This window comes from Galeopterus variegatus, unplaced genomic scaffold (genome assembly GCF_000696425.1).
Source record: "Galeopterus variegatus unplaced genomic scaffold, G_variegatus-3.0.2 Scaffold2898, whole genome shotgun sequence".
Classification (NCBI taxonomy): Eukaryota; Metazoa; Chordata; class Mammalia; order Dermoptera; family Cynocephalidae; genus Galeopterus; species Galeopterus variegatus.
The window spans coordinates 1-53,868 of NW_007729009.1; the positions used below are offsets into that span (position 1 = coordinate 1).

The 53,868-nt window shown below is 46.4% G+C and overlaps 3 protein-coding genes across 4 annotated transcripts; 1 reads left to right on the forward strand and 2 right to left on the reverse strand.

The window, feature by feature from the left end:
• Positions 1–457: 457 nt before the first annotated feature.
• Positions 458–7,294, reverse strand: LOC103599261 (serine--tRNA ligase, mitochondrial-like; the record flags this gene model as incomplete). Its single annotated transcript, XM_008583378.1, has 6 exons — positions 7,010–7,294; positions 2,468–2,497; positions 1,763–1,903; positions 1,627–1,681; positions 810–873; positions 458–563 (listed from the first exon to the last, which is right to left on the reverse strand). Coding segments are annotated over exons 1-6 (663 nt in total), but the record flags the coding sequence as incomplete, so codon positions are not given.
• Positions 7,295–7,543: 249 nt separating this feature from the next.
• On the forward strand, positions 7,544–10,638 carry MRPS12 (mitochondrial ribosomal protein S12). Its single transcript, XM_008583375.1, has 2 exons — positions 7,544–7,911; positions 9,942–10,638. Exons 1-2 carry the CDS (start codon positions 7,863–7,865, stop codon positions 10,310–10,312), a joined length of 420 nt encoding a protein of 139 aa, XP_008581597.1. The 5' UTR covers positions 7,544–7,862; the 3' UTR covers positions 10,313–10,638.
• A 1,463-nt stretch (positions 10,639–12,101) lies between these two features.
• FBXO17 (F-box protein 17) lies at positions 12,102–42,375 on the reverse strand. 2 transcript variants are annotated; one of them, XM_008583374.1, is made up of 6 exons: positions 42,147–42,375; positions 19,347–19,718; positions 18,335–18,446; positions 15,184–15,279; positions 14,349–14,484; positions 12,102–13,072 (listed from the first exon to the last, which is right to left on the reverse strand). In XM_008583374.1, exons 2-6 carry the CDS (start codon positions 19,699–19,701, stop codon positions 12,929–12,931), a joined length of 843 nt encoding a protein of 280 aa, XP_008581596.1. In that variant the 5' UTR covers positions 19,702–19,718; positions 42,147–42,375; the 3' UTR covers positions 12,102–12,928. The 2 variants fall into 2 exon arrangements, with proteins under 2 accessions (XP_008581596.1, XP_008581595.1); XM_008583373.1 differs by lacking the exon at positions 42,147–42,375 and adding an exon at positions 20,341–20,674.
• Between the last annotated feature and the right edge of the window lie 11,493 nt (positions 42,376–53,868).

Genomic DNA, 53,868 nt, shown 5'->3' on the forward strand with positions numbered 1-53,868 from the left:
CTGCTTAAAGCCCCTCCCTCCCTGCTTAAAGCCTCCCATGGCTCCTCAGTGCCTTCAGGAAATGTCTGAGTCCCTCACCATGGCCAGCGCCCCATGCAGTCAGCCCCTGCCCACCCTTCAGTTTCTATGGATACCATATTCCCCAAAAGCTCCCTTTATACTGCGGGCAGGCAGCGAGGTCAGGACAAGCACAGGCTCTAGGGCCAGCTCCACAGACTAGCTGTGAGACCTCAGGCTAGTTACCTCCTCTCTCCAGGCCTCAATTTCCCCATCTCTTCAGTGAGGATAATAACAGCACCCACGTTATAAAATCATAAGGATTAAATGTGCCAGTAATACATGTAAAGCTTTGAGAACAGTGACTAGACCAGAGGTCACCCCCTTTCCCCGCTGCCCTGAACCCTCTGAGCTCAGTTTCACTGCCACCCCCTCAGGAGCCCTCCATCCTGGCCCATACCCGGTGGATGAGCTTGTTGAGTGTGAAGTTCACCAGGCCATGCTGCAGGAGGGCCCCAGCCCCACGCAGGTAATAGGAGCGGTGGCCACACACATGGGACAAGCGCCTGAGAGACAGATGGGCAGACAGGTGGGTGCATATGGGCCAAGGCTAATGGGGAAGAGGGGGACTCAAGCACCCAGGGGCAGAGGCCCAGCTGCCAGGTGGGGCTGGGGCATCAAACATTCATGCTGGGTGTGGCCCTGGCATTTCCACATCCTGTGATGAGGCCGATGAGGCAGGAGCGGCCACCAGCTGTTGGGATGTGGGGATGGCTCGGTGGAGGAGGTGCAGAGAGGGGAGAGGAGCTCACTTCTGCCGGATGATGTCGAGTTCCTCGCCGATTTCCAGGTGCCCCCGGGGTTGAAAGGAGAAAGCTGGATGTGGGAGAAAAGCAATGGGGTAAGAGGCGAGAGAGAGACAGGAACAGGGATCGAGAGAAAGGATTAGAAGAGGGCAGGAAGGAGAGACAGTAAAAAGAGGAAGGGAAAGAGGAGGCAGGAAAAGAGAAAGGGAGAGAAAAGGAAAGAGAGGAATGAGGGAAAGAGAGAAAGAGAAAGAGAGATGGGAGAGGGAGGGAGGGAATAAGACAGAGGCAGACACAGTGCTGACAACACCAAGGTCCGGGGCTCGATGCCTGTGCTGGCCGGCCGCCAAAAAAAAAAAGATGGAGGCAGAGATGGGAATGGGAAGGAAAGAGAGAGAAATGGGGAGAGAAATGGGGAGACAAGAGTTAGAAAAGGAGAGGAAGAGAGACAGGGAGAGAGGAGGAAACACTACAAGGGAGAATGAGAATCAGAGAGAGGAAGATGCAGAGAGTCAGGGAGGAAAAGGCCATGAGACAGGGACGAAAGCAAGGGGGTCAAACGGAGATGAAGGAGACAGAGGCAGATGTGCGCGTGCGCACACAGAGGACACAGGGGGAGAAAGCCTAATAAGGTGAGGGGAAAGAGAATCAAAGTCGAAGAACTGCCCCTCAGAAACAGTTCAGGCCCAGCCGAGGCAGGAAGGTGAGCCACCTCCTGCAGCGCCAGGGGTTCTACAGGCTCCAGCTGCAGTCCCAGACCCCTGGAGTCACCACTCCCAGACCCCGGGAGCCCTTGCACCCCAGCCCCAGCCTGGTGGCCCACCTGGCTTGTCTCCGACAATGTGGAGCACTCGCGCCTGGCTCTCATCCCCGACGGGCTGTAGGGAGACAGCGGGTGTCACGGGGAAGGTGGCACTAGTGGGCCCCTGGCCTTCCCCATTGCCCAGCATGGCACTCACCACATCTGGGTGGGTCTGGTTGGGCAGCTTCAGTGCCTGCAGATAGAACTGCTCTTCTAGCTCTGCCTCTCTGGGGTACAGGAGCACAAGCTGCTTCCGGATCTCCCGGCCACGTGCCCGCAGACCCTGATATTGGGGGTCCTTGGGGTAGGACAAGCGGGATCAGCCTGTGAGAGGGTTGGGGGGGGGTCCCTCAACCAGTCTGACCTTGATTCTCACTGGCAGAACCTCTGTGGTGGACATTTGTTGACTCTTCTATTGGCCCAGCACAAAAGAAGAAACCTCCCTCACCACACGTGGTTTATGGGGACAAGATTCAGTATTGGCCAACTGAAACATTCTATTGCCTTGGCCACAGTGATCCATTCAGAGACAGGCACGTGACCCAAGATGAACTCATGAGAATGAGCCCCAGGATTTTGGTGGGAGCTATCAGGAAAGTGTGCTTGACCCTGCCTTCCCCTTCCACAAGGGGAGAATGCTGGTCTGGGAGTGAGAGGAAAGCAGAACCCAAAATGGAGCCAGGACCTGGATTCAGCTGTACCTGAAGCCAGAATTTTAGTTTCATGAATCAATAGAGCTTGCTTTTTCCGCCCTTAAACCTGTTTGAGTTGTTTCTGTCACTTACAACAGAGGACTCGTGACTAATATGGTATCCTCCCTGCCCACCCCAACTGGGGTCAGGACATCAGTTCCCTGAGGTACCTGCTGCTCCTGACTGTTGTCCTGGTTCACCTGGTAGAAAAGAGACAGAGGGAGTGATTAGGTTGATGAAGTTGGGGGAGGAGAAGAAAAATAAGGGGTGAAAGGTCAAACAAGGCCCAGGGATCTGAATCTCCTGCTCTGTCAGTGCCTGGCTGGGTCCCTCTGCCACTCTGTGCCTCCTCAGTTTCTCCGTCTGTAAAGCTAGGAGGAGGCAAAATAACATAAAAGTAATCACGCCTGCAGCTCCATTTATTAAGTGCTGCCTCCATGCCAGGCTGTGTGGAAGGCTCTCGCATGATCTTATTTCTTCATAACCCACTCTGTGAGGTTGGCATTAACAGGACCCCTGTTTGCAGATGAGAAAACGGAGACTCAGAGAGGTAAAGTCTGTGCGTGTGTATTTGGAGGCCTGCAACCAAGGGCCTTTGACTCTCTGAACCACCTACGATCCTGAACCGCTGAGAAAACTGGGCAGACCTGGGTCTGAATGTTGGGTGCTTACTAGCTATATGCCCTTGGGCACATCTCTGCCCCTCTCTGAGCCTCAGTATCCCAGTCTGTGAAATGAGATGATAAGACCTCCCTGGTGGGGATGCTGTGCAGCTTCCCTGAGAAGATGAGTTAGTGCTCACTGAACATTAACTGACCACTTTTGTTGTTTTAATTAGCTGGCTGCCTGCCTGTGATGCATGGAGCCTGAAGCCTGGTACACAGTAGGTCACTGGGAGACGTAATCAGTGGTGGGAGAGGCCTTTGAGGGGAGTGGTGAAGAGCAACCTAGAATGCCCAGGTGCAAATCCTGGCTGTCAGACTTGGGCGCCTTTTAACCTCTCGGGGCCTCAGCTTCCCCAGCTGTAAACCTGGCTTTCTACTGTTCCTGTCTCACGAAGTTGTTGCGAGGATTAAGAGTATGAAAAGCCCTCCCTTGCAGCCAGTTGTGCTCATGTGATCAAGACCAACCAATAGACGTGAGTGGAAGTGGTTAAGTGTAACTCCTGGGTCACCTCCTTAAAGATAAGCCCCTGTCCTGGACTTCCCCTTTCTCACTCCCCTTGGACTGAATGATGGGCCCTGAGGAGAGATGAACCGACAGAAGTGTTTCCCAAGGTTGTGATCCATTGGTGGGTGTTATAAACTGAATATTTGTGTCCCTCAAAATTCATGTTGAAATCCTCACTCCCAATGTGATGGTATCAGAAAGTGGGGCCTTTGGGAGGTGATCAGGTCATAAGAGCAGAGCCCTTATAAACAGGACATGTGCTCTTTTACAGGAGACCACAGAGAGCGCCCTTCCCCTTCCGCCATGTGAGGACACAGCAAGAAGATGGCTTCTATCAACGGGGAAGCCAGGCCCTCAGCAGACACCAAATCTGCCAGCACCTTGATCTGGGACTTCACGGCCTCCGGAAATATGAGGAATAAAGTTTTGTTGATAAGCCACCCATTCTAAGGCCTTCTGTTACAGCAGCCTGAACGGACTAAGACAGAGGGTTACGAAATGAATTCAGGATCTCTAAACTAGCACTTTAAAAAACTGCGGTAAAATAAACAAAACATAAAATTGCCATGTGAGGACACAGCAAGAAGATGGCTTCTATCAACGAGGAAGCCAGGCCCTCAGCAGACACCAAATCTGCCAGCACCTTGATCTTGGACTTCACGGCCTCCGGAAATATGAGGAATAAAGTTTTGTTGATAAGCCACCCATTCTAAGGCCTTCTGTTACAGCAGCCTGAATGGACTAAGACAGAGGGTTACGAAATGAATTCAGGATCTCTAAACTAGCACTTTAAAAAACTGCGGTAAAATAAACAAAACATAAAATTTACCATTTTCATCACCTGTAAGTGTATGGTTCGGTGGCGTTCACACTGTTGTGCTGCCATCACCACAATCCATCCCCAGAACTCTTTCATTTTCCCCAACTGAGACTCTGTACCAATTACACCCCGATTCTCCCTCCCCCTTCACCCAGCCCCAGCAACCGTCATTCTTCTTTCTGTTTCCATGATTTTGACTACTATGTATAGCTCATATAAGGGGAATCACACATTAATTGTCTTTTTGTGTCTGGCTTATTTCACTTAGCATAATGTCTTCAAGGTTCAGGAACATGTCAGACTCTGTCGTAGCATATGTCAGAATTTCGTTCCTTCTTGAACCTGAATGACATTTTATTGTATGCATATGGCATATTTTATTTATCCATTCATCCATCCATGGACATGGGTTGTTTCTACCTTTTAGCTATTGTCAATAATGCTGCTATGAACGTGGGTGTACAAATATCTGTTCGAGTCCCTGCTTTCAATTCTTTTGGATATATACCCGGAAGCAGAGTTGCTGGATCACATGGTAATTCTGTCTTCAGTTTTTTGAGGAACCGCCATACTGTTCTCCCCGGTGCCTGCACCATTTTTCATTCTCACCAGCAATGCACACAGATTCCAATTTCTCCACAACACAATTCTTGCCAACACTTACTATTTTCTTTTCTTTTTTTTATAATAGCCATCCTAATGGGTGTTTAAAACAGCACTTTAAAAATGGAAAAGAATAACACCAAGGTCTGCCAAAAAATAAACAAATAAAAATGAAAAAGAATATGATAAGAAAATAAGAATGCATCACACATGATAAGAGCAAGAATTGTTAACGAAACTTTGGTTTCAACTGTGGGTGTGTGTACTGAGTCAGGACGTAAAATGTATTTCTTGCTCTTAGCCACAAAGTTTGAAAAACCCTATTAAAGGGTATGACACTCTAATTTACCTACATGTCCACTAGATGGAATATTCCATCCTACCTCTAGGCTTTTGTAAATGCTGGTTCCTCCACTTGGGTCACTCTTTTCCCCTCTTCACCTAGCTAACTCTCACTCAATCCACTGATCTTTGTCTAATGCCACTATAGAGGGTTAGAAATCTTGATTCTCCTTTGATCTTAGAATAGGATTTTTTAGGTAAATGCATGCATAGGGCCAAAGCCCTCAAGTAGAGGACCAAAGTCCACAGATAGCTTGGCAAAAGCCCATCTAATCTGTTTAGGGATGGGATTGTGTACTTTGACTATTTTAGGTCACTGGTTGGATTCCAGCTCAAAGGACTACTGACTATTTAACCTACTCATTGTTGTTAAGATATGTTGAGGATGCTGCTTGATTGCCGTTTAAATATGCTGAGGAAATTGCTGTAGGAAATATGCAAAAAATAAAGTTTGCTAAGGACAAGCTGTTTGTTGGTGGATCGATTTAGCATTCTGGAATGTCACATTGTTAATTTTATTGATGTTACTAGTTTCCGTTATTTAAGCTATACTTAGCCATAATTAACTTCTGTAACACTGCCTTTGTTTTTATGTCCCTCTTTGATGACTGAATCAACTGGTTTTTCTTGTGAAACTTCCTTGTCTTGACAATAAAAAAAAAAAAAAAAAAAAAAAAGCTAATCTTGAAGCAGGGCTACTGCCCCTGATGGGCTGCAGTCCCTCTAGGCTTCATTCATGGTGCTTTGAGTAATTCTTTCCTTTTTTTCATGTCCATTACACAGAGGGAAGTGTAACATGCCACTTCCTCTGAGAAGCCCTCCCAGGCCTGTCCTCTACTTTGTCTTCACAAATTACAAGACATTATAATTATATATGTATAATTGTATGTTTTACTAAGCCATGAACTCGGATCATCTTGCTCAGGAGAGAGCATAGAGGAGTAGTTAAGATTGTGGATTCTGGAGCCAGACAGCACAGACTCAAGTTCCCACTTTGCCACTTACTAGCTGCGGGATCTGGGGCAAGTTAATTAACTTCTCTAAGCCTTAGCTTCCCCTCCGATAAAATAGAAGAAATAATGGCACCTACTTCACAGGGTTGTTGTAAAACTTAAATGAGGCTAATGTATATAAAAAACTTAAAATAGGGTGGTAGGGGAGTCCAAGAGAGGGTTGGGAAGAGGGGGACCTCACCAACCTGTGCATCTCACCATAGAGATATGGTGACCCGGTTCTAGTTCTCTAGCTTGTACTATTGTATAAGTGCTAGTGATTTCATTATTATTAGTCACTGCCTATTCTCAACATTTGAAACACTGGAATATAGTAGATGTTCCTGAAATATCTGTTCAACAGAACCATTCATTCATTCAATAACCCTCTTTAACTGCCTGCTGTGTGTGGCGTAAGAGCTCCATCAGCACCACCCTCCGCCCCTGTCTGACACACCCCGCTCCCCATTTTCCTCTGTGGTCTGAGGGTAAGCGTGGCATGAAGTTGGAGCACAGAAGGCACTGGCACACAATAAGTCCCTGTATCACAGTAGGTACCCAGCGCCATTACAAAACAAGCGCATAATGGGTGTCCAGTAAACAGCAGGCATCCTTGGCATATAGTAGGGCCTTAGCACTCAGTGGGACAACTGGGACTGGCAAAACTTGGGAAGGAACTAAAATTCCTTCAATAAGTTCGCCGCCTGCTGGAGCGAACTTTGCAAACCCAGTTCTTGGGTAAAAGCGAACAACCCGCGCCCTCCGGCCGGCGCAAGCGCACTCACGATCGCGGGCAAGTCGACCGGCCGCAGCACCCCCTTGCGGAGTTCCAGGGCGCGCGCGGCCTCTTCTGGGCATGCGCACAGCGGCTCCATATCCAGCTGAGGGAGCGCGCTGTAGCCCTCGCGCGCGTGCTCGTACAGGAGGTTCCGATCCCGTCTCTCTGTAACGAAACTTCTCCGTAGGCTCTGGTTGCAGACGCAGCCTCCCTGGGGCCGGAGTCCCCGACGAGTCAGCAACTGCCGTAGGCGCCGCGCCACGGACGCAGCCATCTTGGGCCGGAGACAAGAAGGCACGCACCCTTTGTCCCGCCCACCCCGCGTTTAGACCAATTGCAAAGCAGCCGTCCTGCTCGGGACGAGCCAATCAGACCCTGGAAGAACTATGCCCTTCCCAGCCCCAAAAGCTGTTCAATGAGGAAAATTGACCTAGGTAGTCCTTGTCGTTGCCCAATCGCAGTCTGGGACACGCCCCTTCAATGACGCAAGAAGCAGAACCAGCCAATCCCTGCATAGATAACCCCCGGAAGGAATTAGAGGCAGGATTTGGTGGGGTTAGTGAGGTCAGTGGAACCCTTTGGTCCCCGATGCTCCCCGGCCCTCTCCCCTGTTCCCCCTTCCTGCTGTACGCACGCCAGGGCGGTTGGGCCACCGGGAGCCTATTCAGAGCGAGGATAAATTTACGGCGGGACTTTCCGTTAACAGCGTGAGCGGTTGTGGTTAGACCTGGAAAGGAACTTGCTTAGGTTTAACCCAGAAGGCTCGGAGAGCGAGACGAGGAGGATTTGGACCCTCGTCCGACTACGGCTACTCTTCCCTCCTCCTTTCTGAGTCTCTTATCTCCTCCTCCAGGAACAGCATGTCCTGGTCTGGCTTTCTCCGTGGCCTCAACACGTCTCTAAGTTGTGGTAAGTGGGGGACTTGGGCTGCAGGGACGAGGCTGGATGAGGGTTGTCCCCTCTGGGACTAGTGTGCCTCTGCCGGAGGCCCGAGGGAATCAGGGATTTTAAATCATGGTTCATACTCGGGTTTTTGGCGGAGGTCGGGTAGCAAGAGCAAGAGGTGGGAAGTAGCAGTATTGGGAGCTACTATGCGTCAAGTGGAGTTTGGGTCAATTGTTTATTTCTTCAGGAAGTACTTATTAAATACGTCCCATGGGTGAGACATCCAAGCAAGGCATTTTAGTCATTCATTCAACTGATATGTTTTAAGAATCGAGTACGAAGTTACTTCAAAAAGTTCCTGGAAAAATACAATTAAAAGATAATAGGAATCTTTCCGTGAGTTTTTTGAAGACCCTATATGTGCCAGGCACTAATGGGAAGCTTTATTTGTGCTAATTCCTTCCTTAGACAGCCTTCTCATGAGCCATGCCCTGTGTGAGGCATTTCAATCACTTATTCACTCTGCAGACCTTTACTAAGCACCTTCTGTTTGCCACTCACCAAGGATCACAGGCTGGGCAAGTCAGGCCTGCTCCCTGCCTTGGGAATCAGGGCTAACTTGACATGTGGGCTTTCAGAAACACCGTGTATATTTCATATGCTCAGGAGGGAGTCATGGTCATGGTACCTGGGATACAGGTGAGAAAACAGAGACTGAGATGCCACTAGGCAGAGACACACTTCTAGGAATGTCTCATTCCCCTTTGAGGATTCTGCTGTAATCTAGACAAAAGGAGACATGGGAATGGGCAACAGGATCAGGGCCTACCCTGAATTGAGAGGAAAGTGTGAAGTTGGGTTGCCGGAAGGGCATTTGTGCTAATGACAGAGAGAGAGGGGTAGGAGATACACAGATGGATGACGCTGTAACCTCAAAGCCCAGGAGCTTGGGTAGGGCCCAGGGTTGTCTCAGTCACTGCCATGTCTGTTATTGGGGCCAAGACACAATAGTTGCTTAATGAATGTTTGTTACAGAGAATTCAGTTATCTTTGAATCTTAAACCTTCTCTCCAATCCATGAACAAATCCTTTTGTTCTGCCTTGTAAATATATCTCCCTTCCCCATTCCCAGCCTGCCTTCCCTCTTACTATACTGTAGTCACACTGGTCTCCTTGCTGTTGGTGTTTTGGGGACACAAGCTGGAACAAGATGAGCAAGGGGGTGAGTGGGGAGCTGAGGTCAGGGAAGTAACAGGGACAGATCGGGTGGGGCCATATAGGCCATGGGGAGAACTTAATCCTTCCCCCTGAGTGAGAGAGAGCCATGGGAGGGCTTTGAGCAGAGGAGGCACTTGATCAGACCGGAATGTTCATAGGCTACCTCTGGCTGCGTGTGGAGAGGAGACTGTAGGAGCAGGGAGACTGGGGAGGAGGAGGGTGCAACAGGGTAGGAGACAAGGGTGGGCAAGACAAAGTGGGCATAGCAGAGAAGCGAGAAAGTGGGTAGATTCTGATCAGTATTGAAGGTTGAGCTGACAGGATCTGCTAACAAGTTGGATGTAGGTTTGAGAGGAGGGGGAGGGACACCTCCCAGGAACACCCCACAGGGCTGCTGTGGGGATGACATGAGTTATGCGTACAATGCATAGAATAGTACTTGACACAGTGTAAGCACTCACGCATGCTTTTTCTATCATTTTCATTTTTTTTGGTGGCTGGCTGGTATGGGGATCTGTTACTCTGCACTCTAACCAACTGTGCTAACCAACCAGCCCTATTATTATTTTTAAAACAGCATTAAAATTAATGCCTTCCTTGAATCAAATGAATTATTCATGTAAAATGCTTAAAACAGAATTTGTCACATGGCGGTTGCTCAATAAATATTAGCTGTAGTTATTATTATCTGTAAATACTCTTACCCCTAGATGTAAACAAATGCATCCTTGCAAAGTGCTTGGAACAATGCCAAGAACACCAAAATTGAGTTGCTAATACTATTATCTTGTTCGCTGGGATAACCCCCTTCCACCCTCCTGGTTGTGTCTCTCCAGGTCTAGCCTTGGTTCCCCGGCTCTGGGCCACCCGCTCCATGGCAACCCTGAACCAGATGCATCGCCTGGGGCCTCCAAAGCAGCCACCTCGGAAGCTGGGCCCCACGGAAGGCCGGCCGCAGCTGAAGGGCGTGGTTCTGCGCACGTTCACCCGCAAACCCAAGAAGCCCAACTCGGCCAATCGCAAGTGCTGCCGCGTGCGGCTCAGCACAGGCCGCGAGGCTGTCTGCTTCATCCCCGGGGAGGGCCACAGCCTGCAGGAGCACCATGTTGTCTTGGTGCAGGGTGGCCGCACCCAGGACCTGCCAGGTGTCAAGCTCACCGTTGTGCGTGGCAAGTATGACTGTGGCCATGTGCAGAAGAAGAAGTGACCGCTGGGGGCACAGTAGGTTGTGTGCCCCTGCAGAACAAGAACCTTCCTCTCCGGGCTCTAGCAGCCTCTTTGGAAGCTAGCTATTCTGGCTGTAGAGGCAGCTGATACTGGATTCAGATCCTAGCTTTGCCTCTTCCATCAGGACCACTACTGGCCCCAGAGTTCCTGGGGGTGAATTAGAAAAAGTGCTCCTCTGTCAATACCCTTGGCTTCCCTGTCTAGATTTTTGGCTTGAGAGATTTCTTCTGCTGGAATGAGACACTATGCTGTCATCTGTTGGGAACGGGCTGTAATAAACACACAGAGCCCCTGGCTGTAATGTGAGTCCCTTGGTGCAGTGTTTGGTCTCTCATAGTGGACAGACAACTGATGTCTGTTCTGGGCTTCAGTTTCCTCCTCCAGCAAAATGCTTCATTGTAAAGATTAAATTAGATGCTCTATGCGCATGACATGTGCAGAAGGCTACTCTATTGTAAGCTTTGGAGTCAGGTAGGTGGCACCGAAGCCCACTTCCCCTTCCTGCAGGCCATAGGGTCTGGGCACATAAAGCCCAGGCCTTAAGCTTGGTCATCTGGAAAATGGCAGTCATTGTAATGTTGATGTTGAAGGGGTGCTGGGAGGATTAAATGGGGTGCACTGCTTCATACATAGGAGATGTTCTTTTATCTTATTGTCAGACTCACACACCTAGGTTCAAGTCCTGACTCCAACTCTTAATTGCTCTGGACTTGGCTTATTGGTTCCCCTCTTTGGGCCTCAGTTTCCTCCCCTGAAAAATGGCACTGGTAGTAATGTTGACCTCACATGATCATATTAGTATCTCCTTTGTTCGGTTTTGTAAAGATTAAATTAGATGCTCTATGCGCATGACATGTGCAGAAGGCTACTCTATTGTAAGCTTTGGAGTCAGGTAGGTGGCACCGAAGCCCACTTCCCCTTCCTGCAGGCCATAGGGTCTGGGCACATAAAGCCCAGGCCTTAAGCTTGGTCATCTGGAAAATGGCAGTCATTGTAATGTTGATGTTGAAGGGGTGCTGGGAGGATTAAATGGGGTGCACTGCTTCATACATAGGAGATGTTCTTTTATCTTATTGTCAGACTCACACACCTAGGTTCAAGTCCTGACTCCAACTCTTAATTGCTCTGGACTTGGCTTATTGGTTCCCCTCTTTGGGCCTCAGTTTCCTCCCCTGAAAAATGGCACTGGTAGTAATGTTGACCTCACATGATCATATGCTTTTGCCACATTAGATGTTAAGATACGGGAACTGTGCTTGTATCACTGGAGCCCAACTCTGGTCCAAACCCCACCTTCCACACTTACTGACTGGGTGACCATGGGCAGATCATTTAATTCTGGACTATTCAGTATTGGTAACTGTGTCTGCCTGAGAGCTGTTGGGAGGACCACTGAGAACTGGCCTGGGAGCTGTTCCGTGAGTCACAGCTGTCTCTGGTTCTGGAAGCTTGCCTCCATTCTCACACAGCGCTTAGCACATAGCCTCTTGAAGTTTTCATGACTGTAAATACCCCACGGGGTCTTTTAGGATCAGAGCTGGAGGCAGACAAGTGCACTGATTACAGACAAAAATTGCCCATCAAGGGGCCGGCCTGTGGCTCACTCGGGAGAGTGTGGTGCTGATAACACCAAGGCCCCGGGTTCGGATCCCATATAGGGATGGCCGGTTCGCTCACTGGCTGAGCGTGGTGCTGACAACACCAAGTCAAGGGTTAAGATCCCCTTACTGGTCATTTAAAAAAAAAAAAAAAAAAAATTGCCCATCACCTCATATTTAGCACCAACTTTATTGAGCTAGTTTGTTGGCCATTCCCAGCTGGGGAAATCGTGGGAGCCATGGCGAGGAGAGAACAGGAGAGCTTTCCCTCATGGCACGCCTTGCTCCAGGGGTCTGTATACAAGAGGGCTCAAGTGCAGAAAAGAGGGTGTTTCTTGGCAGGAGGTAAGCTGCCCCTGAAGCAGGGGCCGGAGGTGGGGGTGGGGGAATTCTGGGGAGAGAAGCGGTGTCAGCCTGGCCTGAAGAGGAGGTGCTGATGGGCAGTGCAGGCACATGTTGCACAGAGATGGCTGGTTACATGGCCCCACAGCCAAATCCCAGACCCTCCCAAAAACAACAGAAAGATTTCCCTCAGTGCCCCTGTAGGTCTCAAGGACAGACTGCCCAGACTGACTTCTGTTCCCTGCCAGCAATCAGCTTACCCCAGAAACATGTCAACATGAGTCACTGTTCCCCCTGTTGGTAGCTTTCCCTTGCTGTTATAAATCCCAGTTTGGCCTTTGTTTCTTGACTCATCTATCAACTAATGTCCACATATGAGAAAATGTTCAGGCAAATGAACTAGCTAAATGTCTCTGAGTTATTTTTTGACACTCCCCACCTGGGGAGCCAAGGAAGCTGTGGATAGCCTGATTGGATCCCTGGCTTGTCACACAGCACGAGGGCCACCATCCTGGGTCAGCAGCAAGTGGGGTTCATGGGAAGTGTGCTGGTAACAAGCCACATGGGACCCCTCTGTCCCCTGGCTGCAAAGCGCCCCTTGATTGGCGATGACTGGCAGATGATGTGCATCCTGGAAAGCCAGATCAGGCTGGCTGCTAGGACAGACGGATCCTGACCCTCACACTGGAGTGGGTCACAAGAGCACCGTAGTGCCCCACCCAGGAACGTGTGTCTCTCCCATACTGCTCAAAGGACACGTAGCGGATGCCCTTGCCAAAGTTGGTGAAGACATGAGAGACCTGCGGGGGGAAGGAGCAAGAGCGTGAGGACCTATGGGCTTCTATTCGTCCATCTCAACAGATACTCCCCAAGACCAAGTAGGTGCCAGGCCCTGCCCCAGGCGATGGGGATACAGGTGTGAAGAAAGCAGCAAGAAGACCCTGCGCTAGAGAAGCTGACTTTCTAGTAGAGGCCCAGACTCTGACATAGGCGGGGGTATGGGGCAGAGAGCATTCTGCCAGGAGGGTAAAGAAAGGTGTGAGTAAGCAAATGCCTGTGGTAACACTGGGGCAGAGACCTGAAGGAGGGGAGCAGCCACATGGGGCTCTGGAGGGAGAGTGTTCAGACAAGGGAGAAGCCAGTGCAAAGGCCCTGAGGTGGGAGTGTGCCTGGAGCAGAGAGGGGAGAAGTAGGAGATGGGCTCAGGGAGGTAATGGGCAGACCATGTCGGGCCTTGTGGGCCACGTGAAGACTTTGGCTTTGGTTTTTTTGCAATTTTTTTATTGAGATAAAATTCACATAACATTCAACTTTTAAATTCTGTGATTTTTAGTATATTCACAATGTTATGCAACCATCACCACTATCTAATTCTGGAACATCTCCATTACTCCAGAAAAAATCCTGTAGCCATCAGCCATTGCTTCCAATCCCCTTCCCTAGCCCCTGGCAACCATGAATCTACTGTGTCTCTATGGCTTTGCCTATTCTGGAAGTGGAGTCACACAGTATGTGTCTTTTTGTGTCTGGCCTCTTTCACTTGCTTATTTTCAAAGTTCATCCTCGTCCTAGCATGGATCAGTGCTTCATTTCCTTATGGCTGCATAACAGGACTTTGGCTTTTACTCTGAGATGTGGCCATGGGAGGGTTACAAGCAGGGGAGAGTTGTGATCTGACTCATTTTTAATGGTATCTTTCTAGATGCTGTGTCTGTGTGTTTGGGGGAGGGGGCAGGGCAAGAGCAGAAGCAAGAAGACTACCTAAATGGTTATTTTGGTAACTGAAGTGTGATTAATAGAAAGCATAGGCTTGGGAGCCAGTCTGTGCTTAAATTGGGCCCTTCATGCCTTAGTGTGACTTTGGGACATTCACTTAACCTCAGTTTCCTCAATTCTAGAAGAGAGATAGGGCAAGAACTTTGGTTCACCACTGCATTCCCAGCACATAGAGCAGTGCCCAACACAAAGTAAGTGCTAAATAAATGTTTGTTGAACTAGGCTGCTGTGCTAATTAAATGAATTACTATGTACATCTCTTGGAGCAGGGCCTGGGATGTAGTAAGGGTCTGGACCCACCTGTCGGCAGCCCCTCTCAGTCCACTGAAGGACCGGGTTGGGTGACGCCGAGAACTTGACCACTTCGTTTTCGTACACGTCCAGTAGGCGGACCCGGAGCCGGTAGACACAGCCGCAGTTCTCTCGGGCGCCCCACCTGCCGGGTGGCAGCGAGCCTTAATGACTCCACCACCCAGCCAGTTCTCTAGGTTGGGAGGAGGGAGGCCGAGAGGTTTGGCCTCCTTGCACCTCAGTGAGCGTCCTACACACTTGCACCACATTTGGAGAGGTCCTGGTCTGGGAACCACAGGGGGAGGAGCCTGGGTGCTCCTGGGGTGGATGGGAGGGAGGGGGGTGGTAAATGGTGCTCTGGGATGGAAGCACAATCACGGAGAGGAGCCAGAGCCCCAGGGAAGAAACTGGGGTTTCTACGTGGTAAGCCCGCAGGCTCTGAAACCAGCCAGTGCCCCCATCCAAACTGTGCCCTCTCCCAACCTCAGTTCTCAAGGCATCATGCCCCCAACCCTTCAGAGGCCCTGGGCATCTACAAGCCCTTAGGGTCAGCACTGAATTGGGTGTTGTAGAAAGTTCCTCTTTTCAGAGAGGTATCAAGCCAATCAGTGGCCCCACGTGGACAACTCCAGTGCTTACTGGGAAGAGATTGGGGAGGAGTGCAGACTGGGGACTCTGGGCTCAACAAGGCTCCGCCCCTCCCTGGCTCTGCAACTATTAGTATATCACTTCCTCTCTCTCGGCCTCACTGCAAAAGGGTGCACAGTAACTGCGGTGACCCCATGGAGTTGACCCCTGCCACCACTGCTGGTGCTCCGGGGGCAGGTTACCACTCTTCACTCACCAGTCGGTCACACAGATCTCAATCTGGGCGCTGTCGAGCAGCTCCTGCCATACTCCCTCCATCACCAGGTCCACAAGCTGCCTCTTGAAGCACCATCTGGGAAGGGGAGATGGCAGGGGGTGGAGCAGACCGTCCTGGCATTTAAATCACAGCCAGAAATCACCTCCTCCAAGAAGCCTTCCCTGATAAACCTTTCTAAAGTAGCTCTCAGGGTAAATCTCTACCAGACGTGAAGATGTATGACAGGCTCTACGTCTCTCCTTGGCTTCTCAGATCCCCTTCACAATTCTCCGCCCTGCCTTGGGCTCCAGGAGGCTGACCTGAATGCAAACCTGCCCCTATCCTTTTTTTTTTTTCTTTCTTCTTTTTGGCAGCTGGCTGGTACAGGGATCTGAACCATTGACCTTGGATTTATAACACCTTGCTCTAACCAACTGAGCTAACCAGCTGGCCCTCTTCCCCTAACATTTGTGGGGACCAGGACAAAAGTACAAATGGAGACCACATACTAGACAGCTGGGCAGGGAGTTCTGGGGCCTCCTACAGTGTGGGGGCCCAAGGTCTAAGGTTGTAATGGCTTGTGTGTACTGTCTACCTTACCCTCTGCTTCCTATTGGTTTGGCCAGTGGGAAGCTCCAGCAAGAAATGGAAGTGAGGGAAGAGAGTAAAATCAGGGTATTTATCCTTCTGGGTCCCTCCCAAGGGATTGCCATGTCGCTCAAAGAAAGGGCATAGTTCCTCAGCACCCTCTTCTCACAGCCTTCTCTGTCTTCATGTTTCAGTAACTGCTTTCCTTCACCCCTGGTAGGCCTAGGGGTGGTAATGCCCCTTTCCCCACTGTTACTAGCCCCAGGGTCCTGCAGTAGCCCTTGTAGTTTGCCTACACCTTTGTAAATGGTCCCTGGCTCTTAATTTGAGTGTGCTGTAATAATAGAAATAGTGTAGTATCAGTACAAGTTGACCAATGGAGCAAAACAGAGTGCTCAAGGACAGACCTAGGTGAGACAGGAGGTGCTCAGTTTCCCTCGGCTGGGGTTTCAGGACACGCCTCTGGGTTTTTGGACACTCCCAGAGGTCTCAGGCCCTCTCCGCCTGGGTCTCCTCTGGAGGAGAGTTACTGTTGCCAATTAAACGTATTTTCAGTACCACCAAGGGGAAATGAGACAAGGGGCTTGGCTTATGGAAACCCAGTAGCTGGGCATGCTCAATACAGAGCACAGAATATTCTTGCATATGCCTGGTTCATGTGATAGGGTCTTACCAATGAACATGCTCCAGGAAGAGACCACTGAGCATGTGCAAGACTAAATGTTACATAACTGAGAGCCACCCCCTTAATTGAATATTCATTGGACAAAGAAATTATAAAAGACGAATTCCAGGCAAAGGCAGGGTTGTTGCTCGCTTCGGGAGGTGAGCTGCACTTTGCTGGCTGAGGTGTGTATACTTTGCTTTGTATGGAACTTACTTTCAGCAGCAGCTGCTCACTTCTTGAGCCAGCCTGTGTTCTGTACTGAACTTTAAATATATAATTCTTGCTTTTGTGTTAGACTTGATGTCTGTGCTGAACTTTTTTGTTAAACTTGGTGTGGGCCCTGCTCAGTCTCTGGAGCATGCTGCACTCTCTCTGTGGAACCTGTATTTCTTATCTATTAGATTAAACTTGTTCTCACTTTCTACTGTAATTCTGCCCTTGAATTCTTTCCTGTGGTGGAGTCAAGAAGCAGGTAAGAGGACTGAGTGGTTGAGGCTGACTATCGCCCCCACAGCCCCCTTATCTCCGACATCATAGGTATGTATGAGAACTTCATAAAAGATAGAGGCGGTGCCGGGCCGGCCTGGTGGCTCACTCGGGAGAGTGCGGTGCTCTTTAGTAGATGGAGTTGGGAAAACTGGCTCAATATGTGGAGGTGGGAGGGGGAACTATATCTTTACCTAACACCACATTCAAAGGGAGATTAAAGGCCTAAATGTTAAAGATAAAATTATGAGGTTAGGAGAAGACAGTATATAAGAGAATATTGTTAGGATCTAGAGTGGGAAGGATTTTTTTTTTAAACACAATTTAAGGAACACAATTCTGAAGAAAAAAAAAAAAGAGATAAACTTGATCACATGAAAATAAAAGATTTCTGCCCAACAAAGAACAGTATGGGCACAGTTAATACAGATGGCAGAGGGGGAGAAAATTTCTGCAATTTCCAGGATGGAAAAGGGACATCTAGAATATATAAGGAATTCTTGCATGTCAATCAGAAAAAGACATCAGGTTAGAGCACAGGCTTATAACATCAAGGTCACAGTTCGGAACCCTGTACTGGCCAGCCTCCAAGGGGGGAAAAAAAAAGACATCAATGCTAATAGAAAATGTGATCCAGGCAATTTATAAAAGAGGGAATTCAGAAAGCTGACAAGCACATGAAAAGATGCTTAAGTATCAGTAAACAAAAATTCAAAGTAAGACAGCAGTAAGATATCACTTCACCCCTAACATACTGGCAACTACTAGAAAGCTGGATAATGCTGCATTAGAATAGTTGCCAATGGCAGGAGGGGACAAGGAGAATGAGTATGGGGTATGAGGATAAAAGGGAACCAAGCAACCAATCAAACTGTTTTGGTGTCTTCATAGCATTTATCACAACCAGAAGCTCTGGAGCCAGATTAACTGGGTTCAAATCGCAGCTCCACCATTTACTAGATGTTGGTTACTCTCTGTGCCTCAGTTTTCTGTTATAAAGTGGGGACAATAATACCACCTATGTTGCAGGGTTGTTGCCAGCATGAAAAGAGTTATATGTAAAACGTCAAGCATAGTGTATGCAAACGCTACATGTTCTCACTTTCTACTGTAATTCTGCCCTTGTAATTAACCCCTTGTTGGGTTGTTGTTGCTGTACTGATAGTGCTGTCCCCCCTCGCTCTACTCTACATCTAAAATGCCAATGAAAAAAGAAACTGGTTGCTAATCTAATTTTTCTTTGTATATCTGGCATATAAAACTGCCTGATACCTGGGTACTTGGCAGGCCCGCTACAAATATTTGATTGAATAAATGACTGAATGGAGATTGATGAAGGTGAAGATGAGGACAGTGGGGTAGGGTCTCTCTCCTTCCGGGCCTTTGCCCCAGGGATCAGGGGCCACTCACTCGAAAGAAGTTATAAAGCAGGTCTGGGAAGGAGCCCCGGGCACCAGTGTTAGGTTCTTTTCCACGGCCCAACCATTCCCGCCGTGCTCCACCTCCCAGCCTCTGAAGCCCTCTGTGGGAATACAATAGAGTCGAACAAAAGATTGGCCGATTGGCCCGACAGCTCGCCGAGCTGGGACCCCGCCACCACTCGCTCCCTCCCCCGCTCCAATCCACCCCCTGGTCCCACCCCATAAGCCACTCAGCCCCGCCTGCCCACGCAGCTCCTCCTCGGCCCCACTTGCTACTCTTCCTGCGGTCCCGCCCCTCTATTTCGCCTTCTGCCTCAAGTCTCAGTATTCGACTTCTCCCCTGACCCCGCCTTTCCCTGCCCACTCGCTGTTTCCCGAGCCCCGCCTTCCATGAGTCCTTACCCTTTTCCAAGCTCCACTCCTGCCCAGTGCCCAATCGGCTTCACCCCAGCCCGCCCCGGCTCCTCCCACTGCCCTGCCCACTGGTGACCTCTCTCCTGGGATCTGCCCGCGGCCCCTGCCTTGGCCCCGCCCCTCCTGGCCACGCCCACCGCCCAGCCTCGTCGGGGCCCGCCTCCCACACGTCCCTTCGTCCTCCTTGGCCCCGCCCCCAGCACCCACGCTCTCCGCAGGAGTTGAAGATGAGGTTGCGGCCGAAGGGCGCGCGCAGACAGTAGCGCGCCAGGGCGCAGAGCGGGAGCTCCTCCTCGTCCTCGCCGTTGGGCAGGCAGCGCTGGGCCACGGCGTACAGTGCGCGGCCCTCGGCGCTGCGGTCGCGGGCCAGCTGCAGCAGCCACACGGTGGGCCCGTCCACCACGTCGCGCCAGGCGTAATAACTTCGTATAGCATACATTATACGAAGTTATTGACCTCTCTCCTGGGATCTGCCCGCGGCCCCTGCCTTGGCCCCGCCCCTCCTGGCCACGCCCACCGCCCAGCCTCGTCGGGGCCCGCCTCCCACACGTCCCTTCGTCCTCCTTGGCCCCGCCCCCAGCACCCACGCTCTCCGCAGGAGTTGAAGATGAGGTTGCGGCCGAAGGGCGCGCGCAGACAGTAGCGCGCCAGGGCGCAGAGCGGGAGCTCCTCCTCGTCCTCGCCGTTGGGCAGGCAGCGCTGGGCCACGGCGTACAGTGCGCGGCCCTCGGCGCTGCGGTCGCGGGCCAGCTGCAGCAGCCACACGGTGGGCCCGTCCACCACGTCGCGCCAGGCACGGCACACTGGGCGGCAGCGCGTCACTAACGCGCGAGGCGGCACGTGGCTCAGCACCTGCACGAGCAGCTCAGGGGGCAGCGCATCCACAGCCAAGGGCGGGTCCTCGGGCAGCCGCTGCCGCCGCCGCGAGGGCCGGGCGCCCATCTCCGGCAGCCGGCGTCCTGCAGGTGGAGAGGAGTCAGCGGGTCAGCGCTGCCAGGCGACCCTTCATCTTTCCTGCCAGGCCGCAAAGCCCCTGTGGCTTGAGTGTGACTCCGTTAGGTCCATGGCGAACGGGGGCGGGGGAGGGGGTGGCTGCCATGGCTGCGAAAACCGGGGACCCAGTTCCCTCTCTGATCCTCAGCCTTTCTTACTTGGGCGAAAGATCCCTGGTCTGACTATGACCCCATCGGGACCACTAACCATGGCTTCCATCTGGCGTGTCTTGTGATTTGTGTCAGGCTACGCACTTTAGAGTATATATATATACATACACGACCAAAGCACATTGAAGACCCACAAGAAAAACCCACCGAAGAGGAAACCATCTCCACTCTATCCTCCAACCTGTTCCAGCTCCTCAGGCCCTTGGAATTATGACCTATCTTCAGCAAAGTCTCATTTCCTCAACTTCTCTGAACATTCTTGTCACCTTGCTCTAACCAGAACCGGATTCTCCTGTGCCCTTTCCAAGTGGGTACGTGTTGCCCCTCAGAGCTGCCTCCAGACCGTTCTCCCTCCACCCTCCCTAACCCCCCCAGCTATGAATCTCACGTCATCAGAGTAGACAATTCACTAGCCCACCTTGTGCGTCATCCGCTGACCCAGATCGCTACTCCTCACTTCTCCATAATTTTACTCTGGGCTCCCTGCCTCCCACGCTTTTTTTGGTGATTTCCATAACCAGGTAGATGATTCTTCAGCTACCACATTCTCTCTGTTCCTTGACCTCTTCTCCTCCAGGGATCTTGTACTCTCCCCAATTCCTCCATCTTATTTATGGTCGCTCCTTGACTTTGTCCCAATAACAGCAGTCTCTTCAGAACCTCAATTTCACACATCCCCTCTCCTCCTTTCCATCTCACTCCCTCCAGTGCTCCAGACTCCCACGATCCTACCTTCTCCCATCCTTTGTCCCTACCTCTTTTTCACTGCCCCTCACCTCCTCCCTAACCTCCTGTGTCCTCATTTCTTCCTTATCCAGCTTCAATTCCATGGTTAATCATTTTTTTTTCCTTTTTGTCTTTTTTCGAGTCCGGCAACGGATCGCAACCCTCAGTGTTGCCCCCGTACCGGACCGGGACCCGCAACGGGATCGCAACCCTCGGTGTTGCGCCCGCACCTCGCTCAGCCAGTGAGCGGGAACCGGTCTGTATGTGGGATCCGAACCCTCGGTGGGAGCTCCGCTGCACTCCTAAGCGGCGCACTGTAGCAGTGCGCCACCAGGCCGGCCCCCATGGTTAATCATTAACAACATTCTTTGCATCGGCCTTACCCTCTTTGGCTTCCTCCTACAAGTGAAGCTGGTTAAGTCCAAACCTCCCCCTCCCCTGTGCCTGTACCCACAGTTTGAGGTGGCTGAAGAACATAACCCCACTGGCTGGTCTCACTTCAAGTTTGTGAACTTGACCCTCAAGCGGGCCCCTAATGCTGGCTTGCAATCAGAATTCACTTCTCTTATCCACCAGCTCTTCCTGTCTTCCAGACAACTATTTCACACCCTCTCCCCTAACCCCTCACACCTCCTTACACCTCTTCACTCTCCCCTGCTGCTTATTTTGCAGAGAAAATACAAGTGATGAGAAGCGAACTTCCACAGGCCCTCATCTACCACCTGTGCCCACACCTGCTTTCCACAGTGACTGCCCCGTCACCTGCTCCCAGCCTTCCCGCCCACTCCAGGCCATGGCCCCACAATTCTCCCGTCGCTCTGCTGCACCTTCAGTTTCCCCCACTGCACTGGCTCATTCCTGTCAGCCCACAGTGTCACCTCTTCCATCTTAAAACCAATCCTCTCTTGGTCCCACTTCCCCTTCCAGCTAAAGCCCCCTTTCTTTGCTCCCCTTTATAGTAAAACTTCTCAAAAAAGTTGTCTATCCTTGCTGTCTCCATATTTTCTGCTCCCATTCTCTTAAATCTTTTATTTTTTATTTTATTTTATTTTATTATTTTTTTAAAGATGACCGGTAAGGGGATCTTAACCCTTGACTTGGTGTTGTCAGCACCACGCTCAGCCAGTGAGGATCTGAACCTGTGGCCTTGGTGTTACCAGCACCACACTCTCCCGAGTGAGCCACAGGCCGGCCCCTCTCTTAAACCTTTTCTAATCAGCCTTTGCCCCCTTCATCATCCTGAAATGTCAAGGTCCCCAGTGACCTCCATGGTGCTGAGCAAGTAGTTACTGTCCAGTCCTCACCTTGATTGGACTGTCAGCAGCATCTGATGGTCACTCCCTTTCCTCTTGGCTTCTGGGTCACCACACCCCTCTGAACTCTTCCCTTCTCCCTGGTGGCTCCCTGTCAGTCCCCAGGGCTGATTCTTTCCATTCTCTCTGATCTCACAATGTCTTTCAACCCCCGCTATTCCCTATCAGCACTCCTTCTCTAGGGGATCTCATCCAGTCTCATCACCTCTTACCTGGACCTTGCTCCTGCTACTTTATTGTCTGTTCTTCACAAGCCGCCAGGCCAGGTGTGAACACCTGAGTTAGATCCCCACCCTGCCGTACTCAGAAGCCTCCTGTGGCTCCATCTCACTAAGGTAAGGGCAGAGTCCTCCCTGTGGCCCACAAGGCCCCACACGACCTGTCCCCATCATCTCTCTACTCTCGCCTCCCTCTCTCTGGCCCAGCCACGCTGGCTCCGCACCTCAGGCCCTTTGCACTGGCTATTCCCTCCACCTCGACCCAGGAGATTTCTCTGTTCACTTCCATACTTCGTTCAAGTCTTTGTTCAAATGTTAACCTTTCCATGAGGGCTTCCCCAGCCACCTTACTTACAGTTTCAGGGCCTCTCCACCACCACCTACTCCCTCTTCTTTCTTCTTGGAAGTTTAAGGTATGCCAGCTTTTTCTTTCTTTATACTTCTCTAACGCTTTTATCACCATCTGACACCCCTCAAATAATTATATATAATTTACTTAATCTTTTTTATTGTCTGTCTCTCCAACTACACTGTAATCATAACAAGGGCAGAAACTTTCTTTCGCATACTGCATACTGTGATGCCTGACACATAATATCTGTAGTCAATAGAGATATTAAATGAATAAATGAATGAAACATCGCATGAAAAACCCACTTCATAGATGAGAGACTGCTGTTACGCAGATATGTAATGAGGTGAGACACCCTATTTAGCAGGAACTCAGTGACGAGCTCGAGACCTAGTGAGAAACTCATTTCACTTCACTCACAGGCAGAACAGCCTAGTGAGGAAAGCGTAGTACTTGATCCACCCGCCCGCCTGGCTTCAAGTCCTGGCTCTGCTTCTTGCTGGTTATATGACCAAGGGCAAGCCACTTAATCTCTCTGTGCCTCAGTTTCCTCTTCTGAAAATGGGGATGTTAACAGTGTCTATTTGATACGGTTGTTGTGAGGATGAAATGAGTTAATATTTACAAAGCACTTGAGAAAAGCGCCTGGAGACTCATAAATAAGAATGACATTAATTTAACATGACAAGGGTTTGAATTCTCATACAGGCCAGCAGCCAAAAAAAAAAGAACATGAAACACTAAATTATGTTAGTTGCTATTATTATTACTATTACATATCATAAAAAAAATGATGAGCAACTATTTTAGCTATATTTTCATCTGGTGACATTTATAGGCCCTTATTAAGCCATTGTGCTGAGCATTTAAGCTGGATCATGTCCTTGAATTCCATCATCTTGTTTAATGGGCAAAACAACCTTTTGAGATTGCCCTTGGTTAAGAGGCTTACGTGATCTAATGCTTGTCATATGCATGCACCCATAAGTGCTCAATTCATGTCAGCTGTTATTATTTTTAAACAAATTAAGGTTTTATTAGAAAAAGAACTAAGCCTGTATCAGGCAAGTGGTCCATGGATATAGTAAGAATCCTAACACCATCTTTACTGCCTGTACAGAAAAGACTGAAGTTGCGGAGACAAGCTTTAGAGAGACCAGGTTGTGCTTTTCTCCAGGTGGTTATTAAGTTGCATTAATAATTAGCTGTGAGGGCCAAACCCTTGGCGCACTTGGGAGAGTGCGGCACTTGGGAGAGTGCGGCGCTGGGAGCGCAGCAGTGCTCCCGCCGCGGGTTCGGATCCTATATAGGGATGACCGGTGCGCTCACAGCGCTCACTGGCTGAGCGCGGTGCGGCCGGTCTCAAAAAGGACAAATAAATAAATAAATAAATAAAATAATAATAATAATTAGCTGTGATGTATAAGCAAATACACCAGTTTGCCTGGAATTGATGTGAGACTCACTGGAGTTTAGTTCTTTGGGTCTGCTTTTCTTATGAATGTGTCAGTCACCAGCAAATGAGGGATCTCTGGGGCTGGGGTCGGCCCCCTCACCCATGAGGGCAGCCAGACTTCACCAAGGAGCAAAGACCTTCAGGAAATACGAGCCCTCAGCTACGCTATACAAACTGTATAAAATGCTTGTTTGAGATGCTCTGTTGAGGGCCATGAAGTGCCTTGTCCCCACCATGTCCGCACAGCTGAATGCCAACTACTGGCTGGGCCAGTACGGGACAAGTACAGCCCAGTACTGCCTGCTGCCAGGGTGTTCGGGGGTGGGGGGTTGTGTTTATTTGGGGGAGGTTATTATTGGTTGTCACTGTAACTGGGGGATGCTACTGGCAGTCAGCTCTCAGGGACCCATGATGCCATGGTAGAGAGTATTTTCCAAAAACGGCTACAATAACATTTCCTATCTGACTTAATTCTTCCAGGACTTTATTACTCCTTATTAAGCTACGGTGTCCACATCCCTCCCTTTGGCAACAGGCAGGCTCAGGACCACCTCAACTTTCAGAGCACTACAGGTGACATTGCTAAGGGATTTCCAAGGCTGGGTCACAAAAGAGGATAAAGCCCCTTCCTGACTCTCTCAGGACCTGTGCCTTTGGAGTCCCGAGTCTGGTGATGTGCTGCTAAATGCTCAGCAACTGGCTGTCTAGGGGGAAAAAAGAGCTTGGGTTTATAACATTTGTTGCTTTCTGTGATGAAAACACACCCACCATGCTGACTGCAAGCTACTACAGGAAACCCCTGAACTGGGGATGTGGAATGAGTTGGAAAGAGATGTGCACAATTGCCCTGGGCCAGTGCGAGCCGGCCCCAGCACACCACTGCCTGAACCACCACAGGTCTGGCTGCCCTGAAGTCGTCACGAGAGACCACGTGAAGACAGCTGGTTGCGGAGCCCCAGCTCCCTGAGTGTCCCCAGCCTAGGTGCTAGCCATAGGAGCGAATAACCTTCTCACGGCAACGGCGTGAGAGCCCCAGTGATGGCCACTTAGCTGAGCCCAGTCACCAGAGCCATAAAATAATGAAATAACGGGTCTTGTTTTAAATCACTGTTTTGGGTGGCCTGTTATGCAGCACTAACTAAATGGAACAAAGCTCCGTGACCTGCCTTGTGTGGGACGGGCACCACCAACAGAGCTCCCAGTAAGAAACTATGTGTGTCCCAAGAACAGATGCAGACAGATCTGGGTTCAAATCCTGACTCTATCCATTTCCCACTTGTGTGACTTGGGGCAGAAAGTATTTATCTCCTTTGAGTCTAGTAAATTCAAGCCAGGAATTACGTTAAAGTACTGACTACTGGTATTTTTGTTGTTGTAACATCTTTATTTCATCTATGAATCTTGAATCTGAATCTTTTGTATATTGAGACTGTGATCAATGACTCAACATTTTGTGATGAGTACATGTGCTGAACAATAACAAAGATTCTCTGCCAAGAGAATTTCAGGTGGCATTAAATTTCAAACTGAGCAAAGGTATACTTATTTAGAAAGCATTTTTTTTCTTTTCTTCTCTTTCTTGATCTGGGGGCTGGCTACATGTGTCTGCATGTGTGTTTAATTATTTATTTTCCTTTTTCTTGCGGGGGGACCTAGTGGCTATCATCTCAGACATGTGTGTTCATTTGTAAAAGTTCATCAGGCTGTGCAGTTTGTGCACTTTCTATAAAAAGTTTGCTAAAAACAATAACAATAGAAACAGAGATGGTAGTCTACCTAAAGGAACATAAAGATGTCCATAAGCTTTCCTCAAAGTTATCAAACAAGAGATGGGGCTATGTTAAAAAGAAGGAATCTGTGGAAACCACAGCAGTCCCCAGTATCTGCAGGGGATTGTTTGCACGACCCCGTGGGTACCAAAACCCACAGATGCTCAGTTCCCTGATATAAAATGGCATAGTATTCACATATAACTTACACGGGTCCTCCCATATACTTTAAATCACGTCTAGATTACTTATAATACCTAGTACAATGTAAATACATAAGTAATATGCTATACCGAATTGTTTTTTAAATTAGTATTTTTTATTTTTATTTTCCCGAAGTTTTTTGATCCCTGGTTTGTTGGATCCACAAATGCAGAACCTGCAGATAGGAGGGCTAATTCTATTTAGAGTTAGTTTATAAGTGTCTTCTTAGCAGTTCCTCAAAGTGTGTAGTTTATTGAGGCCAGACCTTTTTATAGTGACTGGAAAATTTTGCACAAAAATGCCTCTGTGACTCAATGATACCACTTTGTTTTTGGTTTGTTCACAATATATTTTTGCTGAAGTATACTTATAATAACCATTATTTTACTTTATTTTTATGGCTCTGGGGGTTGACTGGGTTCAGCTTAATGGTCCACACTCAGGGGCTCTTATACCATCATGTTAGACAGTGGCTGGGGCTGGGTCACCTGAGGGCTATTCACTCCTGTGTCCTAGCACCTGGGGTGGGGAGACTTGCACAGCCGGGGGCTGGAACAGCTGGTGCTCCTCAGGCATTTCACTGTCTTCACGTGGTCTCTCCAGCTGGAGTATACACTTTTGAAAAAGATCAAAGAATATAATTTCATTTTCAAGGTTCATTGCATTGAACAGGTTCTGCCAACAAAGAACTGTTCTGCTCAAAATGCCAAGTGCCCCCAATAAACTGTCTTCATTTTATACAGTATTGTTTTTACTTTATCAGTTTTATTTCTTAATTTTCATTAATTTTATCTGTATTAATTTTAGCAATTTTATTTCAATTTATTTTAAAATTATTTTTGTCAGCTAACAACATTAAAATAACTTATGTGTAACTTTTATGTTTTTAATGTTTTTACTTGATGCGATATTATACATTTTTGCACTTAAAATGCCATTCCATTTTTTATTTGTTTTATGAATTTGGAAGACTGAACAAACTTAATATGAATAGTAATTTTGTTTTATATCTTATTATCAGACCAAAAAATACATAGGCATTGTCATTCTTAGGAGTGTTTGTTCACTGTATAATTATTTCAACTTTTCTTTATGCTTGATATTTTTCATAATAAAATCATGGAGGAAGAAAGATCCAATTGGCAATGATTCAGTATGCATAAAGCCTATTAGGATGGATCTTTTTGCCCAGGGAAGGGAGTATCTGAGGGTTTTCAGGATCCCAGCCTGCACCCTGCATCGGGTTAAGTGGCTGGTGATCAGAAGCTCCCACTATGGAGTCAGACGGGTCTTCCAATCCTGACTCTGCCTCTTCCTGGGCAGGTCGTTTCTTAGATATGTTGCTGACCTCTGATCCTCAGTTTTCTTGTCTGTAACATGGAGATAAATATTGTTTCTACTTCAAATGGTTGATGTAAGCATTGAAGGACAAGTGTCCCTAAGTCATGCCTAGGACTCAAGGAATAAGACCAAATGGTGGAAAACAACAATAACAACAACAAAAACACCCCCAACCAACTAACAGGTTATGGCTCTTAGGATGAAGATTCGATCATCTGAAAGAATTAAGTGAGATGCCCTCTGTGGATTCACCTTGGGGAGGGAGAGAGGGTACATGAGTACATTATTGCCCCATCTACTCTGCCAGTGACCTACGCACCCATGGCAAATTTGAACCCCTCAGGGAGAACAAGTTTGCAAGCCACCAAGCCAATGTCAGAAACTACCTCCCCTCTCTCTGCTTCCACCATCTTGCAATGTGAGACCCCCGGGTCACTGTTGCCACCACCAGATGGACTTTCGACTTCTCAGCCTCAGAAACTGTAAGCAATAAATGTCATTTTCTTTATAAGTCACACAGTTCCATGTATTCTGTTATAAGCAACATAAACAGACTAATATAGAAAATTGGTACCAGAGAAGTGGGGTGTTGCTTGTAACAGATACTTGAAAATATATATAGAAGCGGCTTTGGAACTGGGTGTTCGGCAAATGTTGGAGGAGTTTGGAAGACCCAGAACACAAAGAGACGACGGAAAGTTTGGAATGTCTTAGAGACTGGCTATGTGGTGGCGAGCAGAATGCTGATAGAAATATGGACTGCAAAGACCATTCAAAGGAGGCCTCAGGTAGAAATAAGAAGGAGTTTTTCGGAAACTTGGGCAAAGCTCACCCTTGCTGTGAAATAGAAAGGAACTCGGCTGTGTTGTGTCCATGCCCTAGGACTTTGTGGAAGGTGGGACTTAAGAGTTGTGAACCAGAATGTTTGGTGGAAAAAGTTTCTAAGCAGCAAAACATTAAGGAAGCTGCATGGCTACTTGTAACAGCCTATGCTGAGTTACGGTGGCAAAGGCACAACATAAAGCCAGAATTTAAAAGGGAAGCAGAGTGTAAAGATTTGGAAGATTTGTAGCCTGGCCATGTGGTAGAGAAGCAGAGAGCATATAGTGGTGCAGCCCAGCAACCATTAGCTAAGAAGATTAGTACAAAGGAAAGGGATTATTAAGAGAAGGAGAAAAAAGGCCCTGAGGGCATTGCAGAAGCCTCTGGGGCCAATCCTTCCATTTCAGGCCCAAAGACCTAGGGAGACAGAATGGTCTTGGGGAACAGGCTTGAGGAGCCCTCCACTGGCTCGCTGCCCAGGGCCACCTTGGGAAGCTGCTTCCAGTACCAGCACCCCAGCTGCTTTGGCTGCTCCGGCTGTGGGTAAGTTGGCCCCAGTTGTGGCTGGTCATGGAGCTTTGGAAGATACAAGCTGGAAGACTTGGCAGCATCCACATGGTGTTAGGCCTGTAGGCTCACAGAATGCCAGAGCTGGAAAGGCTTGGGAGCTTCCACCTCGATTTCAAAGGATGTATGGAAAAGTCTGCAGGCCCAGGAAGAGATCGGTCACAGAGGCAGAGTCACCGCAGACAGCCTTCACTAGTACAATGCCGAGCAGAAATGTGGGGTCAGAGTTGCAGCAGAGAAACCCCAACAGCGCCATGCCTAGTGGAGCCGTGACAGTGGGACTGCCATGGAGACCCCAGACCTGTGAAGCTACCAGAGTGGAACACCAGCCTGGGAGAGGTGAAGTGTGACCTGAGACCAGGAAAGCCATAGGAGCAGAGCTGCCCAAGTCCTTGGGGACCCAACCCCCACACCAGCGTGCAGAGAAGGTAGAACATGGAGTCAAGGTACATGATTCACCAGCTTTGAGATTTAATGCCTGCCCTGCTGGGTTTCGGACTGGTTTGGGACCTGTTATACCTTTCTTTTGGCCTATTTCTCCCTTTTGGAATGGGAATATGTACCCTATGTTTGTCCCACCATTGTATCTTGGAAGTGGATAACTCGTACTGATTTCACAGATGAGACTTTGAACTTTGGACTCTTGAGTTGAAACAAGTTAAGACTTTGGGTATGAAATTAATGTATTTGTATGTGAAAAAACATGAGTTTTGGGAGGCCAGGGGTGGAATGTAGTGGATTGAATTATGTCCCCCCAGAACTCACTGGAGCTTGAACTGTGTTCCCCAAGTTTTATGTATTAGAAACTTAGACCCCAGTGTGATTGTTAAGAGGGTGGGAAATCCTAATATGGTAATAGTAAGGTGGAGCCTTGAAGAGGTGATTGGATTGTAGGACCATGCCATAATGAATGGATTAAAAATGGTGGTCATGGGTGTGGTTCTGAGGGCTTTAAAAGGAGAGTCTGTCTCTCTGCTCTCTCTGCTTCCACCATCTTGCAATTTGAGACCCCTGGGTCACTGTAGCCACCACCAGATGGACTTTGGACTTCTCAGCCTCAGAAACTGTAAGCAATAAATGTAATTTTCTTTATAAATTAAAAAAAAAAAAAAAAAAAAAACCTCCAACAGCCCCTCATGGAGAGATATACACCACAGTGCAAGCTGGAGTGTCTCCGTGGTGGGATCTGGGGTGCATTTCTGCTCTGTGCGTGTGTGTCTGTGTGTGTACACATGCACATGCCTGACTTTCCATTTATATTTGCACATAAGCTTCCTGGAATGGGTTCCATGAGAAAAGAAATCGCCTTTACTAATGTATAATTCACACCCACTAAAATGCACTCATTCCATATGTACAGCTGAAGTTTTACCAGCTGTATACAATCATGTAACCATCACCACAGTCAAGATATGGAACACTTCTATCACTCCAAAGGTTTACCTTTTGCCAGTCAACCCCCAGCCTCACCCCAAGGCAACCACTAATCTGCTGTCACTGTAAATTCGATTTCTAGAAATTCATGTAAATGAAGTCACATAGTGTGCCAGTTATCAATGTATGTCCTCATTGCTATTCCAAGCCGTGAAATTGGAGTTTAGCCCTTTAACTCTTTTTCCTTTGACCGGCCGACATGATGCTCAGTTTTCTCAGTAGAGGGCGCTGGAGAGACGTTGCAGGAGAAAAAAGGTTTGGCTTCCAGCTCCAGACTTGGCTCCTGCAGGGTCGGCAGCTACTCCTGCAGCGTCCATGCTCCTGCAGGCATGTTGTTTCTCTGGCATCAGGAAATTTCTCCAGCACCTAGCTCCTGCAGTGTATGGCAGTCTGCAGCATCCACCTCAGCTGAGACACTTCCCTGTGGACTGCTTTCCCCAGCATCCTAGAGAACAACTTCTGGCAAATTCAACCAGTGCAGCATCTCAGTGACTCCTTTGCCCTTTGGTGAGCCGTGGCCAAGTCTACTCCAGCAAGGTCAGGATCTCTATCTTACACCTAGGAGCAGTGGCTGCTCCTTGTATCTACTTTTCTGTATTCGTAAGCATTTTCTTTATTTCTTAGTCTCCTGATTGGACCCTGACTGATACTTACAGTGTGTGCTTCCTTGTGTCTAGCATCTTTCCTTCAGCATGTTTGTGCAATTCATCCACATTGTTGTGTGTATAATCAGTAGTTCATTCCTTTTTATCGCTGAGTAGTGTTCCACTGAGCAGATAGACCTACTCGCCATGATGGACATTTGGGTTGTTTCCAGTTTGGGGTTATTATGAATAACGCTGCTATGAACATTCTTGTACCAGTGTTTGTGCGGACACGTTTTCATTTCTCTTCAGTAAATGCCTAGGAGTGGAATTCTTGGGTCATATACTAAATGTATATTTAACTTTACAAGAACATGCCCTACAGTTTTGCAGTGTTATTGTGCCATTTGGACTCCCAACATCAACTATGAGAACTGCAGTTGCCAGCACCTGATATTGTCAATCTTTTAAAACTTTTACACAGAATGGTTTCCTTTTCATGCTTTCAGGAGATTTTCCTCTACCTGACATTATCCCTTATTAACTTTTTTGTTCTTGAATTGTAGGGCCAGTGTTGTTTCTAACCTCAACAAACAGTTACATAAAAGTCATCAGTAAGAGAAGATTAAAATTCTTTGCTCTCTGGAATTATTTGTGTATTCAAAGTTTCAGTGTGGGCTGGCTGGTTAGCTCAGTTGGTTAGAGCATGGTGTTATAACACCAAGGTCATGGCTTCAGGTCCCCACACCTGCGAGCCACCAAAAAAAAAAGAAGAAGAAAAAGGCAAAGAGTCAGTGTGGCTTCCCCTTCAAGAAGGCAAACTGAGCTACTGATAACCAGGGTCTGTACTAGCCTATAAGGGCCTTTGGGTAGATTTCATTTTAAAGGCATCCCCTCTAGGTAAACCCATCCATCTGGGTTGCAGTCTGATGATCACAGCAAGCCTCTGATTACACCACTGCCCCTAGCTGGCCTCCTAATAATAGCTCATATGTGCTTGGTTCTGTGCTAGATTCTCTCAAAACATTATCTCAGGGATCCCAACTTCAAATTCCTACAAGACAAGGCAGTATGCTAAATGAGGCAGACTAGGTGGAAGGGAACAGGGAGTGGTGGAGACTCTGACAAAGTCTGAAGGTTGTGGCCAAAGTGTACTCTGGCTGTTTTAGTAGGAAGGGGGGTCCAGTTTGCTACGTTTTCCTGTTTTTCAAAAGAGGCCAGAAATCCCAGTTCTTATGTGAAATCACCCAATTTTTAAATGTAAAAATGAATTTTAGAAAATTAGGCCAGCCCGTGGCTCACTTGGTAGAGTGCGGTGCTGATAACACCAAGGCCACGGGTTCGGATCCTATATAGGGATGGCTGGTTTGCTCACTGGCTGAGCGTGGTGCTGACAACACCAAGCCAAGGGTTGAGATCCCCTTACCAGTCATCTTTTTTAAAAAAAAAAAAAGAAAGAAAATTAAATACAGTGTGGGCCAGATAAAACATATCTGTAGGCTGGCCATTTAGCTCAGTTGGTTAGAGCACAACCTTGTAACACCAAGGTCCAGGGTTCAGATCCTCTTACCTGCCAGCTCCCCCCTCCCAAAAAAGTCCCCCCAAAAGAAAACAAAAACATGTATTTGCAGACTGAGGAATTGACTGGGGGTTCCAAGCAGTGAAGCGGAGCGGGGATTGGAATCTGGGCAGTCTGACCTCCCTTTGAAAAGGTGCCCTCTCTATATATAGCAAAGAAATTAAAAAGCAAAGTTGACAGGAGAGAAACCATCAACAAAAAGATGTCGAAGTTTGGTCAGTTAGCTCAGTTGGTTACAGTGCAATGTAGATAACACTAACATCAAGGGTTCGGATCCCTGTACTGGCCAGCCGCCCCCCAAAAAAGAAAAAAAGAAATGTTGATATATTTCTGAAAGACAGAAAGCAGACAGTAGTGTAGCAGCTAGGACAGAACTCAAGGTGGGGACAATGGAGCCTCAAGGACCTCCAGAGGCTCTGGACCAGAATAAGGGGTCCACAGGGGCCCAGGTTGGGATGGGAGTTCACGGCAAAGCCAGGGGTTAGTCCATTTTTGAAAAAACTGTGCCAGTTGGCTCCCTGCTCTCTCTCCTTGCTCCCCCATGATCTGAGATCACACACACAGATCTCAGGCTGCCCAATGTTCACATACGGGGAAAGCAAAGCAACCTTGGACGTTTGTTCTCTAAAAAAATTGCAGGCAGTGTCTGGGCAGTGCCCGTGCTGTGGTGGTCCTGAGGAAAGCCCTCTCCATTCTGGCATCTGGGAGCGAGCTCCCAGCAGAAAGACAGGCTTCTTCCATGTTAATGAGTGTTGCCCATGAAACAGAGTTCTCAGTCATCCCTGCAACTTGTCTATGTTATATCCATTTGATGAAGTACAAGAAAAAGGAAACTTTTGACCTGGAGGCTAGGTGCATTCTCTTTATTGTAGCTTTGTTCATTGGTTTTCAAAAGAAAAGGATTGTCTTTTCAACAAATGGTGCTGGGACAACTGGAAATCTACATGGAAAAAGATGAATGTAGACCATTACCTCATATCATAATTAACTTAAAAATTAAACATAGGGGCCGGCCTGTGGCTCACTCGGTAGAGTGTGGTGCTGATAACACCAAGGCCATGGGTTCGGATCCCATATAGGGATGGCCGGTTCGCTCATTGTCTGAGCGTGTTGCTGACAACACCAAGTCAAGGGTTAAGATCCCCTTACCGGTCATCTTTTAAAAAAAAAAAAAAGACACCATTAAGGGCCAGCCCGGTGGTGCACTGCTACAGGGCGGCGCTCCCACCGAGGGTTCGGATCCCCCATACAGACCAGCCGCTCACTGGCTGAGCGAGGTGCGGGCGCAACACTGAGGGTTGCGATCCCGTTGCCGGTCCCGGTCCGGTACGGGCGCGACACTGAGGGTTGCAATCCGTTGCCGGTCATGAAAAAAGACAAAAAGGAAAAAAAAAAAAAAAGACACCATTAAGAACATGAAAAGACAAGCTATAGATTGGCAGAAAATATTTGCAAATTATGTATCTGATAAAGGACTTGTATCCAGAATATATATATAGACTTACAATGGATTGACTTACAATTTTTTGACTTTATGATGGTGTGAAAGTGATAAGAATTTACTTCAAATTTTGAATTTTGATCTTTTCCTGGGCTAGCAATATGTGTGTAGGATGCTCTCTCATGATGCTGGCTAGTGGCAGCAAGCCACAACTCCCAGTCAGCCATAGGATCACAAGGGCTGTAACCAACCAATACTGTACAGTGTACTGTATTCAATAAATTACATGAGATATCCAACATTTTATTATAAAATAGGTTTTGTGCTAGATGACTTTGCCCAACTGTAGGCTAATGTAAGTGTTCTGAGCACATTTGAGATAGTCTAGGCTGAGCTATTATGTTTGATAGGTTAAGTGTATTAAATGCATTTTTGACTTATATTTTCAACTTACAATGGGTTTATTATGAAAAACCCTATTGAGAAGCACCTATATGAAGAACACTTAAAATTCAGTAAGACAAACAAACCAATTAAAAATAGACAAAAAATTTGAATAGACATTTCACCAAAGGAGATATACAAATAGGTATAAGCATATGAAACGATGCTCAACATCACTAGCCATTAGGGAAATGCAAATTAAACTCACAATGAGACACCACTTCACACCCACTAGAATGGCTGTTATTCAAACTGACAATGCTGAGGATTACTGGCAAGGACATGAAGAAACTGGAACCCTCGTACATTGCTGGTGCAGATGTAAAATGGTACAGCCACTTTGGAAAACAGGCAGTTTCTTTAAAAATTGAACATTAAAAAAAAAATTAAATTAAACAAACTTACCATGAGACCCAGTACTTCTACAACTAGATTATCCACCCAAGAAAAATGAAAACATACATCCTCATAAGCAAATGATCACAGTAGCATTATCATCGGAAACAATCCAAATATCCATCAACTGATGAATGGATAAACAAAATGTGGTGTATCCATACAATGGAATACTGTTCAGCAATAAACAGTATGCTAAATGAAAGAAGCCAGACACAAAAGACCTTATATTATATAATGTAAAATTTCCAGAAAACAAATCTATAGGTATAGATTAGTAGTTGCCTGGGGTTGGGTGTGGGAACAGAGAGTGACTACAAATAATATACAAGAGATATTTTGGGCGTGATGGGAATGCTTTAAAACTGTGGTGATGGTTGCACAATTCTGTAAATTCACTAAAAACCACTGAATTGTCCACTTAAAAGTGAGGCAGGACAGAATAGGGACACGCCCCAGGGAGGCTGCTCATAGATAGTCAGACTGGATTGGCACTAGATGCCTCCTTGTTTTGCAGTTAATGAACCCATAATGAGCTGACGACAGCTTAACCACCCTACCAATCAAAATGCTACACCTGGAACTTTGTGGTTTCCTAAAACTGCAGCACTTGCTCACTAAGAGGAACAAAAGTACAGAGGACTGCTAGATGGCTTTCCACCCATGATGCTAGACCAGAAAGGACAAAGTTAAGAGAAAAGTGACCCACTGTGCATGACCAAAAACTTCAGAAACTTAGGGATGCATGACAGGAAGCTGATACAACCTTGTATCAGCCTGTTAGGGCTTAATTACCCTAGATCCTCCCCCACAACCAAATATTCCTCCTCTTAGGATAGAGGAACACCTCTGTCCCTGAACAACATATAAACCTTCACCCTAAGAATCCAAGGGTCCTCCTCACTTGTGGAGATGCCTGGGCATCCTTCTTTGTAATAAAGCCCTGTGTGTGGACTGTCTGTCCCTCTTCCTTTCCTTTTGTTGTATGGGTGCTCGCTGTGATGTGGGCTCCTTTCAGTCCCATGAAAGACCAAGAACCTGGAATGGCTGTCCAGTAACAAAAGGGCTGAATTTTATGGTATGTAAATTACACCTCAATAAAGCTGTTAAAAAAAAAAAAAAAAAAAACCTGCAAATTTTGCAGTTAAGCATGTGTGAAAGTTGCTGGTACCAAAATGGAGTCATTCATGAAAGAAGGAGCTCCCATGTGCACGCCTATAATCTGCCTTATCACAAGACATTCCTGCAAATCCCACACACCCACACGTACCTGTAATAGGACTTATTGCAAGAACTTCCTCAAGACTGCAGTGTTCCACATAAGGTGCCTGCACAAGGACACTTACCTAGCAATGCCTGTCTCCACCATGAATAAACGCCAACCCCTGCGAAGAGCTTCTGTGACCTATGGACTTTGTTTCAAAGCAGCTTAGATGGACTTCTTCCCTCTGTGTTTAAAAATCTCCCTTTTGTCCCAACCCCCTTGGATATGCCTATGATCAGTCACAGTACCCACGCCTCAGGTTGCAACCCTCTGCTACTCCCAAATAAGCTAATTTGTTCTGGAGAGCCTGTCTCTGAGTTTCTTTTTAGGTTGACACATGTAAGACTTAAATATGGTAAGAAAATAGACTGTAGATGTTATCCACCTTGACAATGTAAAAGTAAATATATAACTGACGAAAGATGGGAAATGAAAGGGGGGGGGCCCACTAAGATGCTTAGCTCACCTACTTCACAATCAAAAGTTACCAGAATAAAAATACAAGTGGAGAATAAAATTTTGGCTGGCAAGTTAGCTCAGGTGGTTAGAGCACAGCCTTATAACACCAAGGTCATGGGTTCTGATCCTGTCCAGGCCAGAAGAAGTGGAGCACAAAATTTAAAGCTACAAAGACAAATAAGTGATAATCTTTAAAAAAAGTATAAATGTTAAAAATTGGTGGAGTGGTGAAGCAGGGAATATGCAGTGAGCTTAATACCATTTTTCATAACAGACTGACGGATGATTCTGAACTTCTCTCTTTCTCTCTCATCTAATTGCATCATCTTCTCAGTTGCCCAGCTGCCCTCTGGGCCACAGGTGGGTGAAGTGTAAGGTGAAGTTACATGGGCTTTTTGGTATACAGTTGGCCCTCCTATCCACGGATTCAAGCAAGCATGGATCGAAAATATTAAAAAAACAAAAAACACAAAAATGAATAAAAAATAATACAATATAAAAACTATTTACATAGCATTTACCTTGTATTAGGTATTATGAGTAATTTAGAGATGACTTAAAGTACAGGGGAGGATGCATGTAGGTTATATGCAAATACTATTTCGTTTTATTTTTTTATTTTCTATTTTATTTTATTATTATTATTTTTTCTGACTGGTAAGGGGATCACAACCCTCCGCATGGTGTTGTCTACACCACACTCAGCCAGTGAGCGCACTGGCCACCCCGTATAGGATCCGAACCCACGGCCTCAGCGCTACCAGCACCGCACTCTCCCGAGTGAGCCACGGGGCTGGCCCCTATTTCATTTTATATAAGGGACTTGAGCATCTGTGGGTTTTGATATCCTCAGGGTCCTGAAACCAATCTCCCCTGTGGATACTGAGGGACAACTATATTCTCATTTAAATGTAATGAATATCATGTGTATGCTTTTTAAAAAAATGAATAAACAAGACAGCACAATGTCACTATAGTTCACAAAAATGCCATCTATGAGAACTCAAATACACTCCCGCTGGTACAACCACTTTGGAAAATACGTACTTGGGCATTTTTTGTTGAAGTTGAAAATGTGCCTGCTCCATGACCCAGCTATTCCACCCAAGAGCCAGGAAACACACACAAGAATATTCATGGCAGGACTGTTCCTAACAGCTCCAGATTGGAAATGTCCTAGATGCCCATCCACCGTACCACGTATAAATAAATTAAGGTAGAGTCATAGAGTGGAATACTACATCACAGTCAGAAGGGACAAATGACAAGTACCCGCAAGAACATGGATGAATCTCAAAAGCATAATTTTGGCCAAACACAACAAAGCACTTAAGAGTCTGAGCCCCAGGATGGCCATACAGCCTTGGGTTGCCTGGGCTACACCTATTGTCCCAGGGTAATTAGGGTAATTATTAATAGTGACCCCTATTACTTCCAAAATTTCGTGGTTTTGGATTATAAATGTTATGCTTACCCTAATAGTTCTATTCTTAGAAAGCTCACAGACAGGTTAAACTAGTTGATATGGCTTACAAATGCATATATAAGTGCTAAAGCCACATTTAACAAAGCAAGATAGGGAGATGGGTATCAGAAAAGTCAGGATGGTGGGGTCTCTGGGGAGGGTCCGGGAGGGGAGAGCTATTAACTGGAAGGAGCACACAGGGAGGCATCTGGGGCTGGCAATGTTCTCATTGCTGACTGGATACTAGTGATATGGACATTTGCTTTATGATTCTTCATTAAATTGTACATATATGTTTTATGTACTTTTCTGTATGGATGTTGTATTTTGCAATTAAAAAAAAAATGTTATCGATGAATAGCATGATTGTGTAAGCCAGAGAAGCAAATAGTCTAATTGTATCTTAGTGCAAACACAATTTAAAAAAAAATGTTACCGATGAATAGCATGATTGTGTAAGCCAGAGAAGCAAATAGTCTAATTGTATCTTAGTGCAAATAATAATAATTCACATTTGTTGAATGCTTTCTTTGTTCCAGGCATGCTGGAAAATTCTTTAGGTACGTCATCTTACTCCCAGGAGGCAGCATGGACATTTCCAGACAAGAGGGCATCACAGAGCTAGAAAAAGACATCAGTTTTGTGGATTTGCTGGTGACAGCATAAAAAGGAGGCAGCACTGGGGAGAGGTTAAATGGTGCTGGTCCTACAATCAGCCCTGGGTTCTGCCCCAGCCTTAAACTCTAATTTTTTTGTGACCTTGGGCAAATGGCTTTCCCTCTCAGAGTGTGAGATTTCCACTGTATAAAATGGAAAATGTGCAAGTCTACATTTTCTATTCATAATCCCAAATTTATTTATTTATTTATTTTATTTTTATTATGATCATTTTGTCACATTTATTGCAGATATTTCCCCCAGCATATCAATTGCCTTTTGATAAATTCCTCCATCATTTTAATGTAGAAAGCCCTTCTCCACCCAGAAATTTGATAAATACTCCATTTCATTTTCTTCACGTGTTTTTGGTTTGTCTTCTTTCTTTCTTGTTTAAAAAAAAAATTTTTTACCTCTTTATTCCATCTGGAATTCATTTTAGGACCCAGTGTGAAGTGTGGCTCTAAATTATTTTCCTCCCAATACTTAGACAGCTGTCCCTGCACTGTTGCTTGAGTGACTAATGCTTCCTTTGCACTCATAATCCCAAATTTAAAAGTGCTGAAAACTGGAAAGTTTCCCCAGCCCCTTTGGTGGCAGAAATTGACAGGAAAAGACAAGAGGTTTTGCGTAGTCTTCAGGTATTCCACTGAGTGTGAACATGCATTTCACCAAAGAAACATTAGTGTGTTTAATCACATTATGCTCCCCAGGCCCACTAGGGGTTTTATGTAATGTATGGTATAGGCTTGTACTATATTTTAAAAGTCTGGATTCCCAAATGCATCTGGCCCCAAGAGTTTTAGGTAAGAGACTATTGATCTGTAATAACTCCTACCCCTCACAGTTATGGGAAAAAAATCAATGAGATCAGGGCCTGACCCTTGACAAATATTAGCTGCCACTGTGAGCATGTTACTATGATTACTAGCAAGCACCCAGCTATGGGATTGGAGGAGTCCACGTGTGCACCTCCTTATGTCAGAATCATATGGAGCAACATTCAAACAAGGACTAGAGGAATGTGGGATAAGGGGGGACATGCTTAGGAATTAATGAGACAAAACACAGCAGGACAAAAACTGTCTCTATGGCAACATCAAGCCATTTGATGAATTTGAAAAAGGAAAGGAAAATGCCAAGTTCAAAATCTATCCCTAGAAAAAAGAGTAGAAGGAAGAGCCCAACAGCAGTTACGATGTAGTTATTCATAGGTGAACAGATTATGGCAGTTAAGAAAATTCCTTCACAAAATACTAACAGCTACAGTTAACGGAGCACTTAGTTTGCTCTAGGTATCTGGGAAGTGCTTTACAAAATCTCATGGAGGCATCACAAACAACCCAAGAGGTAGGTGCTATTTTTCACATGGGGAAACTGAGGCTTGGGGGAGGGAAGCAATGTGCCCAAGGTCACCTGGCAAGTAAGTGACAGAGCCGTGTCAAAGACAAAATTACAACAAATTGAATTATAGATCTAATTGGCTTTCATTTGTGATTCATGATGGGACATCATTCATTCTACAAAATAGAATGAGAGTTCCCACCGGACAATGCAGAAGAGAGGGTTTTGCTGGTGGGAACAGGAAACAGAACAATAGGGAAAAAGGTGATTGGTTAACATCGGGTTATTTTTTTTTGTAAGGATTAAAGCAGAGAGGACTTCCTTATTATGCTGACTCTGGTAGATTGGAATCTCCTGTTTTTAGGAAAAACTTGTCTGTTTTGGGATTTATTTGCTTCCTTAGGTTTCAGTTTGATTATGTGGCATTTAGCATGAGTGACTCCATTTTGGTTTGGTCTGGTCTGTTGCAGCCTCTCATGCAGAAAGAAGCTCAGTCCAAAACAATGGCCTACCACAATTTTGTTTAACAGCCGGGATTTGAATCCTGGTGTATAAGACTCCAGAGTTAGTGCCACTGTGCTCATCTCTTCTCCTTCTTCATTTCTAGATCATGTTACTTTTATGCTTCACGTTTTACATTGTTCTTTCTCTTTTAGATAAACTCTTAAATACTTCAACGTGCATCTTCTAAGAAAGAATAAGGGCATTCTACAGGTATACACTGTGACTTAATGCCGCTAAGAGAAATTCATCCTGCCATCTTAATACCCAGGTCCATGAACAATATAAAGAAGATCTTATAAGATCTTATATTTATAGCTATTTCTTCCTAAAAAGGTCCCCACCCAGGCTCAAACACTGCTGGGGGTGGTCAGTCTCCTTAATCTCTTTTAATTTAAAACACTGCTCCTGCCTTTTCCATTTTTTAATTTAATTTAATTTAATTAATTAATTTATTTTTTTAAAGATGACCGGTAAGGGGATCTTAACCCTTGGCTTGGCATTGTCAGCACCACGCTCAGCCCGTGAGCGAACCATCCATCCCTATATGGGATCCGAACCTGTGGCCTTGGGGTCGGCCCCTCTTTTCCGTTTTTTAAAAGAGATTATATTACTTTTATCATAGGAAAAACATTTAGGCAGACTCATTTCTATTTGATTTGTGAGCCATATGTATAACTTGATTGGATAAAAAACTAATATTTAAATAAATACAAAAACCTTATTTAAAAAAAATTTTTTTTTCTGCGCACCAGTTTCTAAGCTGTAAAAATGTCTTTTTAAGCAGACGTCTTCGCCAGATCTTACAAAAAGGGGAGTCAACGAATACTGTACATATTTAATGGACCAAGAATATAAGTTTTAAAAAAATTATTTTGTTAGAAAAGTAGCCAGTATAGAAAGTAAAAGTCATGCCATGATTATATAGGGAGGCGATTATATAGAGAAGGCAGAAACTGGAGATGATGGAAGTTGTCTATTTTTAGCAAGAAATCAATGGACATTGTCCAAAAGTTAATAAACTAAGAAATAACAATTCAAGTATTTGCTCTAAGGACTGGAAAAGTAACTAGAGGAACAAAAAGGAGAAAAAGCTAAAAACGATGCACCAGCGATCACAAGTTACTTTTGTCATTTTTGAAAAGCAATTATAAAAAAGTTTTAATTGGCTGCCTGGGGGGAGGGGGGGGGACTAATGTTGAAAACACTTGTTTTTTATACAAAGTTCTGTCTGTCCTGTCTTTTATTCACGTGTATTAACTGGTACTTTTAAAAAGTTATTTATTCAAAAACCAGATTCGTAATATTTCAGTCTTTCAAAATATGGAGTAAACAGATGCTGTCTAAAGTTGAAGAAACAACGCACAGAGCGTTAAGAAATATTCCTGAACTTAGAAGAACAAATTTTAAATTGAGAGCAGCGGCCGCAACTAAACACATCATGTTCCCAAGTCGCTAAATCAAGTAATGGTCCTCGAAGACTCTGATTCTCAGATTTTGCGAAGGGGCTGCCAGCCAGAAGACATAAAACCCAGCAAGGGTAGAAAGCAGTTTGGCCTTCCACAGGCTGCTGGGCACACGTGTTGGCCTGGAGCGCTTTGAAGGGCTATTAATGGTGGCCGCTGCGGACGAGAAGCGGACGGAGAGGCGTGGGCGTTAGAAGCCCGGGTTTACAAGCGAAGCCCTGTCGGTACGATCTGGGGCTTTCTAACGTGCGTTTGTAGGAGCCTCGGAGGGCCCAGAAAGGGGCGCTGGGGTCACGGGACTCGCGGGGATCCGCTCCTCCGGGCAGCGCTTGGGGGCCAGACTCCTTCCCCAGATCCCCAGCTGCGGACGAGGACCGTCCGCTTGGGTCGCCGCCTGGGTCCTTACCTGTCCCGGCTCTCACCTGGCGGCCTGCTCGGAGGCGGCGGCAGGCTAAGATTCCCCTTCCCCGCTCTGTTCTGGGGGGCAGTCAGGGGGCTCCCCGGGATCGGCCCGGCCCAGGGAGCCCCGAGACCGGCGGTCTGGGCGGCAGGTCCTCTTCCGGGGGAGCGGCGGCTTAAGCCCGGAGGGCGCCTTGGCCGGCGGCTGTGAGACCGGGCGAGAGAGCGGGAGAGGCCGCCCCGCCCGCGGACGGCTGCGCGGGACCGGCCGGGGGCGGGGCCGGGATCTGGGAGGGCGGCAGGCGCCGAGCGGGAGGACGCAGCTGCCGCCACGCGGGCGGGGAGGGGACCCGGGGACCCGCCCCTGGGAGACCCTCGCTTTCCCTATGCGGCTACCTGCGATTTGAGACCCGGTCCCGGGGCGCACACGCTGGGCACTTCCTGTGCGCGAGTCCCACCTCCCGACATCCCTCCGCGTGGGCCTGCTCCTAGTCCGCCTCCCCCCAAATCCTGTTTCCTTCTCATTCAGGCCTCCACCGTTCGGAACGTTTATCGGATCATGCACCTGGCCACGGCTGGTAAATGGCTTAGCCGAGACCCCCTGGGCCTGGTTTAAAATCCCTGGATAAAAGTACCTAGCCACAGGGATTTTTCCCCTATTTACTTGTGTCCCAGGGGCATATTCTCAAACGCGGGCCTATTCTTAAGTTGAACCCCTCTTCCACGCATACTTCTGTGCAGCAATGACGACCCTGTGCTCTCCTGCGTTAGGGGCCCCCACTCCCACTGCCTCCCACGTTATAGACGACTGAATTACTGCGGAAGTTCAGTGTCAGCAGGGATAGGGCCACGACTCACTTTCTCCCCTTATCTCTGTCCTTGAGGCTTCGCAGTTCCTTCTGATCGCCCTAGATTGTCCGAGGGACCTCAAAGTGGCTCCCGCACACTCGTAAATCGTTATCACAGTTCCATTCGTTCATATGTGGCACTGTGCTAAATGCTTCATAGGTATCATCTCAGGGGCGCCTCTCCTGAGAAACTAAAGCCCAGAGAAACGTAGTCTATGCTCGTAGTCCAAGTCGCTTGCTTGGGAGCCACACTGCAAGAGAGGGTTTGAGCCTGAATCCCCCCGCCCCCAAGCCTCAGCAAGCACCGCAGAGCCACCCTGAGGGTGGCGAGACCCTGCGCGTGCGCGTTGAGCGCGGCGCCCGGCTTAGAGTAAACTTAACCCTACCATTATTTTTGTGCCAATCCCTTTTGAAGTGTTTCCTGCTGTGGATTGTAAAAATTATCGCATTATTGGTCGAATGTTTAGTACAGATCCACACACAGTTTCTTATCTGAAAGGCTTAGGACTAGATGTGTTTGGATTCGGGACTTTTTGGGTTTTAGCATACAACGCGGACACCATATACACTGTAACAACCCCAGCAGGGTGGGAGCAGTACTCCACGATCACGTGACAGTTCTGTTTTAAAGTGTGTGTAAAGAAGCATACACACTTACTGGAATGGAGGTTATAAATAGCCTAAAGTTAATTTAGGCTGCTCTAGCTGCTTGAAGAGTTCAGGGGCCTAATTTATGAAGAAACGTTCACTGGGATGATTTTTTAAATCGATACCATTAAGCACCTGCTGCGAACCAGATGCAGACTATATAGATGACGTACTTTTGCAGGCACTAAACGATTTACTTCTACAGATGATACCTGTTTATTACAGATAAATTAGAAAAAATACAGTAAAATAATTGGATCATCATAGGATGCTAAAAGCATTGATAAAAGGTTGTTGGGGAACAGTCCAAAATTATCGCCCAAGAGACAACTTATTCATTACAAAGGGGAAAAAAATGTACGTATGCAGTGGGGTAGGGAAGTCTGGAAGACACTCTCTTAACCAAGTGATCGAACAGTATCTCCAGTAATGAGACATCCTGACGTCAATGTCTCTTGGTGTGACACAAATTTGCCTATGCAGAATCCTTGTAAAAGAAACTTTGAGCCTAAATTTCATAAGGAGGAAACAATTAGGCATGGAAAATGGGCAACATGCACAAGAGAATTGGCCAGGACTCTTCAAAAGGGTCAGTGTGAAAAACCAAAAAAGTGACCAGAGACATAACTTAATACAGTTGTTGCACCTTGGCTGGGTCCTGAAATGGCCATGGACTCTGGGGTCTCTCTTGCTCAGTGCTGGTTTTCTGTCTCTATCTTGTGATCCTTGCTTGTCCCTTGATGTTCTCAAACAAGGGACAAGGCTGGCGTCTGTAGGTGATGGGGATGCACTTCCTGTTCTAAATGTTGAGCTATTCTGCTGCCAGCCTCTGTCCTGCGTTAGAGCGAGATTGGAAGCTTTGTGTCTGGGTGTGGGGCCTGCCCACTGGCTGGTCTCACAGTGGACGGTGGGTGAGGCTGCTGCCCCTCCCCTCTGCCACAGGGCCAAGATAGAACTAGCTGCCTTCTTTTTTTTTTTTTTTTTTTTTTTTTTTTTTTTTTTTTTTTATATCCCCCCCCCCCCCCCTGCCCCAGGGCCAAAAAAAAACTAGGTGCCTTTTTTTTTTTTTTTATATCCCCCCCCCCCCCCCTGCCCCAGGGCCAAAAAAAAACTAGGTGCCTTTTTTTTTTTTTTTATATCCCCCCCCCCCCCCCTGCCCCAGGGCCAAAAAAAAACTAGGTGCCTTTTTTTTTTTTTTTTTTTTTTTTTTTCTTCTTTATTTCATATGCCAGCATCCTCCCCAGTTACTACCTAGGGCTACTAAATCCAGAGAGTTGGATTTCTTTAGGGAACCAGACTTCAGTTCTTGTTTGCTTGCATGTGACTGTTGGGTGGCCTATGCCCTGGGGAAAGGGGCAGGAGCAAGCATAGGAGGCATAGACAGACTTTCATCTTAACCCACACTGTCTACCTTGTCTCACTCCTGCCTGCTCCCCACACCCTGGGTTGCGCCAGGCTCCCTCTTTCCTGCAGCCCCCTGCTGAATGCTGTGATCTTCCTCACTCTGGTTCATATCCTTATGCTTCCACCTGAAGTGTCTACTGGAAATGTGTTGGCATCTCTCATTTGTGGACGATCTCTGTGGTAGGCCGAATAATGGCCCCCCAAAGATATCCACATCTTGACCCCTAGAACCTGTGAGTATGTTATCTAACATGGAAAAAGGGACTTTGCAGATGTGATTAAGGATCCTGAGAAGGGGAGATTATCCTGGATTATCTGGGCAGGTCCTAAATAGAATCACAATGGTTCTTAAAAGAGGACACAGGAAGAGTCAGTCAGAGGGATGTTGATGTGATGATGGAAGCAGAGATTTGAGGGATGTGCTTGGGGGATGGAGGAAGGGGCTGCAAGCCACGGAATACTGGCAGCCACTAGAGGCTGAAAAGGCAAGGACATGCATTCTCCTCTTGGTGCCTCCAGAAGGACCACCCTGCCAACCACTTGACTTTAGCCCAGTGAAGCTGATTTCAGGCTTCTGACCTCCAGAACTGTAAAACAATAAGTTTGGTTGTTTTAAGGCACTACATTTGTGGTAATTCGTCACAGCAATTAGAGGAAACTAATACAGGCTCCTTTCCATTCTCTTTACCATTGTCAGTTGATTCCCTTTGTCCCCATTCCTTTGTACAAAGGAGAGTGTACTTACAGAGCCAGGATGGGGGGCTTTGGAGTCAGACAGAACCTTCTGGTGACAGGTCTGAATACTGCTCCACCTGGGGCAGGTCACTTTGCCTCACTGTGTTGTCAGTTTCCTTATAGGGTGAGGGTCAAATTGTATAATATGGAAGGCATCCTCCAGATTATATCAAGCCAACGCTGGCTGGCTGGCTAGCTTAGTTGGTTAGAGCACTGCCTTGTAACACCAAGGTCAAGGGTTTGGATCCCTGGACCAGCCAGCTGCCAAAAAAAAGAGAAGAAAAAGAAGAAAAAAAAAGAAAGGCTTCCAGATTATATCAGGCCCGCAGATATGTTTTGTCTAGCTTTCAGTGTTTTAAAGCTTTTCATTGTATTTATTTTTAATAGGATAATATATTTACATTGTACAAAATTGGAAAAATATTTTAAAAGATTTCCAATGAGTAGGTAGTCTCTCTTCCACCTCTGCCCTCAGCTGCCCCAGTTTTCCCCTGGATTCTAACATACTCCTGCAGAGATTTTCCATATGTATGTAAGGAATTTCACACACACGCACACACACATTAAACAAATAATAACATAACGTATACTCCCTGTTTGACTTTGCCTTTATCATTTAATATATTTTGATGATCTTTCTATATCACTACATAGAGAGTGTTTTTTCTTTCTAGCAGCTGCATAAGTGTCTGTTGTATGGCTGTGCCATAATGTTTTCCTCTTGCCCTTTACCAATGGAAATACGGTAGTCCCCCTTATCTATGGCTTTGCTTTCCCGGGTTTCAATTACCCACAGTCAACTGTGGTCCAAAAATATTACATGGAAAATTCCAGAAATAACCAATTTATAAGTTTTAAATTGCACGCTGTTCTGAATAGCATGATCTCTCACTCCTTCCTGTTCTGTCTCAACCAGGATGTGAATCATCCTTTTATCTAGCATATCCAGGCCGTGTACGCTACCCACCTGTTAGTCACTTAGTAGCCGTCTAGGTCATCAGATGGAGAAAACACGGTATATATAGGGTTTACTACTATTCTGCTGTTTGGGGCATCAACTGGGGGTCTTGGAATGTATCCTCTGAGGATAAGGGGCGACTACAGTATAGGTTATTTCCAATATAGTGTTATTACAAACAGTGCTGCCACACATAGCCTTATATGTACGTCACTTTGCGTGACAGTGTGTGTCATCATAGTATGCATTTCTTGAAGTGGAACTGCTGGGTCAAAAAGTATGTGCATGGCTATGATATAAAAAGGGGACAACAACAAGTGTTGCTGAGGATGTGGAGGAACTGAAACTGTCATGCACTGCTGTGCTGGGACTGTAAAATCGTGCAGCTGCTTTGGAAAGCAGGCTGGCAGTTCCTCAAAAAGTTGAACATGGAGTTACCAGATGACCCTAATTCCACTTCTAGGTATATACTTAAGATAATTGAAAACATATGTCCACACAAAAACTTGTTCACGAATGTTCATAGCCAAAAGATAGAAACTACCCAAATGTCTGTAATCTAACAAATGGATAAACATAATGTGGTACATCCATACAATGGAATATTATTCATCCTTAAAAAGGAATGAAGTACTAATACACTCTGTGACATAGATGAACCTTGAAAACATGATGCTGAGTGAAATGAACCAGACACAAAAGGCCACATATTCTATGATTCCACTTATATGAATTGACAGAATAGGCAAATCCATAGAGAAAAAAAGCGGATTAGTGGTTGCCAGGGGATGGGGGGAATTGTGGGAAATGGGTAGTGACTGCTAACAGGTACAGGATTTCTTTTTGGGATGAGGGAAATGTCCTGGAGAGCTGGCCAGTTAGCTCAACTGGTTAGAACACAGCCCTCTAACACCAAGGTCAAGGGTTCGGTTCCCCATACTGGCCAGCCACCAGAAAAAAGAAAAAAAAAAAAAATGTCCCAGAGTTAAATAGTGGTGATGATTGCACATATTGTAAATATACTAGAAACCATTGAATTATATCCATTAAATAATGAATTAAGTGAATTGTATCTCAGTCTTTAAAAAAGTGATACTTTAAAAAGGTATGTGCATTAAAAATTTTGTTAGCTATTGCAAAATTGCCCGTTACTCACCAGTAATGTATACAAGTGGCCATTTTCCCATGCCGTTAGATTCTCTAACATCCATGGGGCTTGTGTATGGACAGGAATACTAACTAATCTTTGTTCTTTGATAAAATCGTTAAACAGTTATTCCTCTAAATCTTCCTGCAAACCAGAATTCCCTAACCATTTCAACACTTCTCCCAAATGCCATCACTTAAGTCCCTCACAAATGTAATATCAGATGCTTCCAGATGTTGTAAATACCTTAACAAAATAGACAATCATGTGCTATGATAATGATGACAAAACTAATGTATACTTATAGTGACATGTCACAAATGTGCTGATACCTTGTATTTAAATTTGTTTTTTTATCGTTGCTATTCCAGTTTTTTTATGCTTCTTTCCTGTTGCAAGTAGGATCTTACTCACTCAATGGAAAGAGTCATGGTTAGTCTCAGAGCTGCTGAGGTTTCAGCTGGAGGTGGGAGCTAGTTTCAGGATGGCCAGTGATTCAGGACTGGTGACCAGACCTGGGGAACATTCAACAGGGAAGCCTACCAAGTGTGCCCATTCTGCGGAGGCTGTCCACATTTGTTCTGAGCGTCTTCTCACATAGTGCAGGCTGGCATGCCCACTCTATAGCTCGTTGCTCTGAGTAGGGCCTGTTTCTATCCAGTTAAATCCAAAGCCTTTCATCACTATAAAATCCCAACTTTTATTCTCATATCAACTGAATATGACTGATTAGTCAATATCAACTGAAATATCGACTCCTACACTTGCCAATCCAGGGTGTTATCAAATGTCTTAAATCTTTGCCTAAGAGTGAAAAATGGTGACTCAATGTAGTCTTCCTTGGTGTTTCTCTTAACAATGGAATGTCAAACATCTTTTCATATGTTTAAGAGCCATTTGCATTTTACCCCCATGATTTGTCTGTTAATCACCCATCTTCATCCGTTTTATGCTACTTTAACAGAATACTACAGACCAGAAATGTATTTGGCTCATGATTCTGGAGGCTGGGAAGTCCTAGAGCATGGCGCCAGCATCTTGCGAGGGCCTTCATGCTACATCATCCCATGGTGGAATGCAGAAGGGCAAGAGGGTGACAATGAGCAAGAGAGAAAACTCAAAGCTCAGGTCCTTTTATAATTAGCATTAATCCACTCATGAGGGTGGAGCCCTCATGATCCAAACACCTCCCCTTAGGCCCCACATCCCAACATTGTTGCATTGTGGATTAAGTTTCCAGCACATGCTTTCTGGGGGACACATTCAAATCACTTTTATCCACTTTTCTATAGTTGTTGGTCACATGCTGTGTATTAAGACAGGTGCATTGGTTGCAAACACTGAAAACTGAGAAGATGCCACATAAAAATCTAATTTTCCTGCTTCTGCCCTAGGCCTGCATTCCCACATGGCAAGGCCTAAGGGATTGGCTGGAATAGAGGTCAATCTATAGTGCACACCTTCTCATGGTCCCCCACCTCAAGCCATGCTATGCCTGGGCCCATCACCCATTACACTACCTGCCCAGCCCTGTGGCATTTGTGGTGGCAACTCATGGGACAATCCTTTCAAAGCACTTAGCCCAGACCCTGGTCCTGCAGACCATAATGTTACAAGCCCTTAGAAGAGAAAAGAAATCCTCAAAACAAAGCTGGCCAGTCTTGTCTTAGTGACAGTGGTTAAGGGATTAGTTAGTAAATTAGAAATACATCTGCACTGTGAAGATGTGCATAGTTGGAGGGCAGAGAGTTAAAATTAAAACACGTTTCAGGTAGAGGAAAATCTTCTGGATAAAAAAGGAAAGTTGCAAGGAACTCATTTGGTGAAATGTGGGGCACAAAAAAATATAGATACAGATATAGAGATAGACATAGAGATACAAACTCAGGTACAGATACAGACAGATACACACACATGGAATAAGCACCAAGAAAGTATTCTCAATCCATGCACCGCGTGGAGAGAGCCCTGTCAACCGGGGTGTTGTCATGGGAGGTTGCATGGGGCCTGGGTTGGGTTCCCATCTGGATAATCTGGGATAATCTTCTCATCTCAAAATCCTTAACTTAATTACATCTGTAACATTCCTTTTGCCATACAATGAAACACAAATTCCAGGGGTTAGGACCTGCATATCTTTGAAGGCCATTATTCAGCAGTAGTTCTTTTATAATAATAGTAGTCATCATCCTAATTGTTATTATAAAATAATGTTTTATAATCATTAGCTCTAAAATCTTATGCACCAGGTCCTGGGCTAAGCGCTCTAGGTACATTCTCTTGTCCAATTCTTCCAGCAACCCTCTGCGGTAAGTTTCTTTGCTACCCTGAAGATACAGGTAAAGACAACAGAGCTCAGAAAGGGAGGAGCCTGGGTCTCATCCAGAAGCCCTCAGCTACCAGCCTGGGCTGACTTGTTCACAAGCATGAGAACCAGTTACCCTCAGATGTCCCATTCTCTGGGCAGAGGCTTCCTAAGGCTTTGTGCATGTTGGGTCTTGTAAATTGGGCCTCACTGAAAGGTGTTGGCCCCTTCATGACTCCTCCTGCGTCATCGTGTGATGTTGGTCCTCCCCAGCCTGAGAGGCTCTGCTGAATCTGGATTTTTTTTTTTTTTTTTTTTGGTACCTGGCTGGTATCAGGATCTGAACCCTTGATCTTGGTGCTACAATACCATGCTCTAAACAGCTGAGCTCTCCAGCCAGCCCTGAATCTGGAGATTAAACATTGGGGGGTTCCTTGTTGATGCCAGGCAAACTGGGGAAGTCTTTGAAAATTGTGGGTTCAGGTCATGCCTTTGCAAATAGTGCTTTCTGGGGAACACTGGGCATAGTTTATCTCTAAGGCAATGCTTGCCAGATATTAAGTTTTTATGCTATGATCTGAATGTTTGTGTCTCCCCAATTCATAATATTGAAACCTAACCCACAATGTGATGGTATTAGAAGGCAGGGCCTTTGGGAGGTGATTAGGCCATAAAGGTGGTGCCCTCATGAATGAGATAGCCCCTTATAAGGGGCTGAAGAGACCAGAGTTCCTCCATTCCGCCATGTGAGGGCACAGAAAAAAGGTACCATTGCTAAGGGATGCCCCAACCCCTACTGACCTTAACATATGCATTCTGCTTCTGTACAAATCGCTTGTACAAATAAATGGGGGAATAAACAGAGTAGCATGGCAAATGCCATTTTAGGCGGCTCTGCCATTTTAGCCTGTTAAGTCCCTATGGGGAATCCAGGGTGGGGAGGGGCTACAGGGCTAACCACAAAATTAGCTTATGTATCGCTGGCTTGCTTGCATTGGCTAGATTGTGTCAGGCTCGAAAAATTCCCACCTAGCTAAAAATAAAAGCTGTGAGAGGTTTCAACTCAGGGCTGTGCACTTCGATTGGCCTGCGTAGCCCTGGCTGCCAGAAATAAACTCTTTTACTTTTCCTATCACCCGGTTCTCCTGGGCAAATTTCTTTTACCCGTCGGACGTTGGCCATAACACCATCCTTGAACCAGAGAGCAGGCCCTCACCAGACACTGAATCTACCAGCACCTTGATCTTGGACTTCTCAGCCTCCAGAACTATATGAAATAAATTTCTGTTGTGTCAGCCTAAATAACAAACAGAAAGTCTCTAAAAAAAACATAAGGAGTTTAACTGGGAATAGGACGTTGCAATGGGAATATGCGTGCCATAGTAAACTATATGCATATTCAGGGAGGTAAAGGAAGACAAAGCGTTTTAAAGGAAAAATGGTGGAGGATTACATAGTTGTTTGGGGATCAATAGCAAGGGTGATGCCAGCCCGAGGTTGGACATGCAGTTGCTGGGCAGATGTCCTAGCAGAAGTATTTTTTTGTGTAAGTTTACAATGGCTTTTTGTGCAAGGTTGTGATTTTGCAGAGTTCTGTTATCAGGCATATGTGCGTGAGAACACCCCCACCCCCTTTCCCTGTTTTCCCTGGCTCTATTTATCAGAGCTTTTTTTTTTTTTTTTTTTAACACATATGATTCTATTTTGATTCTGAAAACTTTCACAGTTGTTTATAAACTACCCAATTTGTGGTATTTTGTTATAGCAGCCTGAATGGACTAAGACAGCTTGTAACCTGTATCTCCGCTGAAGATGCAGGCCTAGGAAGAAAGGCAGCCAGGGGCTTTTGTCTAGCTGGGCAGCTGAGGACCCAAAAGCCTGTGGATTGCCAGAGGGCTGCTGGCCCATGAGAATAGAATTTGAGAAGAAGTGTCAGAATCTGGGTTTCTTAAGCAGTACTTCCCCAGGGGAAAGAAGGAGAGGAGCAGTGTTTATATGACTGGTGGTATGTATACTAGTGGTGGATTGCCCTGTGATTTCTAGGAGAGAATACTATTCATTAACAATGATAATATGTTTTAAGGAAAATTACTGAGCCAGCCCGTGGCTCACTTGGGAGAGTGTGGTGCTGATAACACCAAGGCCATGGGTTCGGATCCCATATAGGGATGACTGGTTAGCTCACTCACTGGGTAAGCATGGTGCTAACAACACCAAGTCAAGAGTTAAGATCTGCTTACCGGTCATCTTTAGAAAAAAAAAAAAATTACTAACAACTTGTACTGAGCACACCAAGCCTATAAGATCTTGATTATCATTGATTAGAAAAAGACTAATTTAGGGCCGGCCCGGTGGCGCACTGCCGAGGGTTCGGATCCCACATACAGACCGGTTCCCGCTCACTGGCTGAGCGAGGTGCGGGCACAGCACCGAGGGTTGCGATCCCGTTGCCGGTCCCGGTCCGGTACGGGCGTGACACTGGGGGTTGCGGTCCGTTGCCGGACACGAAAAAAAAAAAAAAAAAAAAAAAAAAAAGAAAGAAAAAGACTAATTTTAAAAAAGAGGGTGTTGATTAAAAGATTGGTTAAAAGATACTCTAATTTCTCTTCAGATCATATAAAAGATTGCTTTAAAGATTACATTGTGACCACGGAGGGTTGGGGAAAACTGAGATTTAGCTACTCTAACAGAGATCCAAGTTAGACATTTATTTCACGCTTTCTGTTTCTCCCCAGGCTGGTAAAATGGCCTTGCTCCATGAAGTCAGTCATGGAACAAGGCCAGGGACCTGGATTTCTTCTAGGGGTCAGTCTTGTCTGCATAGCCATAGATGGCTTTCACCACTACCTACCCCACATAACCACACTTGGCTGCAAGGGAGTATGGGAAATGTAGTTTTTTTTCCTTGCAGGGTCTTATGCCCAATAAGATTCTATTAATATTGTATTAGCTTCTGCTGTGTAACAAATTACCCCATCTCAAAACTTAGTGGCTTATAACAACAAACATTTATTATGTTATGCTGCCTGTGGTTGGGAATCTGGTGCCTCCAGCTCCAGTCTCTCTCTAAGCTGCAAGTACAATGTTGGCTGGGGCTGTAGTCATTTCAAGACAACTGGGGAGGATTATTTTCCAAACCTACTGGTATGCTTGTTGGCAGGCACTATGATTTGAACGTTTGTCCCCTTCAAAACTCATGTTGAACAAAAAAAACAAGAAAAGGGAAAAGCAAAACTCCTATTGAAACTTAATCCCCGATGTGGCAATATTAAAGGGTGGGGCCTTTAAGTGGTGATTGGGTCATGAAGGCCCTGCCCTCATGAATGGATTCATCCATTGATAAATTAACGGATTAATGAGTTAATGGATTAATAGGTTATCATGGGAGTAGGACTGGTGGCTTTATAAGAAGAGGAAAAGAGACCTGAGCTCACAAGCTCAGCCTTTTCACCATGTGATGCCCTGCACTGCCTTGCAACTCTGCGGAGTCCCCCACCAGCAAGAAGGCCCTCACCAGATGTGCCACCTCCACCTTGGACTTCCCAGTCTCTAGAGCTGTAAGAAATAAACTCCTTTTATTTATAAATTACCCAGTGGCTGGCCGGCTGGCTCCTGGTGGAGCCATCAAGGTCAAGAGTTTGGTTCCCCAAACCAGCCAACAGCAAAAAAAAAAAAAAAAAAAAAAAAAAAAAAAAAAAAA

Coding starts and splice junctions, on each gene's coding strand:
- MRPS12 (XM_008583375.1), top strand. CDS start 7,863: ATGTCCTGGTCTGGCTTTCTCCGTGGCCTCAACACGTCTCTAAGTTGT. Junction 7,912..9,941: donor CAACACGTCTCTAAGTTGTG/GTAAGTGGGGGA, acceptor GTGTCTCTCCAG/GTCTAGCCTTGGTTCCCCGG.
- FBXO17 (XM_008583374.1), bottom strand. CDS start 19,701: ATGGGCGCCCGGCCCTCGCGGCGGCGGCAGCGGCTGCCCGAGGACCCG. Junction 18,447..19,346: donor CTTCAACTCCTGCGGAGAGC/GTGGGTGCTGGG, acceptor GTATTCCCACAG/AGGGCTTCAGAGGCTGGGAG. Junction 14,485..15,183: donor GAGATCTGTGTGACCGACTG/GTGAGTGAAGAG, acceptor GCCACCCGGCAG/GTGGGGCGCCCGAGAGAACT.